General features: G+C 34.8%; 6 protein-coding genes across 6 annotated transcripts; 2 read left to right on the forward strand and 4 right to left on the reverse strand.

The window, feature by feature from the left end:
• Window positions 1-10533: 10533 nt before the first annotated feature.
• On the forward strand, window positions 10534-11403 carry LOC132283079 (uncharacterized). The gene is made up of 3 exons (XM_059784969.1): window positions 10534-10699; window positions 10794-10855; window positions 11010-11403. The coding sequence occupies exons 1-3, from the start codon at window positions 10549-10551 to the stop codon at window positions 11130-11132; spliced, it is 336 nt and encodes a 111-aa protein (XP_059640952.1). The 5' UTR covers window positions 10534-10548; the 3' UTR covers window positions 11133-11403.
• Window positions 11404-14822: 3419 nt separating this feature from the next.
• LOC132285279 (GDSL esterase/lipase At1g74460) lies at window positions 14823-18055 on the reverse strand. Its single transcript, XM_059787446.1, has 5 exons — window positions 17818-18055; window positions 17104-17234; window positions 16756-16995; window positions 16017-16266; window positions 14823-15255 (listed from the first exon to the last, which is right to left on the reverse strand). Exons 1-5 carry the CDS (start codon window positions 18053-18055, stop codon window positions 14987-14989), a joined length of 1128 nt encoding a protein of 375 aa, XP_059643429.1. The 3' UTR covers window positions 14823-14986.
• A 17541-nt stretch (window positions 18056-35596) lies between these two features.
• LOC132286951 (geranylgeranyl diphosphate reductase, chloroplastic) lies at window positions 35597-37195 on the forward strand. The gene has a single exon (XM_059789392.1). The coding sequence runs from the start codon at window positions 35645-35647 to the stop codon at window positions 37037-37039; it is 1395 nt and encodes a 464-aa protein (XP_059645375.1). The 5' UTR covers window positions 35597-35644; the 3' UTR covers window positions 37040-37195.
• An 882-nt stretch (window positions 37196-38077) lies between these two features.
• LOC132286950 (pentatricopeptide repeat-containing protein At3g47530) lies at window positions 38078-40776 on the reverse strand. Its single transcript, XM_059789391.1, has one exon. The coding sequence runs from the start codon at window positions 40615-40617 to the stop codon at window positions 38692-38694; it is 1926 nt and encodes a 641-aa protein (XP_059645374.1). The 5' UTR covers window positions 40618-40776; the 3' UTR covers window positions 38078-38691.
• Window positions 40777-47494: 6718 nt separating this feature from the next.
• LOC132281023 (protein RKD1-like) lies at window positions 47495-48713 on the reverse strand. Its single transcript, XM_059782765.1, has 2 exons — window positions 48408-48713; window positions 47495-47833 (listed from the first exon to the last, which is right to left on the reverse strand). The coding sequence occupies exons 1-2, from the start codon at window positions 48711-48713 to the stop codon at window positions 47495-47497; spliced, it is 645 nt and encodes a 214-aa protein (XP_059638748.1).
• Window positions 48714-51566: 2853 nt separating this feature from the next.
• Window positions 51567-56038, reverse strand: LOC132285501 (protein EMBRYO DEFECTIVE 514-like). Its single transcript, XM_059787694.1, has 2 exons — window positions 55529-56038; window positions 51567-52253 (listed from the first exon to the last, which is right to left on the reverse strand). The coding sequence occupies exons 1-2, from the start codon at window positions 55889-55891 to the stop codon at window positions 51714-51716; spliced, it is 903 nt and encodes a 300-aa protein (XP_059643677.1). The 5' UTR covers window positions 55892-56038; the 3' UTR covers window positions 51567-51713.
• Between the last annotated feature and the right edge of the window lie 16051 nt (window positions 56039-72089).

Genomic DNA, 72089 nt, shown 5'->3' on the forward strand with positions numbered 1-72089 from the left:
CTAAAGTAGAGAATAAAGCCTCATTAACTAAGGCAGAGAGGTACAAGGTAATTACAAAAAAATAAAGAGGTGACAATTCAAGCTTCATTAGAGAACAAGATTATTTAGCTAATTTTGCTGATTGCCTTGAAATTTTTTTAGGGATAAATGATGATGCGAGTTGTGCTATGGGAAATGGTTGTTAAAGTTCAATTTAAAACAATAACTTTGCAACAACCCAAATCTGGGGGATTCAGATCGCTAACCAGGTCCTAACCATACCCGGGGACATTCAAGGGTAAAATGGTCATTTCACCCCAACAACGCATTATGAGTCATACCGAGGTCACATTAGTCATTTCTAGCCTCTTTGGATTATATGAATATCTTATCTCGAAGTTCAATTTCATTTCGGGGTCATTTGGTTAATAGGGGTAAAATGGTCCTTTCATGTAAAAATTATGGGGCGAAACTCACAATATACGAAAGAGGGTTTGAAATCATTAAAACTTAGACTCAAGAACGAGCCAATTCGAATTTAAAATGAACATGTAATGTTTACTAGAGGCTCAGTTGCAATGTGAGATAATATAAAATAATAAAAATAATATTGTTGACATAGTGATCTACGTCCGGTTGTAGCCTTCTATGTCTAGATGTAGGGTGTCCTACGCTCACTTACGCATGCATAAGGTGACGCCCACTGGCGCGTGGCATGGCAAGCTACGTTCGGACGTAAGGAGCTATGTTCGGTCGTAAAATCGCGAGCTTACTAGACTATGTTAACAATGGCACAAAAATCCTAAGTGTAACATCTATGTCTACATGCGGTCGTAGTAGCCCAGAAAAATGGCTTTCAGCCCTTTTTTGTCCCCGGAACCTATTCCCGAACGTGTCATTGGTCATTCTTGACCTTAAATCCCCTGTCCCAACTCACGACATGAACAAAAATAACCATTTATCGACATAAAGACATTAACATAGATATTATTCAATTCAAAATGCATTCAAGTCCTTCCTCTTACAATTCACAGCTAAAGTTTACTTGAATGGCCAATACATAGTTTCATTTACACCAAAATAGTCCCAAAAGAATTTAGTTACAAAGTTAGGCCCTTTAATGCCTCTATTTCAATGCTTTACAAAAGAATACTAAATCTAAGCATTGGTTACAAAAGTTTACAAAAAGGGAGAACATAACGACATAAACTATCCTTGCGAAGGTCCGTCATCAATCACGTCCTTGCCATGACCTGAAAAATGTAAGGGAAGGGTTGAGCATGGAGGCTCAGTAGGAGTTGTCTAAGGCATTAAAGCTTCATTGAGCCACGAAACACATAATGGAAATAAAATGGAACTGGGGTTATGTATTGGCATTTATTTAATATTTAAGTCACATGGTCATACTCATCAAGGCAAGTATACAAATTATTCCAAGTACATACAAAATACAATGCAATGTACCATGTCCCCAACTTGGTCTCCACCAACCCTAACTCATACTGAAAATTGCTAACCGACTTTACCGAGGCGAGATTGATGAACTATCTCTGGTCTCTAAATCGACGACCATTTAGGGCATAGTAATCAACTTTACGCATCTTAAACCGGCACATGTTCCCTCTAGGTCAAGTTAGCACCGAACTTGCAAAATCTGGTCACTTTTTATAAAATCATTTTTTAAACCCTTTTCTCATTCCCTTTCTCACCATGACATGCTCATGCATCATTTTAACTCAATTCCATTGAATTAGTAACAATAGTTTATACATGGAATTTTCCACAATGTAAACATAACATGACATTTAAAATAAATCAGCATGAACATGGTATTTTATTCTACTAGATGATTTCAAGCTTCGCACATAATTCACATTTTTATTCACAAGCATGCTTTTCAAATCATTATTTCTACACAAACATGCTAGCATTTAACCTCATTACATAATAACATAATTCTTTTACACATGCATGCTTTGGCACTTAAACAACTAATCAACCTTCATACATCAACAACTTCACAATTTAGTCCTCAACTTGAAATTTATGAGAGAACTATATAATAAAACTCAACAAAAGCCAAAGCTTAATGCATTAGAAAAACCCCTACTTCAAAGTGATAGTGAAACAAACCCTGAGGCTAAACCAATTTTTTTTTTAAAAAATTTTCCCAAACCCTAGTAATATGGCTGTCAAAATGTAGCCCTCTCCAAGCTCTTCCACTTTCCCTTCTATGGCTTCCTTAAATTTTCACTGTAACCTTCTCAAATCAAAGGTTTAAACATGGAGGTGTATGTAGTTATATAGATATAGGAAGAGAGAAAAGGAAAATGTAGAGGGAGAGGGATTTCTGCCGAAAATGAAAAAGGAGGGGGGTGGTGAATGGATCTTGCTTTTTGCTCTAAGGTCACAAGTGTGCCATTTGGCATAAAATGGTTGATTTCTAACTTTGTGCAAAGTTCCTATCTCGCCCTTCTTCAAACTACACATTGCCTCCTTTGTCCCATAAATATCTTCCTCTCTCTCTCTCTCTCTCTCTCTCTCTATATATATATATATATATATATATATATATATATATATATAAACATATGTATATGAAATGTCTACAATGCCTCTTAGTGGAAATGACCAAATCGGGTAATGTCCCCGAGCTCGAAAATTGTCCCGACTTTCAAAAATTCTAAAAATGGTACTGTTCTTTTCTATTAGGCTTAAAACAATTAAAAACACATTTCTAAAACTTTCAGCTGAAGAAAATAACTTAAACGACCCACGTGGCTCGTGTGGCATGCAAAACGAGGCACGAAAAAATAATTGAATTAAAATTTTGAAAAATTAGAAAAATCTAGGCCATTACAAACCTAGAGGGGGTGAATAGGTTAAACTTAATCTCTCTCTCTCTCTTTTTTTTTCCCTTATTTTTGCTTATTTAAATTTTACAGAAATAGAATTAACAACAAACCCACAAAACAATAAATAAAGTGCAATAAAGTAGAAGATGATTAGAGATTGACATCGGGTTTTTAGTGTGAAAATCCTTGTTGAAAGAAATCCGACCAACCAAGACAAAAATCATGAGTGAAACAATTTACTATTTCGAAGCAAAATACAATAGACTCTGTCTCAGGCTCACACACCCACTCTGCTCTACCAAAAAGTAGTGGTAGAACACCTCAGGCTTGTACTTGAGACTCCGTCCAACTACTACAAACTTTTAGTTTACTCTTCGATCCTTGTAGAAGGGTTACTAGAAGAACTCGAACACTCCACAAATGTGTTGTTCCCTTCGTAGCATAATCGAATCCTCTTTCCTTCAAATTTGAATTTGTAAAGGCAAAACAAATTCCTATTTTTCTTAATGGAATCAAATGGATCTTGAACTCTGATCAGATAGAGAACACCATCCTAATACACTTTCGTGTAACAGTGTGCTCTTACATAAAGAAAAACATACAGATATCACATAAAGAAAAAACATACATAATAATCAAGGATGATTTTCTGTGCATGAAAAATACTCTGAAAAGCTCTCTTACGTGTAAAAATATTAATTTTTAAATCCTTAATTTTTTATGAAAGAATAAGAGTAGTATAGATATTAGAGAGAAGAAGAGTATTTGTAAATATTAGAGAGACCTAAATATACTTGGACCACATGTTTAATCGCCGCAAAAGTGTCTTACTAAAATTTGATAAAAAAAGAAATCCAAATTTAACTAAAAACACTTTCATATTTTGTTCTAGGCAAGTTGGATTGGTCCATGAAAGTTGGACCGGTTGGTTTTGGCCAGTAGCAAAAACATTGTCACTTATCTTACTTGGACCAGTCCATGAAATTAGTTGGAACAGTCCAACGTTAGACCTGTCCATAAATCTCGGACATGCCCATTTTGGACAATTTCAAAATTTTCAATAACACATTTTTCCCAAGTCCTATGCACCCAAAATGAACTACAAAATGTCATCACCAACATACCTTAACTAATATGATATTATCTTCGAACAGAAGTATGCGTGCACTTTGTCCAACCTTGCCATTCTGTTTTTGAAATCAAGACTTGAAAATAAAGCATAAAAATTATAACTCGATCGAATACGTTTTGACATCAAAATTCATCAATAAAAAAATATAAACCTCAAAGATGAAATATACATGAAGGCATTGGAGAAGTTTAAGAATCTAAATAGGAGGAAAATGTTCATTAGGATTCATCTAAGGAGAAATATTGGTTGGTTAACAGGTTGTAGTCGATTCGTTGGATGATTTGGTTGGTGAATATTTGGGTTTTTCAATGATTGTATGTGACTTGAAAAACAAATTTGGTTTGATGTATTGATGAACCTTTTTTTATTTTTTTTTATTTGGATGTTATGTAATTGTTGGGAACAATTGATTATGTTTTATGTTACGGAAACTTAGTGTGGAATTTCTAATAGCAGTTTGATTGATGGAATATTTTTTATTGGTTGTTGTAAAATTGTCCAAGCGATTGGGAAGTGAAGATGGAAAATAAAAATTCGATTAACATCATCTTCATCGTTTAGAGATTCAGATGAAGTTTTGAATAATTTATTAGATGTTATAACAATTAATAGAATGATGCACTTTGAGATTTTGAAGTGCCTACGCAAATATCCAGTTTAGAGGTCACGAGTATGATTTTTTTTGAATAAATAGAAAGTGTTTATGAAACTTTATTATATATTGAGATGCCACAAATTGTTATAAGACACTAACATAATTTTAGTTGTTCAAGCAACGACAATATTTTTGTTCAATATAGGACATAATATGATCGTCACAAGGTTTTAGCCGAACGTACTTTTTCAAGATTTCATTGAAACATTTTTAGACAATATAACCACGTGTTTAAAGTAACATATCACTTTGAAAAGGGACGATCCGTTTCTTTATGTACTTCATAATTTCAAATGCTATCATTGATTCAAGGCATTACTTTTCTTTAAATTAATTATGTTATTTTCTATTATGTATTACATTTTAATATTACTTAATGTAAAAATGCATTGGAGCAATTAATAGCAACATGTACGTGATTGGGCACCTATCTCTTAACACCTATCTCTTAACAAACTCCTCGTTGAGGTAAAAAGGTTCCCCCCCCCCCCCCCCCCCAATTTATTACCATTATTAGTATATATTTTTTGTTTTATAGGTGTAGTTATGTAATTATGAGAAACTATTGGCTAAGTGAAAGGGAGAATTGGTAATGTCCTTTTTAATAGCAAATTCATGTAAAGGTGTTAATTGTAATTTTTTGTTAATTGCAAGTGTGGGTTAGTTCAATTTTTCCCATGATAAAAGAAGATGGATTCAATGTCTTCTCTGTATTAATCATCAACTTGAGACGATTTCTGAAAAGTTAATATCTCAATTCAACAGCCAATAAAAAGAGTTTATTATTGATAGGGATCTCTCAATGACCTTATTGCATGTGAAGGTTGTGGAGTTTGAATCATAAGCTTCGTTTATATTGTGGCTTTATGAACCTTAGTAGGGGTTGTGCTCCCCGATAAGCTCGTGGGAGTTGACCTGCTATACAATCATGATAAAAATATTATAACGAACCAGATTGTGTGATTATTTTTCTCTTGATTGCCTTATTTGGGTATTATTATTTCTCACACTTTTTTTTTTTTTTTTTTTTTTTTTTTTGTGTTTATGATAAATGAAGAGGGGGTGAAGGTGAACTGATTCTTTCTCTTTTTGAACACTTAGGCTCATTTCACAAACTATTATAGCACCATAGCTTGATGAACACACACACACACACACACACACAGAGAGATATCATTAGGGTGAAGAAACCCTAATCTGTCACAGAAATTTGATGTAAGTCCATACCCACGAAGACACCAAGATTTTACAAGGAAAACTCCTCTCAATAGGGATCAAAAACCTTGGTTCTTGGGTATTCACCCAATGCAAAATCTACTAGTTGTGTTGCAAGTTGATACACACCCTAGCTCACATAATGTGCGCACAACACACCCCTGTCCTAAGCACCCTTGCGTAAACCAAATAAGCCTTCACAACTCTTTAAATACAATATACATGATGTATAACAAATATACCATGGCTATTACACAAGATCAGAATGAATATATAGCTCAGATTATAAACTAATATAAGTACTCAACAAAATTTTTGCAAAATTTGTAATTTGAGATGTCAAAATGCAATGCAGCTACGATAAAGATGCAACATTGGTTCCAACAATGTTATTTCAACAAAATAAACTTGCTATGATGATAAACATAATGAATATAGCAAGGTATATCAATATCGACACACAAACAGAAAACCCTAAATGTCAAGGTGTAAAAGGCCAAAATCAGAAATGACCATTTCTCTGTGTGAATTTCAACTTAAACAGTCTCAAATTAACTATATAAACTTAATCAGATGATATAAATGATGCTCACAGTAAGATATCAACATAATATACTCATATCAGAAGCCTTACATGAGAAAATTCAATAATATAAAAGTCTAAGACATCAAAATGATTTGCAGCAGTATAATGACTGAAAACATAGTTTTTGCAGATGTAAAATGATAAAACAAACTTGCCTCAACCTTCACAGTGCTCTGAAAACGGCTCAAATCCATTTGATCCCTTTGAACCTTAAATTTGCACCAGAAAACAACACCATGTAACCTTCTCGTTGATCATCAAAGTTGTATGCTCTCATTATAGAATTTTGAGCTAAATTGAAGCTTAAATCATGGATCTAAAACTCAGAAAATCTTGTATATTTGGCACTCGAGACACACACAATGCAGCACCTTGACACTCACAATGCATAATTAGGAGGCTCACAAATGAGCTGTTGATATAAGCGTGTATATATACTTGTACAATGCAGTTGATGTAACCCTATTTTTAGATAGAATTATGACACTATATACTAATCATTGGAGGGAATATTCTAACATTCTCTATGTGAAAGGACACCTTTAGCCCTGCTAACTCACTTGTTTGTCCACTAGTGAACACACATTTTGAATGAACATACACACTCACACCAGCTGTATAATGAAAACTTAGTGCCAAAGATATGTGAATCGTCCAACAACTTTCTCTCACTAGAACCATAATGCATGTATCTGTTATGTGCACCATATACACTGAAATGACCAAAATGCCCTTCAAGAGTATAAATGTCACATATACAAGAATTTTGTGTAGTAGTCTATAAAATCTTAGAAGATGTAATTTCCTGAGCACAAAATAACAATGCAGCATCCAAGGCAAATACACAGAGTCCACACACATGTTTGAAAAGACTGACATGCCCCTGTGAGTGACAGATTCCACAATACACTCAATACACCAGAAAATTGACTGGGATTGGTCTGTAACATGTTCCGTGATACAACGTAACTTCCTCATTGTATATAAATTGAGCTCTCATATATGTAGAATAACCATACTATCCATGTATCTATCAGAATCATCTTGAGCACATCAAAATTGATGGAGTATCATAGTAATGGACTTGTGAGCTCACTTTTAACATTTAAAGAGCAAACCCTAGATAAAGGCTGGGACCAACAGTTTATTTTCTCATTAACTAATTAGTCATTCATCTAATAAACGATGATAAAAAAAGATAAAAAAATCATATCATGGCATGTAACGACCTCTCGCATAGAAAAGCTCTTACTGTAATGTGATATTATTGCACGGGCTATTTTCCCCTAGTTAGCATCTTGTTGACTAGCATTAGATGAGTTTTGTCTCACATCGGATTTGAATGAGAAAGAGATTGGTTATATATTGGCAAGTATGTAGTATTACTTAATAATTTAAGCTTTAAGGTCAGGAGCGAAGCAGTTACAGTTGGTATTAGAACTAAACCCAGCCTTTATCGAGTGTCACACCAAGCGCTAGTCTGGGTGTATAGACAGGGTAATCTTATCATGACGAGGGCATCATAAATTCAAACTTAAGCTTTTGAGTCAAAAGGTCGGTTACAACCAAACATATCCATTGACCCAATAGTTTGCCAGCTAAAGACAACCCCATAGTAAGCCTATGAAGGGGAGAAAAACTTAATTGCGCCAGTTGTATTAGTAACGTGGTATCACTAGCTTATTAGATACTGATACGTAATGATATGATCCACTAAAATAAAATACTTTTACTTGTATGATATGATACAATTGGTTGATGACACAAATACTTTAGTATTACAGGTGCACAGGAATGTTTCACCATGAAGGGACAGTGTCTAGTCAGCAACATGCGGACTCCACAAAAATATTACTTTACTTCAGGGGCAGAACCAAGATTTTAGTTTAGGGGAGGGGGGGGGGGGGGGCACAGTGTTAAGAATTTTTTATTTTTTTAAAAGGAGTAGAAGGGAAAACAAATAAGAAAAAGGAAAAAAATGTAAGAAAAATGACAACTTAAAAAGGAAAAAATTAAAATTTAATTTAACAAGAAAAATTAACCTTTTTTTTAGGTGTTTGGTTAGATAGAAATTTTTGACGGAAAGTGAAAGTGAAAGTGAAATAAAGTAAAGGAAATGAAAAGAAAATCAAGTTTTCACCATGTATTTGGTTAGCAAGATTTTTTTTTGAAGAAAGTGAGAAAATATTGTTTTGTGAGTTTGGAAAGAATGAAGTGAAAAAAAAGTGATTATAGTTTCCAAAACTACCCTTTAAATTATAAGATTACTTTGTACTCTTTTGAGACATTATCATATCTTCAGAATTATGAACAAAATAAAAATTTTAAGTTCAAAGATGAAATAATGAACATTATAGTATTTGTCTTGTATGTTTAATAATTAAATATGTGTGATTATAGGTGCAAGTTTAATTAATAAAAAATTTTGATCAGAAAAATCTTGAGGATAAAAGGTTGAAGTTAATCGAAATAAAGTACTTGGTACTAAATTAGTTTGATATATCTAATATACATAGAGTTAAAATTAAATGAGTTTGGTACATCTAGTATACCTTGAGTAGTTGAGTCCTAAAGTCACGAGAAGTTTATGTATAAAAAAAATACATGTTTGAATTAAATTCAAAACTTGTATATGATACACTAACCTAGTTTTTCCCCCAACACTCGGTTACTAAATACTCAGATATATATATATATATATATATATATATATATATATATATATATATATCACTCTCAATCATTATTAATTATGAAAGGAAAAAAATACAATAAAAATTTAATTTTGTATGCACATATAAAACTATATACAATTAAATTAGCATTACATTATTTTATAAGCAATTTACAAAAGAAGGAAACTCACTTGTTAGAGAAGTTTGTGGAGAAAGTGAGGAGGGTGACATAGGCATAATAGGAAACTAAAATATGAAGACACTACTTTCATGGGAAAGTAAAATTTGTCCATGCTTGATGTCAGAAAAATTTTGAGAAAAATCAAGCAATTGGAAGAAAATTACTTTGCTAACCAAACTCATATCAAATTTAAATATTTTTCATTTATTTTCTTTTCTTTTTTATCTACTTTATGCTAACCAAACAAACCCTTAAGAAATTTGAAGAGTAAATTAGAAAAAATAATAAAAAAATAAAAAAAATAAAAAATACAAGGGATAATTTTTAAAACTAATAATTTTAAGGGGAACATTATATATAAAATTCTATATATATACATATAAAATATAAAAATATTATCATATATATAGTGGGCAGGGCAGGAGGCCAAGGGGGGCACTTGCCCCCCTTGGCATACACCGGCACCTCTTCATGCATATGATATGGGTTGAACTTAGTGAAATTTCACACTAGGTTTTTAACGGCTGTGAGCTTTTTCATGGCAAAATCAATTCAACCCATTAATATCAATGAAATTTCATGATACATTCCACTATATATGCCTTGACTTAATCCAGTGTGCCCCCCTTGGCATACACCGGCACCTCTTCATGCATATGATATGGGGTTGAAATTAGTGAAATTTCACACTAGGATTTTAACGGCTGTGAGCTTTTTCATGGCAAAATCAATTCAACCCATTAATATCAATGAAATTTCATGATATATTCCACTATATATGCCTTGACTTAATCCAGTGTTTGCCACAAGCCACACATCATGCTTTTGTCACCCTCCACTTGCACAGTGTGATCATCTTTAGTTTCCATTTTGACTTAATATATTTCTCATGATAGCTTCCACTTTAACCACAACACAGTACCTCACAGTACTCTGTAATTCACATTTATGCTTCACTGCACCCACCCACCCACCCACCCGTGACCCACCCGCACACTTAATTAGAGAGAGAGAAATGTAATTCCTCCACGAAATGTTGTGCTGCTAACAACTTTTTGACCTAGGCGAAAATGACAAAGAAACTGTGTGTGTGTGTGTGTGTGTGTGTGTGTGTGTGAGAGAGAGAGAGAGAGAGAGAGGGAGAGAATTATGTAATCTCCCACGAAATGCGGTTTTGATAACACCCTTTTGACTTTGGGTGATTTTATTGCTTCCCACAATAACATGACAAACAACCATACATAGTGTCCACAATAAAATGTATATATAAATGGAGGAGTTGCTAGCTAGCTTCACAAAGTCCATAGCAATTGTGATCACTTGGTGTGCTACAGCAATGAGGGGCACTTATCTTCGTCTTGCACTAGTTGTTCTCTTGTGTTTAGCTCTCCTCAACTGCTTCAATGCTGTCCCAATTACAAGTAAAAACCTTCACCAACTCTGTGCTTAATTTCTCCATCTTCTTTACTAGATCTTCTTGATGATGATAAAACTTTCATTTATATTAATTTGCAGGAACCAAAAGTCTAATGCATGGAATTCATGGTCATGATGAAGTTTTAAAGAATACCCAAATGGTAATTTTACAGTCTTGATGATCCAAATCTATCAGAGATTTACTTCATGTTTTTGTTCATCATTATTGCATGTGTGGTGTTTTATATGGTAACACTAGCTGGTCTTTTAATATTCTTATATCACTAAGAGCAGTCTTTTGATATATACTTATAGGTTAATGCAGTGAAGAGGTGCGGGGTAGAAACCATGAAGGGAAGGATGGATGTCGAGCTCAACGATTATCCGGGATCAGGGGCAAATAATCGTCACACTCCAAGGTCACAAACAGGGAACTAGAGACTGTTTTTGATTGATTATTAGTAATATTAGCTAGGTAATTGGTGTTTGTCTGATCATCATCGTAATTGTAGTGTTAAGAGCAGTTTGTAGACATAATTTTGTTCCTTGATCACTTATTTAAAATGTTAGAAATCATCCGTATGTATTTTATATGAGATGAGAAATTCTTGAGAGAGAGAGAGAGAGAGTGGATTTAGATCAACTTCTGTTCATCATATATATGTATGAAAATTAAGCTGGCAATGAGTATGATTGATGTTAATGAGTTTCTTAATTTGCATTAACCTGATCAGCTTCTATTTGAAATTAAATTGCCACAGATCTTTAATTGCAAAACCTCATTTTTTTGAGTTGTGTCTTTGTTGCTTGGAATATAATTAATTTCTGCCACCTCCGATGTACCTCTCGTCTCGAGGAGTGAGTATTATGCGCCATTGGAGATTAGCACAATAGTAAGATTGCTCCATTGTGATCTGAACGTCACGATTGTTCCATTTTGATATGAACGTTACGATTCCAAATTGAAAACAATCTCCCTATACGAATACGTAGAAAACACTGTCTAACATTTTAATTCCACTCTTATAAAGACACTTAAAAAGCCCAAACCACCAAATATACACATTAAATTTGGGACTCAGATGCATCTAGACTCACTTAATGTACCAACCATATAAAAGTACTCTTGTAATTCTGTTATTTTCTATTCGAACTTAATTGTTGTGTGCCAAACACTGACCAAATTCTTGGCACCCTTGAGGCCTGAAAATGAAAGGAAATTAAAATGCTTCTCTGGCCAGGGAAAAGCACCGAAGTGCTGTCAGCCCTTAATTGAATGCAACAGAATCGTAACATAAAATCGCGTCTTTCCCTTGTGCCTTACTGTTTAGTACACAAGTGAAAAGAAATTCACACACACACACACCAAAACAAAACAAAAAAGTAATGAAGAAGAAGAAGAAATTGCAATTACTTTCTATGGTGTTTGACAACCAGATTAACTTTGAGTTCTTTGTAATGTACAATTTTTTTAAAATATAATAAAGCATATTAAAGAAACCACTTAAAATTCTTGGTAAATATCAAGAGCAACTTAGAAACTACTTTTATGTGTAGTGGAGGAAGTGGACTATGAGGTGTAGGGCATCCACTTTCTTACCACTACTATCTTCCCGGCCATTCCATGCCATTTGGGCTTCTTTGGATGGTCCCATAGAAGTGGTGCAAAAGGACACTAACTTATTTCCTATAAATGGCATTTCATGAACATCCCTCTTTTAAGTGAAGCATTACAATGAAAGATGTTTCATTTTAAAACGTGAATAACAAGATGGCATTCTGGGGATCAATTCATAGTTTCAGTAACACTGGACATTTCAAACTCGATATCATCAGGAAGGTAGATTAATTGCTAATTAGAGCTGCAAAATTAGGATTTATTATTATTATTATTGTTGTTGTGATAAGTAATTATGTATTTTCTTTTAGGCAATCAAAATACACATTAAGGGGAATACCCCAGATTAGTCATCCATGATACATACTCATCCAATATATATATGTATATATATATATATATATGGGCCCAATAATTGTATAAATTGATATATGTACACAGGTCCGGTAAGATTTGGGCTGAACTGAAGATATTGGGTCAAGGCTGATACAAAATAAAAGTTGGGGCTACTCTTGTTTGAAGAGTTTGCAACTAAATAAATAGCCACTAGTCAAATACTGTAATATTTCAGCGCTATTTATTTATTTCGTGTGTGACGTGTCACTTTAAATTGGGTGCTCTAGTATCACTTAATGAGTTGGATGTTTTTTAGGCCCTCTCCCGACCGGACAATATCCTTGGGACAAAAGGCATGTTCTTATTCTCTTAGTAGCATTTTGTTATTAAGGGGCCTTATACCACGGATCAAGAAGTCTAGGAAATAAAATAGGTATATATAGATTGGATATTAACACCAACAGTGCAAAGCACTCGGTCCATTATAACTAATATTAGAGTCTGGTCTAGAAGTATCCAGGTAGATAGGGTGATCAAACCGCACTGAGGGTGTTGCGAGTTTAGTAGGAAAAAATATTACAAGGAGGATTTGTCGCACATTAAATTCGGATAGAAAGTGAAATTGGTATATATAAAATAGGTGTTAGCACCACCTGATAACTTAATCTGTTGAATTTCGACCCATTACAAATTCCCTCTTTTCTAATTAATATTAATGAGTTTTTTAAACAAAGCAACAAATTATGAATGCACGATTTGTTTGATTTTTTATTGAAAATTTAGCCCTACTTTGTAACTTCAAAGCCCATCCTCTGCATACGCATTAATGAATTTAGTCCTACTTTGTAACTTTGCAAAAAGGTATTTATTAAAAGAAAAATGGCAAGTATCAATGAATAAAAAAATAAAATTATTTTAAAAATTTTGATGTTTACAAACATGGAAAAAGAAAATGTAATTTGCATATTAAAAAAAAAAAAAAAAAAAAAAAAAAAAAAAAAAAAAACTGATCCCTGAAACCTGTCCGACCCATCCAAAATATTCGGATTAGGTTATGAACACAACCTATTTTGGGTTGAGATTAGGTTGGGACTGGGTTGAGTTGCAGGCATGCAAAATAGACCGTAATTAAGTGACAAACCAAATAATGCTCCGTTTCTACTTGTAAATGTAGAGAAAATTGTAATACTATCCAAGTCACACAAAGCGAAGAAGGAGTGCAAAAGCGGCAAAATCTAAAATTTGATTAAAGTGAGAGCGCCTCCCGAACGCCTACACACTCATATAGTATTATGTGTGTATAAAATAAAAATATATTTGAAATATAAGTAACCTCATTTCTTTTATATTGAAAGATATATAATATTAATAATAATTAAAATACAAAAAATATATCATATTTTTTTATTTTTAAAGAAATGAGACATGAAAATTTCATATATTTATTCTAGATTCTTAAAAAGACGTTGTTTAAATTTTCATACATGAAATAATTACTTTAAATAGTTATAAAATAATAAACATCTTAACTAATAAAAGTAAAAGTAAAATTATATATATATTTTGTTTGCAAATATATATATTTCTATACAAGGTACACACACTTTAATACTTTTAGACTTATAAGAAAATAAAAATAAGCAATATGGTATTTTTTTTAATTTATTCTTCACATTTTTAACTTTTTTTATTAGGCACATTTGGTTGTTTTCATTAATAATAAATGTCACATGTAATTGTCCATACTTTTATGAATGAGAAATTGCGGTGAATTCGAGAATTCACAAATTGAATTCATGAATGCAATTCGTGCACAAGAGCGATACCACATTAGAAGGATTGTGTGACTTTGAATACTACAATAGTATGTATATACAATTTTTACAACTTTTTTTTTCTTTTATTTATTTATTTATTTTTAATTTGATGTATACCGACTGTATATTTTACAATGAAAATATTTATTTTTTCCTTTTCTCATCGTATCTTGTGATGTCATTAAACAACTAATATCGATATTTGAAGACCACGCCAACAACTTAAAAAAGAGTAAGAATTGTTATTTATTGATACTGCCTAACCTTTCGTAGTAGGAGGTCATTTGTTCAAGCCCACATAAGAACTCAAAAAACGAGGGTGTGACTTTCTTGCCATGCTTACCAAAAAAAAAAAAATTTAAATTCAAAACCACATCAATACTTGTTATATATATATATATAAATTACTCATCAAAGGTTACAAATTAGAAAATTAATTGCTCTCCTCGTATGGGCACATGGAGCAATATATGGTATCACTTTATCAGAAAGAGGCAGACAATGATTATAACTGCAAATTATCAACCCTCAGGGGATGGAGCAATTGCTGGTGGCTGGGAAGGAGCAATTGCTGGTGGCTGGGAAGGAGCATGAGCAGTACCATTAGTCAAAAATCCAAGTTTTCTGATGAGCTCATTAGCAATCAACTCATTTGCACTGTCTGATGGGTGGTACTCATCCCAAAACACATACTTGCTTCTATCTTTGCACAATATTGATGCAGGAACACATGTCAGAGCTGGTCTAATTTGCCCAAATGAGCAGCAAGGTGAGTCTGAGTTATTGAATCCTGCAAAAAAAAAAAAAAAAAAAACATAATATTGAGCTCAATAAGAAACAGAAGTGTGAGATTTGTATCATTTCCTATTCCATAATAAACTAGTGTACTATTGAACTAAATTTTGGGGAAAAAAATATACTGTACTATTGAACTTTTGCATTGAACCAAAAGTTACCAAATACTGTATTTTCCTTCTGTCAATTTTTAATTAGTAACTAAAAAAAAAAAAAAGTTATTTGTTTGATTTATACTCTTTTGTTATTTTATTAAATTATTAGTTTTAAAATTTGAAAAATAGGGTCATTTAAGTAATTTAAACCACAGTTAATGAAGATATGTAGGCGCAAGGAGAGTGATTTTTGACTTATATTAAAAGAAAAGAAAAAGTGATGTATTTGACATAAAATTTAGCTCACCAAAGGCCTGTGATATCAGTGATATCTAATTTAACTCGTGTGAATTATGTGTGTGAATTTTGTTGTCAATGAAAATATATATATATATATATATATATATATATATAGCTCGGAAGTTGCATAGTCTGATTTATTTATTTAACGTATGTTTTTTATACACACACCCACTATTTCCTCAATGGAGATTTGGTGGTCTCTTTCTTTCTGTTCACTTTGAAACTTCATTTAGAAAAACACGTACGTTGATTTTAATTTTCCACTGATTTAGTTTTCAGGTTCAGAAAATCAAAAAAGAAATATTTAAAGAAAAAGGAGAGAGAGAGAGAGAGAGAGAAGGAAATAAATGATACTGACCATGTTTGTGTGGATTGGTAATCACATCATTGACAACATCATAAGCATCTCCAAATCTGTAGCTTGCATTGGGGAGGGTCTTGGAGATGTCAACAATAAGCTTGTTTGTTGCCTGATTGAAACTGAGAGCCAATTTGTTTGTTCTATCTTGGCAATCCCCTGATGTACTCAGCACCCTCTGAAGTGGAATGCAACCCATTGGTCCAAGTCCAAACACCATCAACTGTCGTACCCCTAAACTATGCAATAGCTGCATATACATGCACAAATTAGTCACATCATTTTGTGTATAAAATACTGATTAGAGCAACTATCGTTCCTTTAAAATGGAGAGTCATATGTATTCTGAAGCATTCAGTAGTCCTGGATGCAGGGACGGACTTAGAGTATTAGGTTAGGGGGAGGCAATAGCAATATTTTATAAACCCCTCTCTCTTGTATATAGGTCCGTCCCGGTCTGGATGCATTAAAATGGGACTCATGAAGCACGCATACGTTTCGAAACATTTAATAGTCGATGGATGCATTGAAATAGAATCTATGAAAGACCAAATATATTCTGAAGCATCTAATAGTCATTAAATGCATTGAAGTAGAGTCCACGTGAGTTCCACTTCAAAACATCCAAAGGCTGCAAGATAATTTGGAATTGATTCGTCCTCCGAAGTTGGAGGACAAATCATTTTCATTTTCTGATTTTGTGTAACACTACCAAAATGTTGATGAGAACGAGTCTTACTTTAAGTTGTTCTTGGAGTGTTTCCATCAAGTAGGCCACGAAGCTTTGATCATTGTAAGTCCATGAATCGCTATAAACTGGCATCAAGTAGTTATTGATGAAATCGTTGCTTCCCAGAGCAACCACATACTGAGCTTCTTTGAAAAACTTATCAGCTTCTGTGCTGCCAATTCTTGCTTTTATTAGATCTTGTGTTCCTTGAAACAACTCAATTTGCTTGTACAGACAGAATCTTTGAATCTACATCATATATAACCAAATTTAAAGCTTATTTACACTGTTGAATATGCGTGTGTGTTATATAGGTAAAAGAAGTATTGGAGGATTGAGTTCATTGTTTCAACTTACAAATAAACCACCAGTTTCATTCAAAATCCCACCACCTCCAGAGGCATAATTCACTCCATTTGCCAATATAACGTCTTCGGTCAGAGATGGATCTAGAAAAGCTGGCGGCCTTGGAAGACCCATCTGGTCCCCTGAATGCACAATTATCACTTAAAATTTATACATACATATATATATATATATATATATATATATATATATATATATATATATAAATTACATGACTAGTTTCTTGTCTAATTCACTTTTGTAAATATAGTTTCGGGTTTTTTTTTTTTTTTTAATAAATATAGTTTTCAAAAAATAAGGAAAAAAACTGTTTTAAGATAAGTATAATAAAAAAGTTTCAAAAAATATACCCTTGGAGTTTTTAAAAAATATAAACCAAACATTTTTGTATAGTTTTATAATTCTTAGTTCCCAAAAACTGTCATTAGAAAACTGAACCAACTAGATCCTTTGTTTTGAATACGTTTTGAAGGAACGAAAAACTTTCAACTGTAACTGATTTACCAAAAAAAAGAAAAAAAAAAAACTCTTCTATTCTAACTTAATTAAGGGCTTAATTAAACTAACAAAATAGGGGACACTAGTAAATCCCAAAAAATATGAGTTGATCATGGAAATTGATACTGCTTATATGATCTTAAGTACATAAATCAAAGATAGTGCACCATATAAAATGCACACACACAAAGAAGAATTAATAAGTACCTATTATATCAGCCACTGTACGACCATTAGTGAACCTCCCATTAGGCATTCCATTGCCAAAATCAATGCCATACCACGGCAAGCTTGCCCTAGCCAAGCTCCTGGAGAGGTAGTTGTTGTTGCCGACATCCGACAGCGAGTCTCCGAAGATGAACTGCACAATTTTGCAGTGACACCCATCTATTGAAACCCCAAAGATGGTCACTATCACAGCCAATAATGCAACAGTTAACTTCATCTCTAAGTACCTTAATTAATTTTCAAGTACTACAATACCTGAAGCTATATAGTATCTTAGTGAAATGGTGTTACAGGTGTTGGATTTAAAGAGGATAGAGACATTGTGAAGTCTTGCAAGGCACCACCGGGGAATGTTGTTGGCTTTGGTGAAAAGTGGATTGTTTTAGAGAGAGAAAGAGAGGGGTAGAGAGAGAGAGAGAGGTTGATAAACAAACCGTTACTCATTCAAACCTACTGCAACTACCTTTGTTCTGTTTGTTACAACGGTAAGAGATGGTCCTGAACATAAATTTTATGATACTATATATATATGGGTGCCTTGGGATTTAAGAATTTTCCAGTTTTACTATTCCCACAACTGGTTAACGTTTGACTGTTGAGGTGAGTTCAACTACCATGTATTTGATTACGTGCATGTTGAAGATTTAGGCCCTTTTTTTCTCTCCCAATTCGTGTCTTTTAGTTAACAAAAGTGTTTCGAGAAAATAATAAAAAAGTATAAAAAGTCCAAGTTGTAACTTGTGGTAAAATCATCTGATTCCATTTTCTACAAGGTGTAACGTGAGGAAAAATTACTTGTCCCCATTTTCTGCGAGTAGTCCCGGGAAAATATTCATAAATAAAATAAAAGCAAAAATAAGAATGATTTATAAGATTTTTTAGTTACAGGGTTTTTAAATGTTCTTGTTAAAAATTACGATCCACATCACAACCCAAAGTGCTACATATATTTCATTTTAATTTCTCTTAATTCTTATTATAATGATCACATCTATTTTAAGGTCAATTAAAAATGACTTGTAACTAATAAATAGAAAAGACTTCTTCTACGAGTATATAATAATAATAATAATAGAAATAATTAAAGGAAGTCAAATACAAATATAATAGCAATTTGTGAATCAAGTATAATAATGTCTAGACAATTGAAAGTAATATTTTTACAAACTTATTTAAGAGAAAATATAACAGAGGGAAATGAAAAATGCAATCTATTTTTCTATGATCAAAATCATTTTTCTTTTCCTTTTTCCTTTTTTATTTTTTTATTTTTTATGTTTTCAATGTATCAGTGAACCAACGTGCATGTAAATTCTTACGTATTGATATTGTTGATACAAGAAAAAATTATGGGCCTAAGGACGAAGAATACAATATCCAACTTCCATTACATGCATATTGTGGGCGATGGGCCTTTCGCGTTAATGAGTTGAACTCTAAGTTCTAACCCAACAGCTTCTGTTGTTTGTGACTTGCATGGGAGGCTGAAATAGAACCGGCCCAATAGCCCATGCTTCAGCTGCATCCACATTCAAAGAAATGTTTTACTTTATTTAGTTACCATCTAAAGTAGGAGAAAATGACAGTGGCTCTCTCTACTTTTTCTCTCGCCTCTCTCTAACCCTCAACTGCTCGTTCTCTCCCTCCGTTTGAACCCCACCCCCTTCCATGGGGTTGGGAAGGTACTGATCCTCGCCTCCCACCGCTTAATAATCTCGGCGTATTGTAATTAGTTGCTCGGTGGATAGATTTTTACTCCGTTTTGTTATTATTTTGTTAGATCTGTTTCTGTTAGACTTGTTTCTGGCTTGAAGGGTAGATCTTATTTTTGTCTCCGGTCAGATCTCCGATCTATGTTTGATTTTGTTGTCCCTGCCTCTGTGTGGCTTTTGTTGTCCCTACCTCTTGTCCGGGGTTTGGGGGGTTTTTCTTTGTCGGTGGCATCTTATGAATGTAGCCTTGGAGTAGGTGTCTTGATGATGGCTTGACCTGTGGGTCACTCTCGTTGTTGTTTTCCTCCCTTGATGATTTCCGCTATTGCATTGTTTCTCAGCAAATTTGGAGCACGTTCTTCAGTTTTTCTTCTATTGTTTCATGATTTGTTTGTATTTATATGGCCATTTATGGCACTTTTTGTAGATGCCGTATGGCTGTTTCTTATTGTCAGGATAAAAAAAAAATTAAAAAAAAAAATCTAAAATAGGAGAAAGTCAAAAGTTTACCCTCGACTATCGTATCCCCTGGCCTATCAATCGTTAGATCATTTATCGAGTTAGATCATTTAATCGAGTGAGTCTCACTATTTCATCTAACGGCTGATAGGTTTTGGAATCTCACTGTCACATCTAACGACTTTGGGGTACGATAACCGAGGTAACGTGGACTTTCATTTAAACTTCATTTTTTGACATAAACAAACCAGCCATGGATGACCAACACCACCAGCTAACCCCATTGACCATCATCCTCCACCTTCAATACCACCACCAACCTTTCTTGTGCCGCCACTTTCCAGCATCACCGCTGTCACATGGACCCATATTAGTTGTGAATTGTGTTCTACTTTTGATCCATTATTCGAACTCGCAACAAATATGAAAATTATTACATTTGTTCCAAATCAAGATCTTATTTAGCGTTGAAATTTTTTAATTCAATCGAAGATCTAAAATCTTCCAAGGTCAGCCTAAAACAATCACCATATAAATGATATTTAATATGAAGAGTACAACCGGAGATAAAGTCCGGCGAGAGGTGACATAAATCATCACCCCCTTGATCGAGTCTTGCTGATGGTTATAAGTATAGTGTAATATTGTAAATTATAATTAAAAATTAAAAATTAAAAATTAAATAATATTCTTAATTCTCATCACTTCCCCACAACTCCAACTACTAACCTATAAAAGGAAGCGTCAGTTAACTTGAAATGTATGGGAAAATTTTATTAAAAGAGGGGTCGATTAACTCAAAAGTAGGCACCACGTTAGAGCCGGCCTCAGTTACCACTTCTCTTCCTTTGCAACAAAGATACATCTATTTAAAATTTTCTTTTAGCCTAAAATTAATTTGCTTATGCCATAAGAACCAATTAACACTTCCATTTTAAAGCAATAATAATAATAATAATAATAAATAAATAAATAAAACAATAATTTTTTGTCATAAAAATAGATAATATCATTCATGATATTTAGGATCAACAATTTATTAAGCATATATGAAAGACTTATATGGCTTTATACATTGAAGGATCAAGAAACATTTCCTAAAATTCAAAACATATATATGGCCTTTTCCGTTTTCCTTTTACGTGATTAGCAGCACGATTTTGTTGCATGGCTGCAAGAATTGGATCCCATTCCAAATCATCTAAGAGTGGAGTGCAATGTATAAAAATTTCATAGTCCACTGGCTTCATTTCTATCTCAAGGAGAGAGAATGGAAGGTTTTTTAGAGAGAGAATTAGAAGGGTTTCTTAAGTGAGGCTTAGATAGAGAGGGGTTTCTCAGGTGAGGCCAAGACTGAGGGAGACGGAGGGCGTGGGGATATCTATATATAAGGTCACAAGTAATGGTTTGAAAATGACCAAAATGCACTCTTAAAAAAACGAGAAATTATTATATGGTCCCGGCCAATTACATGCCATCACAAAGAAAAAAACTGACCCAATTACATATATGACTTCATGTGATTTGCCGAGACTATGTAATAATTTCGTCAAAATAAGTGTTACATTTTAAACCAAAAGAATTGCATAATTAATCTTTAAGTGTCACTAGTGGACCACCAAAGAAGTCATTAGATTTCTCTTTTACTATACTTTTATTCAATGTAATTACTCATTAGTTGCCTTAAGTGCATAAAAGTCATGCTAATATGTGAATTTAGGAAACCCCAAAGAAGTGTTTGTAATCTTTTACGTATATTCCGTTCCCTTCTTTTATATTTTTCATTTGACTTCATTGCATTCATCCAAGTTTCAGATCAAAACTTTCTTAATTAACATTAATTGCACCACTTTTTTTTTTTACTAAATAATAATTTTCATTTGAGCATTAATATATATCACCAAATTTCTCATAGGTCCACCCTTATAGTATACTACCTATCCCAATGAATTGAATGTAATTTGCTTTTCAAAACTAAAAAAAAAAAAAAAAATGAATGTAATTTAAAAAATTGTAGCAAAAAATTGGCATTGCACAACAACGTACATAAAGGTGCAATTCATTTGAATTGATATTGCATGTAGGTGTAAAAACTTCAAAATTTTCACAAATACCACCCTGAGAAGTGTCAATGCACCAATTAGTATCTAGATCTTGTTTTATAAATTATTACCATTAGAAAATTAAATACCTTATTGAATGTTGGGCATGCTATTATTACCAAGCTATTATTTTTATTTTTTAAGCATATGACGTGTGCTATGCGGAGTGGTCGTGGTCAGTTTGGGAAAAACACTTGAGGGGTTGAATAAAGTGTTAACTTGCTCCTTTACTTAAATTTTTACTTCTTTTTTACATTACAAAAATAAAACAAAATAACCCGCCAAGTATAAATTAAAGTGTAAGTAAAATAAATATGAATAAGAGATTGACACCTGAATTTTGTGCACGGTACCCTTATTGGAAAAAATACAGCCAACTGAGATGAAAACCAAGGTGTTTGGGTCTTATTGTGACTTCGGGCTTTACGGTAGGCTTAAGGGCTATTTTGTAATCATGCTATTTTTCTATTTTACGTTTATATTATTTATGTTATCTTCTTCGGCTCCACTTCTCCTCTCATACACGCATACGGGCATAAGTGGAGCGATGTTCCTACTTAAATTTTTATATTTTCATCTGATATCTTAATTTTTTAAAATTTATGAAGACGCCCCACTAAAATTATAATACGCCCCACTGCATTTTATATTTCAAATTTTTTAGAATTTGTGAAGATTCCCCAACTGCATTTTATATTTCAAATTTTTTAGAATTTGTGAAGATTCCCCAACTAATATTACAATTCACCCCACTTTATTTATTTATTTATTTTTTTGCATTTTACTTTAATTTTTTAAAAATTTATGACGAAAACTCCGTTGAAAGTACAAAAATGAACCCACTATATAAATTTGCCCCCACAAATTAAAAAACCGCCCCACTCATAAAAATTTTCTGGATCCGTCACCTCGCGCGTGCACATATATATATATATTCCTTTTTGAAAGAAAATCATTAACCATGTAGATCAAAAGCATGCTACCCAGAGAAGAAGCACACTTGGATCATAAATTTTGTTCTTTACAATTATCCAAAAACCCAAACCAGTGAAGTCATAGCATGCAGAAGATATGAACAATCTAGATCTAGCTAGCGCTTGATTTCAAATCATGTAAAAAAAATTCATGAAAAGTTGAAAGAAATATTTTGATTGAATTATAATATCGACATGACCATTATTCCTTCCATGTTGTCACTCCATTTTGTACTCCCTTCATCTAATGGGCAAACTAAACTATTTCTGATTGATCCTCTGACATGGACGCGGCTGCGTTGGACACGGTTGCGGCCTCATGCCGTTATTAAGGCCTTCTCGGGTTCTGATCCGTTGCAAAAGCTTCAGTCGACACTATATCTAAAATGTCAGGGCGGTCCTATTATCATCCTCAGTTTCCTGATGATGATGACGAACACCACCTACTTCCAATGTTGTTGGTGCTTGCTGACCTTGAAGTTGCGGATCGGCTGCCAACGGGAGATCCCCACTTGCACCATCACCACCTACTTGTGGACCATGTAGTGGTGCTTCCACTGGAGACTCAGCCACGCCGAGCTCATCGCAGCCACCAATTGGCTCTTGGTCTTTAATTGGCTCGGCAACATTAGCTTCAGCTTGCTGATTAGTAGCACGATTTTGTTGCATGGCTGCAAGAATTGGATCCCATTCCATATCATCCAAGAGTGGAGTGCAATCTATAAATATTTCATAATCTATTGGCTCCATTAGTATCTCAAGAAGAGAGAAGTATTTCTAAAGAGAGAAAGGGAAGGTTTTCTATAGAGAGAATTAGAAGGATTTCTCAAGTGGCGTTTAGATAGAGAAGGGTTTCTCAGATGGGGTTTAGAGTGAGGGAGACAAAGGAGGTGGGGATAATTATATATAGAAGGTCACACGTAATGGTCCGAAAATGATCAAAATAAACTCTTAGAAAAATGATAAATTATTAGGTGGTTCTGTCCTATCACATGCACAAAGTAAAAAATTGACCCAATTACATACATGATTGTATGAAATTAGGTGGGATCATGTAATAATTTCGTTAAAAAAAAAAAACGCAACATCACATTTTAAGCCAAATGAATTTTATAATTAATCTTGAACAGTATAACACTAGTGGACCACCAGAAGTCATTAGATTTCTCTTTTGGTATACTTTTATTCAATGTAATTACTCCTCATTAGTTACCTTAAGTGCATAAAAGTCATTCTTATCTATGCATAGATTATTTGAATTATCACGTAAATATAAAGAATTTAGGAAACACCAAAGAAGTGTTTGTAATCTTCTACTTCTATACTGTTGCCTTCTTTAGTATTTTTCATTTGACTTCATTGCATTCATCCAAGTTTCACACCAAAACTCTCTTAATTAACATTAATTGCACCACGTTTTCTTTTTTTTTTTTACTAAATAATAATTTTCATTGGAGCATTAATATATATCACCAAATCTCTCATAGATTCACCCTTATAGTATAGCACTTATCCCAATGAATTGAATGTAATTTTCCTTTAATGTAATTTGAAAAATGTAATACCCTTATATTTTGGAGGAATTATTTAATTAAATTAATTACTTTTAATTAGATTTAATGGATTTATTTGTTTTAAATTAATTTATTTGTTTATTTAATTTATTGGTATGATGAATGTGTGTGTATATGCTTGCTTGTTAATTGATTTGTTAACGTGTTGACTTTATTTGTATGAAATGACTTTATTGTTGTGATTCTTGTTTGTTGATGTGCTATGTATAATTAGTTATTTAATTATTTAATTTATTATTTATTTAAGTTTAATGGACGGGATTTGAAATGCTTGGACCAAAGGATTTGATATTGGGCTAGAGAAGAAAGCCTTAACCGATTTGGGATGGTTAAAGGCCATGGATGTGTGATTATATATATATATAATGTGAATTATATAGTTATAAATAAAGATATATAATTTACTTAAATATATTAATATGTATGACTAATGTAGTTGGAATCCTAAAAGGATTCGAACTAGGAGTTATGTATATTTATATTCATATGGTATAATTATTGTTGGATTTAATTATTATTATTATTATTAGATATATATATCATAAATTATATATATATGGTTAGTATATATATAACACACGTCTGTGTGTGTGTATATATATATAATTCCTGGCAACAGCACCAAAACTTGGCATTCACTACTTATTTTCACCTACATTACCTATTGAAAACTATTCAAATGTTGATTGAGGTGGTTCTTTACCCGATAGAAAAAGTATTTCAGGCTGTTGCTATCTCATTATCATTCATATATTCATATATCTATTAGCAATAGATTATGAACTTCATCATATATGACATATGGAGTCGCCATTGATTAATTTAACTCACATTGTCTGAAATACTTTTTCTATCAAGTAAAGAACCACCTCAATCAGCATCTGAATAGTTTTCAATAGGTAATGTAGGTGAAAATAAGTAGTGAAGGCCAAGTTTTGGTGCCGTTGCCGGGAATTATATATATATACTAACCATATATATATATATATATATATATATATAATTTATGATATATATAGATAATAATAATAATTAAATCCAACAATAATTATACCATATGTATATATATCCATATATATATTAGGTAATTATATATATATGGAGAGTATATATATATTTAATTTGACTAAGAGAAGGGTTAAGGTTTTGTATTTATATATATATATATAGACACACACACATTGTATGACCTATATGAGGGTTTTACGTAAGCAAAGAAGAGAGAAAGAAGGGCATCCGAGAGAGGTAGAGAGGGACTACCGAGAGAGGAAGAGGGTAGCCAAGGAGAAGGAAGAAAAATAAGGAGAAGGAAGGAGGCTGAGCAAGCAGCAGGCCGGACTAAGGAGGAGAACGACGACGACGATGAGGGAGGAGCCGGAGTTGCAGATCATAATTGGGAAGTTTGAGGCGTCGGTTTCGTTTCAAAACCTTCAGACGAGTTATTTTCTAACTCTTCTCTTAAAACCCATAAGTTTAACACATTGGGTATCAAAATCCGTAGATTGAATTGCATGTTTAAAAGCATAAAACTAGACAGTATATATATTTACATATATATGTATGTACATGTTGGATGCGTAGGATTTGTTGGAATTGGTTGATGATTATTTTGCTTGCTTTTATACTTGAATGGATGCATAATCATGTATTAAAGCGTCCTAGAATTAATTAGGACTGTTCTTACACGAATCGAAGGCGAGACGGGCGAGTTACAGAGGCTAAAAGTGGCTATCGCAAGAAAGAAAACAAACCAGGGCAACTAAGCCAACTCAGTAGGTAACTGAGTCGACTCAATTGGAGAAAGAGCTTGCTTAGTTGGTAATTGAGCCGACTCAATTCCCCTGTTACTTGGTTTTGAGTTTTGTTGGTTCTAGATCCAATCCTAAGGGTGTTAATGGAGTTTTAGGATTTTAATGGACCTAATTAAATATTGGAATACATGCAAATAATAAGAACGCTACATGGATTGACAAATGAATGAATAAATTAATTTATAAATTAATTTCAGGGAAGTTTGGTATACTTACATGGTTATTGAATTGGAAACATATGTTAATCAACTATTAAGTTGTTTCTATGTTATTTATCATAAGTGGACATGCTGAATTTGGGATGGAAAGCTTAGTGGATTAATTTATGTACTTTGTTTATGCTTGTTTTGTGCCTTTGTTGCTTGTTGTTTGTTTTATTGCACTTTAAATTTATGTTAATGGAATATGGGTGATTTGGAGGCATAGATGAATTGCTAAAGGCATAAATAAACTGCCTTATTTTTCTGAATACAGTACATACATGGGAAGTATGAAGGATTTGCTAACATATAGCATAGACAAAAACATACTAAGGAGGCATGGATTATTTGCCAAAATATTAATAAATTATTTGTGGAGAAATGAATGAGTTGCCAAAGCGTAAATAAATTGTTATATGAGTTAGATGGATATATATACATCTATGGATATGGTGTTTGAAATTTAAAGGAAATAAATATTTTTATATTAGAATAAACTAATGATTAAAGAATAAAATGATATTTTATAGTATGAATAAAAGCATACTTGTGGAGGTATGGATGAGTTGTCCAAGTATGAATTATTGCTAGGTGATTTTTATAAATAAAATCATTAGAGGATATTGGAATTGGGATTAAAGGAAAATATTCCTTAAATTGTTATTTATTATATAATGGTTTATTAATCGTTTTAAAAATGGAATTGGGGTTTAAAGGAGTTTCTCTTAGAAAAAGAATGTACTTGATGGTTGGTTTAGATATGGATGTGATTTTATCATTATTCATAATCTTGGATTTTCAAGGAATGTATTAAATGGACTTGACCATTATATTATATACATATCATCTTATATTAAAGGTTAAAACTTTAATTAGGATGGTTTTGGCTAGGGATATTTTACTTAATGGTTTTTAAAGGCTTGGTAGAGGGAACTTGTTCGTGGGTCTAACCCACGCTTTATTTTTTACGTTATTAGAAGTTCTAGTCTCAAGGTTGAAGATCCGTAATTTGGAGACTTGTCTTTCATCTACTCATTTTATCTATTTCTAAGTAGTGTTGACATTTATTATTAGATGTTCGTTTATTTATGTATGAACTGGTGGATTGTAGCTTTTGGTTTATGGGTCCTTGAATTATAAGATTCCCGAATTGTATTTTAGAGATTTACATTTATGAATTTTATTTTGTAAGGAAGGGTTTTTTTAATTAATAGAATTTCTTTCGACAATTTTTTTCTTCTTTCTATTCCTCTTATATTTTGTGTTCGTTATTGCCAATTTGTTTTGAAAGAGAAATGATGCTTAAAAATCCAAATAATGCTCCAACAGCAACTACAAAAGTATGGATCATTGATCAACAAAATGAAATTTATGCGCTGTAATGACCCAGTCATTTGCCTTTCTTTCCTTTTTCCTGAAATTTTATGAATGAAATTTTTTCGTTTAATTTTCCTTTCTGAGCTCTGTTTTGTGTCGCTTAATATCATCTCGAGTGCTCGGAATTGGTTCCTGAGACTCTTTTCCGTGGATTGACAACTTCCTTTGAGAACCGAGTCATTTTTCACATTTTTTGTTTTTCGACACTATTCACTTTTCGTCATTTTCCCTATTTCGTCCTTTTCCCTATTTTGTCTTTTCCCCGTTTGACACTTTGTTGGCGTAACCACACTTCTTGTGTTCGGAATTGGTTTTTGACTTCATGTATCTCCATCTTGAGTGGTTTCCACGAAATACGTATCTTTACTTTTGCAAGAAAGTACTCTGGTTGCCCCCGGTGTCCATAGGGGCATGGATGCAAAGTTCTTTGAAATTATTTTCTTTTCTTGGGGTATTTTTCGTAAATATCTTTTAAAAATATTTTATTTCAGGGGTTTTTAAGAAAATATTTTTGGAAGATATTTTTATTCTGGGCCATAAGTGCAGTTTTCACTTTTTGGAGGGGCCATTATGCAATTAATGAAAGTTATTGCAAAATGTCTTGTTTGAGCTTGGATTCTCGTATGGGATTCATCTTCACATTTCGTCGAGTTGTGTACTCTTGGAATTTCCTCCTGGTCGATATTTTTCAGTTTTAGGGTTTCTGGCCCCCGTTTGGGCCAAATTTGTTTTGGGCATAACTTTCTGCTCGGGACTCGATTTTTGATGCCGTTTCTTCCGTTGTTCATATTTTATCATTTTGAATCTTTTTCGTTCACAAAGTTTTTCCATTTGAACACATCAGCTCAAATTTTACTTTTTCGGACCCGACGGGGCCCGTTTAGGGCACTTTTTGAGATATCTATAAATGGGGGGTGAGATATTTCATTTTTCATCTTCTCCCCTCTTCATGCACGACCTGGAGCTCCCATGGCAGCCCAAGGGGTGCTTCCATCTTCTCTCTCCTCTTTTGGTTCACTTTTCCTTGATGGAAAGTCTTCGGCCTTAACGTTTGTTGTTCCCCTCGCCGTGCTCTACATTTTCCCATTATTAGAATTCAGTTTTGACCATTTCTTAAGTTTGGTTTTGAAGTCAAGTTATGATTTTGATGGGGCTTTCATGCGAGTTATGTTCACGGCATTGTCCCCGACAAAACCTAGTAGTTTCGTCGGATTTGGAGCCGTTCCATTTTGATGGCATTTGAGATTTTCATCTCAAATTGAGGTAGGGGATGTTTTAGGTTTAAATTCTTGTTATATAGCATGTTTGTGATGCTTATACTACTTGTTTGCATGATTAAATATAAAATCTAGAGATTTTATTATTTATTTTTCTTGTACGGGATCTAATTTTTCCGGTTACTCATGACTTGGTTTAAACATGTAGTATGATTTTATATTGCCCCTTGATATGCTCATTGTTGTGTATTAAAATTGGAACATTTGAATAAGTATTAAAGATTTTATTTAATATTTATCTTAGGTGAAAGATTAATTCACATGGCCTTAACTAGCTTAAAATCAATATGTGTTAGCATATTAAATTAGGCATTTGCATGCTCTCCAACATAGTTGAATTTGAAAGTAATTGGAGGTGTTTTGAAAATTAGTAATTATTAATTAATTTGTCCCGAGTGCACTATTCACTCTATTTAAATTCCGACTTGATATTCTTGACTTACATGCCATATAGCTTCACATATGTTTGATTTAGAATATTCGGTTAGGTTTTCAAACCTTTCATTTAATTAAATTCCTTGTTTAAGATTTAATCCTCATGGTGATATACAACTTGGAATTGAATTTTGGTATACTAGAAAATTAAGTTTTGGTGTGTTGTTCACATATATTAAATTGGAATTAATTGCATGAGAATTGCAACTTTTAATTTATATTTAATTTTAGTGAAACGTTAAGTCACATGGTCTTAAATTGAATGAAATAAACTTGAAATGTGATATTACATTAGTCCTTAGCATATTCTATAAGATATGTTAAATTGAGAGTATTTGGTTAAGTTTGAAAATCTAGAGATCTTAATTAAAAGAATTAATTAAAATCTATTTTATGATCCCAATAGCTTAATTAAGGTTTTAACTTGATATTTGTATTGGCCATGACTTGTTTACTAGTATATATTAAATTGGGACTATCTGAAGTTGTTTTAGAACCTTGGTAATTAAATTAGCATGATTTAATTAAAGTTTTACTTTGTTATTCCAACAACCTAATTGAGTTTTAGAATGGATATAGGTGATGACTATGCCATGTCATTTAACATGTATTAAATTGAGGTTAATTGAAATTGAATCGAAAATCTAGAGAATTTAATTGTTTTTATCTATTTAAATTCTATTAATTTGCTCCATAATCTAGTTGTGTTTAAGAAGTGGTTTCTATATTTAAATCATGGACTTGCACTTGTTGTATATTCATTTGGTTATGTTTTGAACATTGGATAACATAGTTGTTATGTTTATATTCATGAGAATATGTTTTCCTTATTGAATATATTTGTTACCTTGTATAATGATTTGCACACTTCGTGTTTAACATCTTTCATCCATATTGTGTAACGAATCGCACACTGAAGATTCGATATTCATCATATCATATTAGTTGTGGATTTAGAGCATGTATTGTATAGGTTTTCAAATTTGGTTATGCTTAGTAGATAGTTGATTATCTTGCATATTCCTGTTGATATATGCGTTGTTGCACAACTTGTTGATTTTAGAAACTTGGGGATGTCGTTGTTTGACTATGGCTAGGACGTGGTTCTAGTACGGGGGATAGTCCCTCTATATATAGTCTAGTGCGCACATAGGGAGGTTACCCATGGGCTAGTAACCCTAAAGTAACTATGTTGTCGATCTGATCCGGCGTGACGTCCAAGTATCCATTTTATTTGATTTCGCATTTCATTTTCAAGTTGATAACTAGATGATGTTGTAACTTGTTGTTTCTTATTTGTCGTTCCATTTTAAGTTACAGGATGTTAACTTTGTGAAATTGTGCTTTATGCGTTGTATTGGAAGTTCCAATGTTGGTTAAATTGCATCGATATTGAAAATTGTGTTTTGACGTTCTAATAAAGCTTAGGATTGATCCTATTGATTCATTTATAACATAGACGTTAGGTGGCATGAACCACTACTGTTATTTTATGCTTTAGATTCTAAGTTGATGGCTTTGAGAACTTAAACTTTGTTGTATTGTATAACATGCTCTTTTGTTGTTGAATTGCATGGATAATGTGATTCTTGTTAACTTGTATTCAAATATGCTTTTGTTATGTTATATGGATTACTCTAAACCTAGTTCAATTGTATTGAAAATGCAATTCATGTTAATATATGCTCAAGCATTCTTTTTGTCGTGTTCTTTAGATTATTCCAACCATGATTCGTTTCATACACGTATGTATATCATGATTCTTGTTGCTTAGACTCTAAGGTAGTTTAGGATGCTCCCCGAGTCTCACTTGGACATAGACGTTAGGTGGCATGAGCCCCTTTAACATGTTTCACCTTAAGGTGATAAATTTGTAAAATGTTAGATCGATGCATGCTCATCTCCTACGAGTAGCTTTATGTTACTCACCTCTACGATTCTAGGGCATATTTCAGGTACGAAGATTTGGTTCGTGAAGCCTAGCATTCCTTGGATGTCGAGTAGCTTTCAAGTTTCCATTTCATGCAAATGTTAGCATGAAATGTCATTTTGTAGACTTGTATGTCAAAATATGTATATTTGATTCCATGTATATAATGTGTACTTAAGTACACTCCTTTCAATGTATTTGATATGTATGAGATGAGGCCGGAGGCCAATGACATGTATATTGTATTCTATGCAACTTTTTAACTTCGTGAAATGTTATGAAAAACTTGAAAAATCGCAAGTTATTGCTTCACTACGGTTGCATCGGGTGTGGGAATTCCATTTTCATTCTTTTATAGGGTCTTATTAATCTTGTATGAAGTGTGGCCTAGGGCCAAACGGTCATTTGATCCCATTTTGTATTTTTAGATTCCGAGTTTTCATTCCAAGTTCCATTTTTGCCTTTTTGCCCATTGGGGGGTCGGATTTTGTATCGATGGTATTTTTAAGTCGTGGACCATTGTAGCACGTCCAAATAAGTAAGTTACGTTTGCTTGCATGGTTGTTTCCGGGCAAAACCTTATCGTTTGTGTTTTGAGCCTCTTGTGAATTCATTTCGCATTTTTTTTGCATATTCTGATCTAGGGGCATTATGGACCTTTCACCTCAGTTTTATTTTCTTCTTTCGAATGGTCGCTTAGAAAATGTGATTTTAAGGGAGGTTTCTTTTTCGTGTTTTTCCAGAAAACTGGAAATCCCTCGTGAAGTTTCAGCTTCCAGTTTTCATTTAGCAACTTTATGACTCTCTTGTTCAGTTCTGATCTAGGGGCATTTTGGAGATTTCACAGTGAGTTTTTTTCGATTCTGTTTTCGTGGTCAGGTAGAAAACTCGATTTTAGGGGGGGTTTATTCTTCGTGTTTTTTCAGAAAAGCTCGTCTTGACCTCCGTTTCAAGCCTCAGTTCTGGGTAGATCAAAAAAAATGTAGCAACAGCCAAGGGCTGCCACCAGCAATGTCTTTGGGCGCCGGCATGCCCGCCGGTGGGCTCGCGCATGGGCACCGTGTGCGCCATGGCCCTCATCGGGCCGCCACGATGTCAATTCTTCTTTTGGGTTTTTCTCCTTCGTCCGAATTCCGATTCAAGTGAATTTTTTTTTGAACTTGTCCAATTTTTCGCTGTCTTTCCAACGGTGTGCTCGGTTGTACCTGGTTCTTCCTGGATAATTACCAGTTTGCCCTTAAATCTTTAAGTGTCCATTTTTCGTCGTCATGCCGTTTCTCCTTCATTCGGACTCCGAATCATGCGATTCTTGAGCCCATCTTGATTAGTTTTTCGTTATCCTTCTAGCGGTGTGCTCGATGGCACCCGAATTCACATTTTTCAAAAATGACTATTTTGCCTCTAGGGGCTTATTTGTCATATTTTGACCTTTTGCTTCCGCATCAGTTCACATTGAGTTCCATGACCTCATGGAAGGTCACTTTGACTTCTTAGAGTCTTGTTTTCTGTTTTCGCTTCCGCATATCGGATCCGTTATCGGGTCAAATCTTCGGTTCATCACAGGACACGCTGGCCTAAAAACCAGGGTCGTCACATGCGCATTTCAATAAAAGTGGTAATTGTGAAGCTATGTAATGTAATTTTTTTTTTTCTATTTGTGGGAGGCTAATATAATTTTTATTTATATATGTAATGGATATTTCTTTAAATAATAATTTTTTAAAATTTCTTAACAAATAGAAACAAATATTTTTTAAAATATTTTTTATTAAGCAGCAATATGAAAATAACATTTTATTCGATTACAACAAATTTATGCATCTTCATCACCAAATTGAATCCACAAATGTTTCCCGAGATCTCTCCTAAGATCAGCATTGTCTGATCTATTGCAAATCCTACTTAAGGGTTTCGTTGGAGGTGTCAATTGCAAAATGTGTTCGCCCTAATCTTCAATGATCATATTGTGTAATATGATGCACGTTCTCATTAACCAGTTTAGATCTTTTTTATTCTAATAAAGTACCGGTTCATGTGTTATAGCCCACCTCATCTACAACATGCCGAACGCTCATTCTACATCCTTCCTAACAGTTTCTTGTTTGTTAGCAAATAATTTCTCTTTGACAGTTATTAGGTGTGGGATGGTCTACATCAAAGTTGTCCACTTAGGATATATATCATCAGATAGGTAATACCCCATTGTACGCCGATGCTCATTCACTACGTAATTAACCAGAGACATTATACCATTGATCATGCTCTTGAATATTGGGGAATAATCAAGAACATTCAAGTCATTATGTGAACCATCTATACCAAAGAAAGCATGCCAGATTCACAGATTTTTTAATGCAACGGCCTCCAATATAAAGGTTGGTTTATTACTTATTCCCGTGTACGTGCCATGCCACATTGTGGGGCAGTTATTCCATTCCCAATGCATACAATCTATAGAGCCAAATATAGCTGGAAAATCCTCTCTCTTCCCCTTCTCGAAGTAGACGTGCAATGTCGTCTGCATTTGGTAAGCATTGGTACCACTCCGCATACACAACAATTATAGCATCACGATACCTCTTTAAGCTTTCGATTGCAATGTGCTTAAAAATCTTTATATACTCGTCACAAAGATCAGCTGAAATTCTATATGCTAGTGTACGAATTGCAGCAGTTATCTTCTGTATATGAGTGAACCCCATACGACCGAGGGCATCAAGTTTTTAGATAAACCATTCGTCATATGTTGTAACACCGTTCAAAATGCAAAAAAACAACTCACGTCGCATCCGAAACCTTCTACAAAATATGTTTGGTTGATAAATTGGATTTTCAACAAAGTAATCTCGGAATAACCGTTGTGCTGCCTCTTCTCGATCACGTTTAATATATTTTCTCTTACGAGGTTGAAAGAATGCCCGTACCCTATCAGGCGATAATAAAAGTCTCACAACGTTCATTATTTTTCGATGGATTTCAAAAATAGTTTCCCCATTTGAATCTAACCAATTCAATGGAGAAATAGACTCGGATACGGGTATATTTCGTGATGATGAAGTTATTGTTTTTTTGTATAAAAAAGATAAAGATTTAAAGAATAGAAAATACATTTGAGAATGCAAAGAAGTGAACTTGATAATTGAAAGAAAACAGAATGAATGGTTTATATAGAAATTGAAATATAGTCGTTAAAAATATAGTAGTTGGGAAAAAGAAAAAAAAAGAAAAAATTATAAAATTAAAATTAAATTTTTTTATTTAATTTTAAAATTAAATTAATAAAATTATAAATAGATGATCAGATAATTGAGTTCCACGCCATGAAACATATTGGATAATAAAATAATAAAGTACCATATCATCGCATTTTATTAAAAAAACGTTTATGTGACAATCTATTCTTTTTATTTTTTATTTTTTATTTTTTTTATGTGACAATCTATTTTTATTATTATTATTATTATTATTATTTTTTATCCAAACCTACTTTAAAAACGTACAGTGATTAAATGTTTGTAACACACCAAATGCTATTATGAAATGTTTTGACTAATCGATAGTACCAAACATGTTGCAGGCTTGTAGCCCAATTTTAAAGCCACAGTACCGCCTGACTTGCAAGAAAAACGTTAAAACAATCCAGCAACCAAAGGGTACAATTTTTTGCGATACTTTCCTCCGTTTAGCTTTATTCAGCAAACGTGGCTCAATTCAAGCCACCAAGAATCAAAACTGCCACCAGAACACACATTTCCAGTACTCCAACTAAACAAAAAAAAAAAAAAAATCAAATCCATCCTCATTATCCACAAATAATCTCAACCGTCAATCCCTACCAATCCAACGGTCGAAATCCCCAAATATCCCAAACCATATCCATCCATTACACCCCATAAATCAAACAAACTGCAAGTATCAGATTCTCAGTCTCTCACACTTGCCCATAGACTAAAAAATGGCCATCGCCCTCAAAACCTTCGTCGGACTCCGCCAAGCCTCGCCGGAGAACCACCACTCTATCACCCTATCAAAGCCCATTTCCACCCAACCCACACACCGGAGATTCCGCATCGCAGCAGGAAAATTCAGCCCCAAACTCACTGGCCGGAACCTCCGAGTCGCCGTCGTGGGCGGCGGACCCGCCGGTGGCTCAGCCGCCGAAACGCTTGCTAAAGGCGGCATCGAGACTTTCTTGATCGAGCGGAAGCTCGACAACTGCAAGCCATGCGGTGGGGCCATACCCCTCTGCATGGTCGGAGAATTCGACCTCCCATTGGACATCATCGACCGGCGAGTCACCAAGATGAAGATGATCTCGCCGTCGAACGTCGCAGTCGACATCGGCCAAACCCTCAAGCCCCACGAGTACATCGGCATGGTCCGCCGTGAAGTCCTCGACGCCTACCTCCGCGACCGCGCCACCGCCTCCGGCGCCACCCTCATCAACGGCCTCTTCCTCAAAATGGACATACCCAAAACCCCAAACTCCCCTTACCTCCTCCACTACTCCGGCTACGACTCCAAGACCGGCGGCGTCGGCGAGCGGCGCACGTTAGAGGTCGACGCCGTGATCGGCGCCGACGGCGCCAACTCCCGCGTCGCCAAGTCCATCTCCGCCGGTGACTACGAGTACGCCATTGCATTCCAAGAGCGAATCAAAATACCAGATGAAAAAATGATTTACTACGAGAACCTCGCCGAAATGTACGTCGGCGATGACGTCTCACCGGACTTCTACGGATGGGTTTTCCCAAAATGCGACCATGTCGCCGTCGGCACCGGCACAGTGACCCACAAAGGCGACATAAAGAAGTTCCAATTGGCAACAAGGTTGAGAGCTAAAGACAAAATTTTGGGAGGCAAAATTATAAGAGTGGAAGCACACCCAATTCCGGAACACCCCCGGCCGAGGAGGGTGGCGGATAGGGTGGCGCTGGTGGGGGACGCGGCCGGATACGTGACCAAGTGTTCCGGGGAGGGGATATATTTTGCGGCGAAGAGCGGGCGGATGTGCGCGGAGGCGATAGTGGAGGGGTCGGAGAGGGGGAAGAGAATGGTGGAGGAGGGAGATTTGAGGAGCTATTTGGAGAAGTGGGACAAGACATATTGGCCAACTTATAAGGTGTTGGATGTGTTGCAGAAGGTGTTTTACCGGTCGAATCCGGCTAGGGAGGCTTTCGTGGAGATGTGCGCCGACGAGTATGTGCAGAAGATGACATTCGATAGCTATTTGTACAAGAGGGTGGTGCCTGGGAATCCATGGGAGGACTTGAAGTTGGCTGTGAATACCATTGGGAGCTTGGTGAGGGCTAATGCTCTTAGACAGGAGATGGATAAGATTAGCGTATGAGGGAGTGTATTTGACTATGATGAGTTTAGGCACAAGCACTAAGCACAAGCATTGTTGTAATCTTAAATTTTCTTTCTAGTGTTACTTATGTAAGTGGAGGTATGTTGATTTTGTCAACACAGATCATTAATGTCAATTTTTTTTAGGTTTTGTAAATTGTTGACAATATATGTGTGTGTGAACTTATTACAGGGTAAATGTTTTAAAAAAACATCACACTAAAATCTTCTGGTATGCAATGTAATGAAAAGAGGGCTGTGTTTTGGGGAGCTTATGGGAGACTCGAAAAGGACTTGCTAGCCTTGAAACTCATCCTAATTAAAAAGGCGAATGGGAAACATAACAAATTTCTATAATCTTCTGTGCTGAACTTGGTTTGGAGGGTAAGAGCAACGCTAGTCGTCTTGCATCATTCCAAAACATAGTCCAGGAAAAACACTGCACATATAACTTCAGTCATGATATGATAATTAACATCTCAACAATAGATAGTAAACATAAATAGTTACCAAACGGCCTAAATTAACAGCCGAAGATATGAAAGCGTGATGAAACTCCACGGGAGTCAAAAACCATGCTCGTTTTCTAACCTACAAAACAGCAAACTACGAAATGCCTTCAATTCTTTTAATAAAAATAAATAAAAAATTGACCCTCAACAGCACAAGAATTATGATCAGTCACATTTTCATTTTTGAAGAAGAAATATATAGTGCAAAACCTAAAAGAAATGAAGACCCTGCATGATAAAATAGAAGTGCCTTTCAAATTCATTGGATGTACAGTCCTTGTATTCAGGCAATCTTAATTCACAACTTCGGAAACCTCGTCAGTATTACCTATAACATAGAAAGCATTTGTTATATACAACCATAGCAAGTGTGATTTTTTTTTTTTTTTTTTTTCCTCTTTTACCTTAATTTGTTTCAAACACGAGTCCCATTTCTCACACAGACCAAAAATGAACCCACCCAAGTGTTCTCCAATTTCTAGGGCAAACTAAATCTTTTGTATAAAATTTAGAAATCAACAAGATACTGATAAAAACTCCCCTGATTAAAGATTTTAGGAATTAGAATATCCGTCAAACCTCAACAAAAAAAGACTTGGACCATAATGGTGGACATGTTAAGTGTCCGAATTTCAGCAGTAGCGATTTCATGACAGTATCCAAGGGGCAAGCTTAGAACTTTAGTTCCCATACATGAAGTTTAACATCAGAAATTTATAGATTAAACAAGGCTGCAATCAGTAATGCAGCCATTTGGCATACACATTCCTTGATGCACTGATCAAAACATACTTTTTGAGATCCTACATCGCCTCAGTGCAACCAACTCAACTCATCAAAGCATTTGTCCCACTCTTTAGGTTCTTACACTTCAGTGGAAGGCAAAAAAACCCTTATCTCTAGGCTTTTACACAATCTGTTATGATACATTGCTTTTCTTTAATGTCTGTCATGCCACCACATTACACAAGGATTCGTTTGCATAACCAATTGAGGAATTTTTTAGCTGAGTTCCTTGAGACGTGATTCTGTAATGTGTTTTCTGGAAACTGAAATTCACTTGTGATAAGATTAGGATGCAGATTTTACCTAATGCTGCACTCCACTTATGTTTCAGTATGTGTTTCAAACCTAGATTTCCCTACCAATAGTCATTGCAGGAGCAGTGTCCTTCTCGGAAATGATGGAACTGGGTACGATCTCTAATAATCACCTTCCGATTATAAACCCCGGAAAGTACCTTTGCAAAATTGTGGCAATCAACACAGATTCGGAGGTTCTTTGCCACTCTTATTGTTGTGCCAGGTGGAGTTGCAAGAACTACAAAAGCAATGGCCAACTTCTCACTGTGATAACATAGCCTTGTCTCCTTTTCTTCTGCACCCAAATTATGTAACTCAGATGTTATTTCAGGAACATAACCAGCAATCTTCAGTTGCTTTCCAATCTCATCCAACATCTCATAAATCTCGTCCTTTCGTGGATGTGAATTATCATCCACGACAAACTCGTGTACTTCTCCTTTCAGGTTAACTGTACTACAGCCAGGTGTGGTGTGGATTGCTTTCTCCTTCATCAATTTCCTCAATTCCGTCACCTTCTCCCAGTTTCCAACTGAAGAATAAATATTTAACAACAGAACATAATCCCCTGCTTCTTGAGCATTAAGTTGAATCAAATGCCCAATTACAGACTCTCCAAGGGTGACATGGCCGTGAATTCTGCAAGCTCCAAGTAGAGTCCTCCAAATTGTTGCATCTGGTTTGACCCCCATCGAAATGATAAGCTCATAGGCCTGGTCAAGCAAACCAGCACGACCCATGAGATCAACCATGCACCCATAGTGGTGGACGTTAGGTACTATCCCAAACTCTTTGCTCATACAATCGAAAAACATCCAACCTTCATCAACCAGCCCAGAGTGACTGCAAGCAGAAAGAACCCCTGTGAAAGTCTGATCATCCGGGGAAACACCCAATCTCTGCATCTCTCTGAATGCTTCAATAGCTTCTCTACCATATCCATTGCTTGCAAAACCCGAAATCATTGCACTCCAAGAAACCACATCTCTACTGTTCATTTCCTTAAACACCTGATAAGCTTTCTCCAGACACCCACATCTCGAGTACATTGCTACTAGAGAATTACACAGATTGAGGGCATCTCCATATCCATGTTCTTGAATGTATTTATGAACCCGCTCACCAAATTCCAATTCACCCAAGTTGGCACACGCCTGAAGTACAAGCAAACAAGTAACATCATCCGGTTCAGAACCATTTGGAGTGCTCTGCATCATATCAAATACACCCGTAGCATCCCGAGTTCGACCATTACGAGTGTAGCAAGAAATCAGGACATTCCAAGTCACTGCATCTCTTTCAGAGATTTCATCAAACACCTTACATGCTTCGTCACACTTGCGGCAAGTCGAATACAAATCCATCAAAGTAGTGAGCAAGAGTCTATCAGATTGATGCCCATCTCTCAAAACCCTAGCATGAATCTGTAACCCTCCAAATAATGAAGAAATCTTAACGCATGACTTAATAGCAAACGAAGAAGATAGTGGGTCGGGACGCATACCTCGCCATTGCATTTCTCGATACAATTTAAACCCTTCCTCAGGGGAATTGTTTTTCAAACAAGCTCTGATCATGGTGTTGTAGTGAGAAACATTGGGTTCTGAGATGTGAGAGAAAATTCGGCGGGAATAGCCAAAATTGCGTGATGTCCAGAGAGCAACGCGGATCAAGAAGGTGAGTGAGATTGTCGGGTCTTGAAGGAGAGACGTACGGACGAGGTGGGCATGGATTTGAAGCAATTGGGTTTTTGAAGAACATGATTTTATGAGTGAAATCAGTGTTTTTTCTGTTTGGCCAGTTGATAAGAGTTGTATAGTTGGTTTGATCAATGCCAGTTGTTGGGGGTTGTGAAATGCTTGACAGGGAGGCCGATGAAGGTGGGAAGCTGAAGCGGAGGCGAAACGAGGAGAGAGACGGTAGTGGGAATTGAGGTTAGAGAGAGAAGAACGATATGAATGGAGGTGATGTGAAATTGCTGTCATTGGCACCGTGTGAATCAAATGTTGGTCGCGAGTGCGGATTCTATTTGATTTTGCATGGTTTAATATGTAGCATAAACATTTGAATTACCGTCAAGATAGTGTGTTTATGAATCTGTATTTACACATTTGGCTAACGCCGCACTACATCTATCAAATGAAATTACAAAAAGACAATACTTAGGCCTACTCATGTTTATCCTTTCAAGTGAGGCGAAGTTAAAACACTTGTTTAAAAATTTTAAAATACCTAAAGATAGGCATTTCTAATTTTTTACGGGGTTTATTTTTTTTATCCTTCCTTTCCTTCTGAAAGCAACCAAAGCAACCAAATTTTTGTTTGCACAATCTCATTCCAGTCTTTCAACATTATCTTTATATTTTTTGTTTACACAATCTCATTCTACTCTTTTAATATTATCTTTATGTCGGCCCATGAAATACAAGAAGAGAGAATATACACGATTAGGGCCTACAATAAAATAAAATATAAAAGGTCAGGAGCCCACAGGGAATCATATTGGGTTGTGATTGAGGGGAGCACATTGGGTTGAAAATACACATTTCGGTCAATTATAATTTGACACATAAATAAAAAAACTAAGGGCCCGTTTATTGACACTTTTATTTTCTTATTTTTACTTTCTTCAAAAGTAAAATCATATTTTTCATTTCTAAAGTTAAAATATAAAGTAAAATTATATTTATTAATTTGTTATGATTTCAATATTTTTGAAATAAGAAATTAGAAAGCAAATTTAATAATTATAATTTTGATTTTGCTCTTGATTTGACAATTAATGTTATATATATATATATATATATATATATATATATATATATATATATATATATATATCATCATTGCTGCAATCGTAGGGTTTCTTGATCGGTCAAATATCATGTCGTACCTCTCTGTTTTGGAAACTTGAAAGTTCATGAAGAATTGCCTTCCAATTCTAGGGTTCCACAAATTAAGCATCTTCATTCTGGACTGAACGAGCAACAACCCTTCCTCGCAGCCGCAAATCACTCTTGAGGCAGATCCTCTCTGCACCTCCCACGGCGTTTCCAACATTATTGAGTTGGTGGTTTTGGTATCCACCACCACAAAGTGGTCGTTCTCGGAAATTACGATCTTCTGCGAATGGAGCTTTCTGTTCACCTCCGATCTGAGAAGCCTCTGGGCAAATTCTCCACTGCAGATCAGCGCACGCCATCACTCTCCTAATCTTCGTCTTCCTTTTCCTTAAAAGTGTGCTTCAATTAAGACTAAATCCAAGGAAATATGCGAACAAGGGGAGGAGGTGGGTGGAGGTGATGGCGGCGGCGATAGGGCGGTGGCCATGGTCGGGGGAGGCAGCGTGGAGATTGGTGATAATAATTTTTGAGTTTTTTTTTTTTTTTGATAAATAATGCTACAATAGAGAAATTACTTCTGATAAACAGTGTAGAAAGTAAAAAAAGTAACAAATCTTCACTTTTTCTCTCCTTCTTTAAATCTGAAAAAACTTTCTAATAGATAAAAAGTAAAAATATATTACTAAACATAATTTTCACTTTTACTTTACAATTTTAGGAATTGACAGTAAAAATTAAAAAGTAAAATCATTACTAAACAGGCCCTAAATAAAAGTGATACATATACTCACATATTAGGTGGTCAATGACATGAAGAAATTTCATAAGTGGTAGCATCCATCACTAAATGGGCAATTAGTCTCCAAACAAGGTTTTTGAATAAGTAATTGAACGGAAAAGATGTTATGTTATTTCCCTGAAGGATCAAACAATAACCTGGGATGGTTTTATTCGGTGATAATAAATGTGACAAGGCACATTACATCGTTTAATGAGAAGAAGATACTAAGTGAGTCGAACTTGCTATCTCATTGGTATGCACTGTCAATGAAAATCCACCAATGGGTCCCACCAATTAATAGTAAAACTGTTCCACAATCAGAATTGTTACGTTTTCTTTGGCGCCTATACTGCTGAGGAAGAATAGCTGAATCGGGACTGAATCAATAATGGAGTTCAAGCCTTTGTACGACAACGATATCGCGAAGCTACACATAAGGAGTCAAGGAATCCACTTTAGATTCTCTTAAGAGAGAAAAGAAAGGTTACCTTACCGTAGATGACACAACATGTCCTTCTCATCGGTTGAAAAGGAAATCGAAATCGGCATAGTTGAATCAACATAGTTGAGGGTTGAAGGCAGGCACAGAATGATGACTGGGTGATAGGAGTGAAGAAGAGAAAAAAGTCCACATTCCAACTCAAAAAGTTTGCTTTGTTCTCTTTTTTAATTGAATTTTTTTTTTTATTATTTTTAAACTGATATTTAGTTCCTAAAATTTTTCTAATTAAATTTTATTCTTTTTAGGAACGTGTCAGAATCTTTCAACTCAAGGGGTTGGATAATCAAACTATCCTTGGTGCTGACCGAATCTGAAATTGGTTTTTAATGAATTAGGCGACTGCTGGAAGATAAAGATGACCCCTTCCTTCAGGTTCTTCAATGCCTCAATTAAGAGGACTTTTAACAAAAAAAAATAAAATAAAGACTGAAATTGGATGATAGGAGCAACACTAACTGCACAAGCGTTCATCAATCCCAAATAAACTTATAAAATAACAATGGAAGGAACACTTAAGTACTAAAGTCCATCTTATTTCATAACTGAAATTCTTACACAAGTGATACAAGTACAAGAATTGGATTCTAACAGCACTACTCTTGAGAAAAGAAGTACAATGTAAATGAAAGACTAAGTATGAAATTGCAGAGAATGAATATTGCGTTGTGTGGTCGGTCGGGGACCTTTTGCATAAGACCTTCTTCTTCAATTTATAGTTGAGGCTTCAAGCAGTTACTAAAAGAAGTTTCCTTTCCAAATTCAAATATTATATTTGAATTAAAAAAAAAAAAAAAAAAAAAAAAAAAAAACTTCCTTATCCAAATACACTTCATTTTGTCTTAAGCTTATCCACATACACTTATTTTACTGCTTATCCAAATGAACGTATTTTTTGGAATCAAACTGACGTAGCTGTAATTCGTAATTTTAGACTCCAATTTGAATAAGAGTCCTAGGTATTTGCATCAACTGAAAATAATCATTTATTATTACAGCCGATCATAAGAAGTCATCCAACAATTAATTAATTTTAATTAATTAAAGTAAGAACTTTTGTCAAATTATTCGATACCATGTGGCCGAATTAAAATTTATTTTTAGGGTGCAAACAATGACCCCAGCTCATTGAAATAAGGGCAGATCGAAATTTTAAAGAGTTAAACTGATGGATCACAATTTAAATCAGTCACTCTTATTCGGCCATTCGCATATCTAACCAATTCCTACATCTTCTGACAATTCTTCGATTGTTTTTTCGATCAGCACCTTATTACCATCTGCCCCTTTTTTTTATTTCGCTTATTAGCAATCTTTCAGCCACATCCTAACTACGGCACATTCATCATACAATCGTTTTGAGCACTTAATCAATTGAGGTGCTGATCAACCCTTGCCATCAAAGTGACAAGTAAGTGGTCTAAGTGTAGGATTGAATTATGTAGAGGCTAATTGTGTTTAGCTCCCGGGTAATTTCCAATCTCAGCACCAAATTGTTGACATTTGCAACCAAAATGTGCATATTTAGCTGTCAATCAACAACTCATAATTTAAATTGGTCACAATAACTGATTCTTCTTTGGTACACCAAGTGGTTAAACAACCTAATGGGTTCTCCAGGATCAAATGAAAATTCTTTCATACTCTTGGGGTTTCTTAAGGCCGAATGAGTAGCCCCCCAAGGCCAAGTAAGCCTTGGTTCAAAATTAGATTATTTTTCAGCCTCTTTTGGTATCCTTTTGATTATTAAATTCGACACCTGAACACCATTAACCCTTTTTAGAAGCTTTTTTGACGCTTGACATATGTAAAGCTTGATATTTATCAGTTCTGCAGCATCAACTTAAATGCCAATTTCAACCTTTGTCAAATGAATCTTATAAGTAGGATTTTTGACATAATTATTATTCGACGCCTCTGTCACATGAATTTCATAATTTGGGTCCATATAATAGGTACCCCTAGAGTCATTCTTCTATCTTGTTCTTCTTTTAAGACCTTTTCATATCTTGTAGCACTAAAGGCTAGTTGGAACAAGTCCCGAAATTGCATTCCCTCAAATTTCCTTCGTAATTCAAAGTCTAAACCATTCAAGGCTAAACTCACATATTCAGTTTCTGGAAGGGCTACTTGGCATTTGTGTTTTGCCATTTTAAACCTACCAATAAAGGCTTCAAGCATCTCTCCAGGCATTTGAGAGACCCTAGATAAGTCAACCATCGACACCTTTAGTTCGATCTTATAAAATTGGGTATGAAACATTTCTTTCAATTGTTACCAAATATAGACCGAATTTTCCGGTAAACTAATAAACCAAGAAAATGTGGTCCCTTTAAGGGAATTAGAAAATAGCCTTAATTTTAAGAATTCATTTGTTCCAGCCTCGCCACATGCATTGAATGGTAAACCGACCAATATATTCTATGGTCGAAATGGAGTCTTCTCCCGAAAAGGTAACGAAATCGGGAACTTTATAACCTCTTGGAAACGCATATCGGTCTATATAACCCGGATATGGCTTCCCATATGTAAGGCGACCAACTCTTCTTAGGGCTGGTCCAAAGTTTCTTGAATTAAATTAGCCAATTGATTTCTATCAACCATAAGGTGTTGATGATTTGGCTGTTGTGCTTGAGGCTGATGCATATAAGGTACTTGAGACTGAGGCACATACGACACTTGAGGATGAGGCATTGGAAAATTAAAACCAGTATTAAAATTATCTAGCCCCTCTTGGAGCTGACACATCGGATTAAGTGGTAGCCAATTCATATTCTGATTGGCCCCTTCGATTGTTGATACTTCGCTGGTATCTGATGTTGCAGCTGATTAACATGCTGTTGATTAGCCTGGGGTTGATACCGTCTATGCAACGGCTGTAGAAGGGGTTGAAACCCTTACTGCTGTTGTTGGTAGTAATTCTGTTGAACCCCATCAGGTGCTGGAACTTGTTGCTGTGCATTCAACAACTGTTCACTTGCATTTGGCCATCCCATAACATGATTAAATCTTGTTGACAAAATGGCCAGTGAATTATTTAAATTTGCTAATGTATTTTGTATTGGCTTGATTGTATTAAGGAAATTACGGTAAGTAATCTCCATACTTTTTGTTAAATTTTTTATGCTTTCAGCCAATATTTTATCACTCGGTTGTTGATTCACTCCGAGTTCGATTAGCCTCTTTTTCTTGATGAGAAGACTGTTGATAAGGAAACTTTTGATATTGTAAATTGATAATCACTATGAATCAAAATGTTTAGAATTTCAGCACATCTGTTTTTTAGCGGCTCTGATTTTCAATACTTCAGTGCTTCTGATTTTCAACCCTTCCGGGGAAGTTCCACTGGGCATGCCAAATTGTTTGGCTCTTTTTTTTTTTTTTAGGGATGTCCTAGAGTCTTTCGACTCAAGGGGTTGGATAGTCAAACTATTTTTAATGCTGACCGAATCTAAAATCGGCCCTTAGTGAATCAGGCGACTGCTGGAAGGTAAGGATGACCCATTTCTTCAGGTTCTTCAACGCCTTAATTAAGAGGACTTTTAACAAAATAAAATAAAATAAAATAAAAGCAGGAATTGGATGAAGGGAGCAACACTAACTGCACAAGCGAGGATACACGTTACACCACGATTTTGAATCAGAAGAGAGATTTCAAGAAATGGTAGATCTATTCACTTTATCAATAACCGAGCCGGATCTGGTGTATCATAAGGGATTCGCCTTTTCTATTGATTCCTACGAATTGGATCAAAAACAATTCTTGAATGATGTTTCATCAATTCCAATAAACTTATAAAATAACAATGGAGGAAACATTTAAGTACTAGCGTCCATCTTATTTCATAACTGAAATTTTTACACAAGTGATACAAGTACAAGAATTGGATTCTAACATAACTACTCCTAAGAAAAGAAGTACAAATGAAAGACTAAGTATGAAATTGTAGATAATGAATAATGTTTTGTGTGGTCGGGCACTTTTTGCACAAGGCCTTCTTCTTCTATTTATAGTTGAGGGTCCAAGCCGTTACTAAAAGAAGTTTCCTTTCCAAATTCAAATATTATATTTGAATTAAAATAAAAATAAATAAATAAAAAACTTCCTTATCCAAATACACTTCATTTTGTCTTAAGCTTATCCACATATACTCATTTTACTGCTTATCCAAATGACCTAAGTGTTTGCACCAACGGTAAATAATCATTTATTATTACAGCCTATCATAAAAAGTCATCCAATAATTAATTAATTTTAATTAATTGAAGTAAGAACTTTTGTCAAATTATTAGATGGCATGTGACTGAATTAAAATTTATTTTTAGGGTGCAAACAAATTCCTAAACATTCATAGATTTAGCAAAGTTTCCATTAATTTGTAAGCCATCTTCAAGCACCATTAACATTGAGGATCTCCATAATTTAGATTACTCCGTATTATTTCTCTTTTAGTACACTACCTGCACTGTGCGGTCAATTACCCTTTTTTAAAAAATAATAATAATAATAATAATTTACTAAGAGATCCTAATTTTACAAATAGAACATCAAATTCTATCAATGAACGAGAATTTCATTCGTTAATAGTACTTAATGGTCCTGAAATTTTAAAACCAGAACTTCTTTATGAGTCAGAACTTATATTTCTGACTTTTGCTCATAAATTTATAACCAACCCAAAAAAGATAAAATTAAAACAGATAGAGGTCCATCAAATAAAAAAAGGTTCAGATTTGATTTAAAACATTATAGCAGTAGAGGAATGACAATCAGACAAAAGAGACTTAATCTCTTCATCATCCTCGTCGTCGTCATCCTTAGTCCCATTCCCATGAACTTGGTTAGCACGTGTACTAAGTACTGCGCCACGGTTGCTGCTAGAAGAAGACTCTGGAACCTTCATCAGCTTCCTCTTCTTATAGTTAGCCTTGAAACATGCTTGTCTCAGCCTCTTTATTTTGTCCTCAAGTTGAATATCAGGCACCTCTTCAATCAACTTCCTCTCTCTCTCCAATATTTCCATGGCCTCTCTCAACTTCCCTTCTGCCCCCTCTCCCAATTCTTCCGTCTCCATTTCCTTCATATTCAATATATACAAAAATACATATATATGAAATATATATACATGTGGATAAAAATATCATGTATGCGTGTGTCTGTTTGTTTTGTGCGCGCAAGTACACATGAAAACTGTGGTGAATTATAGGTGGTCTAAAAGCTAGGCCTCAACCAACAGACAAGTGACACGAGTCGTATTTTTTAAAAGCGGGTTATGAGTTCGAGCCTTAGTAGGAATATATGTAAGTGAGTACCACCAAAAAAAAAAAAAAATAGAAGCTAGGCCTTACACAGTACCATCATGTCGGACAAAAAAATAAAATAAAATAAAATAACTATCTCCTTCTTAATTTAATAGTCTATTGTTCCTTTTAAGAGTGTTCCAATATAAAAGCATTTTTGTTTTTTCATAAATACCATTTTAAAAAAAATTTCAATCTTTATTTTATATATATAAATTTAAAATGATCACTTAGTAATTTTAAAAGAGAGTATGATTTTTTGAATTATTAGCCGATGTTGCTTTGGTGGATTATGAAGTGCTCAAAGAAGTAGGAGAAAAACATAAAATAACTAGAGGGATTGAGATTTACTTGGACATTGTTGATTAAATTTTGAAGGCTCGTCAGCTTTCTGTGTGGCCACCTACTGATGCCCAACTCCCTACACCTCTTCTTGAAGTGTGTCAAGCCAATGTTGAGCTCCTTTGCTGCTTGGGCTATGGGCATGTAGAAGTATTGCGAAACAGTCTCTCTAGACAGCATCTTGGAGCTGTTAATGTTCCTCTCCGATCTCGATCCCCGAACCTTCCTCTCTTCCACAGTCCTGTGTTCAGTATCAATATCATTGTCATCCAAAAGTAATGGCTTGTTCTGAACCTCAAATCCACTACTACCCATTTCGTAGTTCCAAACTCCGAACACATCTCCATAATCACACAAGAATTCTTCTGCAAATTAACAATACAACATCATATATATATATATATATATATATATATATATATATATATATATATATATAGCAGTAATTGTCTATAGATATATATATTGATGTGATTATGACCTTGGATTAAAGTTGGGTTTGGGATAAGGTCCAATGATGAATACAAAGGATCGATTGGGAAGGTCTCCATCAGAGACAAAGCATTTAAAGCACTCTCAGCTGGTACTGCCAAATGACCATATTGCCAATTCAATGCGGAGGTACTCCAGCTTCAAAAAAATGGACAGAGAAGACAAGTTAAATTACATTGCACGTATATGTGTGTGTGTGTGTATATATATAAATAGTAATTTTTGAATATTAATTGGTTGAATTGCTGTAGAAAAAAACATTACCTGCAATCAAGAGGTGGTAGTTGAAGTTCATTTGGATAGGAGAGCACTTGTTCCTCTTCTTCATTGGCCTTTACTTCATATTTCGACCACACGTCATTAAGCGACTCACTTCCCATCTGGACACAGATAGAGTACTGAAGGGGAGAGAGACAGAGTATGAGGGGAGAAGACTAGCCACTCTATCTTACGCAGTGTATATGTATATGTATATCTATATATATACATATATATGAATGTAATAGTAGTGATTACTGTGTTGGAGATCGTGTAGCGTCCCATGTATAAAACAGCATATTCATGCATGCATGCACAAGGAATATTTATTACTCCTATTGATTACTGTGTTTGTGGGCTATTTAGTCAGTTACATGATTAAGAGATAGTTTAACGTATATAGATTGATTCATTCGATACTAATCACGTAGTTAAATTAAACTATTTTTATTACTATATATTTGTCACAATGAAATTCATCAAATAAAACATTTAATGGTAATTTTCTTTCCTATGCCAGATTTGAACCTAAGTTTTATCCTTATATCACATTATACCTTATCAGTTCAAGATACGGTGCTAGATTCCAATGCAAATTTGAAGATATTCACAATTGATCCCCACTCCCCTTTTGCTTTTATATATATATATATATATATATATATATATATATATATATATATATTTGTTCTTGTTCTGCATGTTTGCCAAGTGGCAGACTACAAGCTTGTGGGCTGCTGCGCAGACCTACGTTCATCATGAAAATTATTACACAAAACACAATGAATTTCTCAACCACGTTGCTAAAAACAGCTTAATTATTACACTTGATAATCCATATCGTTTAGGCCATTTTTTTTAAATTTTTTTTAATTTTTAATTTTTTACATATGTATATAACGAATATGTTTATATAACTTTAATTTTAGATTGACTTGACTCAATTTGATTTTATGGGTTGACTCATAACATTTGAAGGCCATGTTTTCGTTAGGAGAGCTATTATTTTTGGCAATATGAAAATGTAACGTACCAAGTACTAGAACTTAATAATTAAGTCATTTAATAATAATTTATCATTTACTAGATAACTTCTGAAGGAGTTACAATTGAACATGTTAATTATACTTATTTACTAGTATTACTAAATTTATTTCTCCCCTTCATTGCAAGTGGTGGTGCGTTCATTACATAAACTAAGGAGAGAGAGGTTGATATATATATATGCGTTCATTACATAAACTAAGGAGAGAGAGGTTGATATATATATATATTTAACGTATTGCAATAAGTGGCATCTCTTTTGTTTTTTAAAGTGAAATGTTGAGAGTTCATGACAAAAAATTTAAATAAAAAAGGAAAGAATTTTCTTTCTTGATCGAAATATAATTTATAGTATTAAAAGAACATTATTTTTCTTTTTCAAATGAGGACTATGAAACTAGAGGTTTTTCTCCTTACTCTCCTTTAGTTTTTGTTTTTTGGAAAGGTTAAACAATTGTATATATGAAAACGTAATTACAAGTTTGGGCCTGAAAAAGGGCCAAGTGAAGCTCTATGTGGAAGAGCCGAAAGAAAAAGGTGCTACTAGGTAACCAAACAAGGCCCAGCAAAACAAGACCATTTAGGCCCCCCCAAACATTTTAAAGACTCAAATTTTCTGTTTTCATTTTTCCTTTTGGGCTTCAAAATAGTGTATGCAACCTACTATGCAATCACTGTATATCAGTATAAAGGTGTTGTATTATTAATTTAATGACATTTTCTAATCTGATTTTCTAAATCCAAAAAGGATATTAGAGTTTGTTTAGTTTAGTTGGTTAAAAGAAACTTATTTTTATAGAATTATTTTGAAATTTTTTTCAACCTTTATAATGCTCAGTTCGATAGGAAAGAAAAAGATAAGATAGAATGGACAGAAGAATGGATGGATAAAATATCCCTAAAAAAGTGATTATGTATTTCTTTTTTCTTATTCGGTTGGATAGAAGAGAAGAGAATAAACTTATAATTTACTAAGAAAGAAGGAAAGAAAATTTTTTAATTATTTTTATCATTATATCCAATATTATATTATAATAATATTATAATTTAAAATTTGTATAATTTAAGATAATATTCTCTTCATTTTTAAGCAGATAAAAATATATAACAAAATATTCTCTTTCATTCCTGTATCATCTTTACCGAACAAAGTTACCAATGGATATCGCCACAACCAAATGCAATTTCGTTTCTAGTATATTTTTTTATTTTATTTTTATATTTTTTATCATTTTCTTGAATATTAAAAATCAATACTTGTCTAAACCTGGTTCAACCTGTCTGTTTAATCAGGGATTGAACCGTCCCAGACAGCTTACAGGCGCTACTTCTAAAATGGCCTGATATTTCCTGTCACGAGCTACAAAATTCTGGTTCTCAAGAAACACATTACAACCTCGAATAATTTCCAACATCAACCACACGAAATTAATAGTCAAAATTTGGATAGCACTGAAGTATTACATATTTTTAAAATCTAAATCCAATTCCACCCCATGTAGAATAGAAAGGGCATGTTCGTCAGCTCCTCAACTTACCCCCTCTTCCATGGCCACGACCACGGCTAAGGCCACGGCCACGGCCACGGCCTCGGCCTCGGCCACATCCTCCTCCTCCACCACCACCACCACCACCACTAGCTTTTTCTCCCTCGCGACCTCTATTGCTTCCACCCAATGCCCTGTTGACGATAGCTTTTATTTGCGTGTCTTCCGGAGGGCCACGACCACGGCTAAGGCCACGGCCACATCCTCCTCCTCCACCACCACCACCAACACCACCACCACTAGCTTTTTCTCCCTCGCGATCTCTGTTGCTTCGACCCAATGCCCTGTTGACGATAGCTTTTATTTGCATGTCTTCCGGCAAGGGAATAATGTGATCCACACACTTCCGGAAGCTGAAATCATCAAAGGATTCGTCATTCCTTACGAGGAAGAAGCAGCGACTTTTCCACTGTGGATGGAATCGGACTTGAAAAGCATGGATCCCCTTACCAATCTTTTCCTCTGGCTCCAGATGACCCTTCTTGAGTAAGTCGAACAACACCATGTGCTCATACTGCAATCCAATAACAGGCAAAAGTAAATTAGCAGATGCAATTTAAAACCATGGACTTCATATGTTACTATGAGGTGTTACATACTTCTACATGAAATAACATGAATTATAGGAGTTCTGAATAACCAAGCAATTAAAAGACAGTTAAATTGCAGAATATTAACATAGAAAAAAAATTGTATATACATCCATAAATTCGTAAATACAAAATGAAATAAAAATAAAAATAAATAATTTAAGAAGTCGAAGATATAAAACCTTAATCATATAATACTAAATATTAAAAAACAAAGTAACTATAAATCCATATGAAAAAATGAAAATTTTTACAGAGACAAAATTCTAGATTATAATGGGGACTTTGATCCTGATATGCATAAAATAGCTTTATATCTATATTAATGTAAAACCGGTGTTTGCAGCCCACCACTACAATATATATAACTCGTAAATAATCACTAGATGACCCAAATTTGAAGAAAGTCATAGAACAGAGTGTCTGTGTATATATATAGAAAAGAGTGTATCTTAAGCCCTCTAGATTGTACACATCTTCTCACTAAACATCTAATTTACCATGGATCCCTTCTTTTGTTTCATCAATCAAAACAATATCAAAAAATACTATATACTATGTATGTAACTCATTGTGTATCGATTTTGTTAATTTACCCATTATTAAGGGAAAAACCCTGAGGCTTAATATTAATCCCTCTTTTAAAGCTTACACTAATTGGAAATTAACTTATTTCTCATAAAATTGTTTATTATAGCCAAAGCTCCATTATATACACCTTTTTCATGTCAATAAATCTATTTGGGACGTTCTCTCTTTCATGAATCCACCATAATAATATTCTAGGGTCATTATTATATGCCATCTCCATTCTTCAAATTTATAGAAACCATAAGAAACATCTTAATTCCTCTTTTAGACTGCCTAAGGAACGTTTGCACGGTGGTTGAGGGTGAAACCGCAAAGCCTTGAACAGCACATTATTTGGCGTAAGTATGGCGGCGGTGTGCCCTATGGGTTATTAAACCCAAGAAATAAGTGGTTTTTTACGCTGTCAAATAGGTTCAAAGTCACAAATAAGGTCAAATTACTCTGGTCAAGAGTTATTAGAATACGGATGAATGGCTTAAGGTGTTATTGGGACTGGGATGAATGGTATAAGGTATTATGGATTAAGGGATGTATTCTCCTTACATCTTTCCATTAGTCTCTTTAATAAGTAAGTAGCTTCATTTTTAACTTCTATTGCATAAATCCATATTGATGTCCCAGAAATATTATTTCATTTCATGGTCGTTCAATCACCGTATCCCTTAAGTTTTATATTATGAGTATAGTCTTTACAACTTTGAATGTTCCTTTATGCTCTATTTTGTAGGAGGGAAGCACCAGAGAGGGAGGGAAGGATGGAGGGATAGAAATAGTTTCTATTGTTTGGTAGGAGGGATGGCTGGGGCAAGGGAAGGATGGAGGGATGAGCCATCCAACCTTACCCATTAATTTTCATCGCCTCAAAATTGGACGGAATAGAGGAGGAAAGAGAAGGATTACTATTATGTATCATGTGAGTGACATTATTTTTTATCAAATTATATAATGAGGGTATAAAGGTAGAAAAATATAAAATCTCTCCTTCCTTCCTTCTAACCAAACAAAGAAATGAGACACCTCATCCATCCTTTCTAGTATCCCTTCCATTCAATCAAACAAAAAGGAAGACACCTTACCTTCACTAGGGATGCTGCATTCATCCTTTCTACTATCCCTTCCACTCACTTTTCCATCTTTCTTGCATACAAATATTAAAATATACTTTCTCACTTGTCAAATATTTTCTTAATATTTATCATCTTATTAAATAATTTTACTAATCAAGATTCAAAACAAGACATCATCTACTGGACACTTCTAAACCTGAAGAGGAATATCATTTGGAGCTTGTTCATGTTTTCACCTTGTTCAATGTATTTTTACCTACCACACTCTAATCCTAAATAAAAACTTGTTTTCTCTTATCTTCCTAAAGTTACGATATTTTTTCTAAACATAAACTTCTCATATAATTTTATTTCAACAACTTCTGAAAGCAACATTTTCAACTTTTTGTAATTTCATCATCTTTCCTAAGACCCTTAAATCCTTACTCTGTATTCATTTTATATGATTAAATCTCTAATTTTCCTCTTAATCAATATAGCAAGTTTATATGCGTTCTTTTTCCCATCCATTGTAACTAATTTAGAATATCATCTACTCTATACTTCGTGTTAACGTCTCTTACTCCTTTTATTTATTTTTTACTTCCTATCATGTTTATATTCTTCATTTCTAGATTTTCATGCTTCGTGACTTTTTTTTTTCCCCCTTACTATAGTTTGAACATCCAAATTCCACCAAAGTTTCTTTAGATAAGGATCCATTCCCTTTTAATTCTCCAAGGACTTAATTTGATATTCTTCTAGTACACAAGGTCGTACTATTCAATATTATATAGTTTCATTTTCTAAATTCTAATTACTTCATAAACATCATAACCACTCAAGTAAGCATGACTAGCACCATTCATCTGCTCTTAAATAATTGTTTTATTACAATTTCTGATCTCTTTTTTCTTTCTTGATTGTCCTTATATACACACATATAGAACTGTCAAACTGTGTGGGGAGAATGCCTTTTAAGGATTTGAACTAGTATTGTGGAGTGTCGAGTCTACTCGTACTGGATTACTATATGAATTCTAGTATCAAAGACCTCCATATAACCCCCAACTCGTTGGTATTGACATGCGCAACAAAGATACACAGCAAAATAATTTGGCACGTACAAAACTTATAAGTTTCTTCTCCTTTTACAAGGATTCCATTTCTCTCCATTATTATTGTTTCTTCTCTTTTATTCTCCTTCAACAATGTCCAAACCTCAAACTCTAAAATCTTTAGCCATCCATCACAGAGCATAAATAGAAATGGGAACTAACTTATCCAAAACAGAACAAGCACAGACAAACACAAATATATAGCATATAAAGCCACCCACCCTTTAAACATGTACCAGCAGTACTTCTAAAATGTGAGCACATCCATAAATTTGTTAAAATAAAATGAAATAAAATAATTTCAGAAGTAACTATAAACCCATGTGGAAAATGAAAATTTTCACACAAAATTTCTAGATTATAATGGGGACTTTGATCTTGATATGCAAAGCATGGCTGCATAATGTTAATGTAAAACTGGGGTGTTTATAATATATACGGTACCTTGTTGGCATTGAGATTGGGGGGCCAGTAATGAAGGAACTTGTAGAAGTAATCGAACATCTCCACAGAAGATCCGAAACTCTTCGGACCTAAGCTCACCCGTCCCAACTCCTCTACCTCGGCTGCTTCGTTTCCTTCCAATTTCTCAACCTTCTGCTTCTTCACACCACCATTGTCTTCCTTCTCTGACTCTGTGCCATCCTCTCTGGCACGCTTCGAGTTCGACTCGCCACCGTTCGCCGCCGTATCACCGTGGGCTTGATCGGAGGCGTTTAGGGTTTTGAGGCCCATGAGTTGCGTGGACGAGGTGTTCCTCTCCGTCTCAGTGAGGGTATCGGGGACTTCTGTTACAGTTTCGGCCATGTCTGACCTCTTCTTCGCGAAATAAAAACCCTAGCTTCTGTGATTTCTGATATTTACCCCCCACCCCCCTCCTTGCTTTTTACCTCCCCACGGCAAGAACAATTTATTCCGTTAAAACCTCAAACCAATTTTTATTTTTATTTTTATTTTTATTTTTATATATATTTTTTTTGGGATCTGATTCTGATTGCTATGATATTTATACTTGAAATCGCTGTAAGTATCGATACTCTATACGCCTTATTTTATGCACTTTTTCTCCTTGCTTGATTACCATTATGGATTAAAAAAAAAAAAAAAAAAAAAAGGAAAAGAAAAGAAAAGAGAAGATTACCATTATGGTTTTCTTTTCATTACTCCATATTTTATTTAAGAAATTTAAACTACTTTTTATCTTAAATCTTAAAAATTAAACAAATAAACAAATACAAAAATTGTTTGGTAACTCGTTGGCTTTGACATGCGCAACAAAGATACACAGCAAAATAATTTGGCATGTACAAAACTTGGAAGTTTCTTCTCCTTTGTGATTTTACAAGGATTCCATTTCTCGATAACACAGTAACACTGTGCATGCAAATACAGAAGAAGAAAAGCAGAGAGGAAAACTCAGAATTAGAGAAGAAAATTTATGAGTTTGTTGTGATTTGCAAATAATCTGAAAAGCCACGGAACACAATGGTTTAACCTGAACCAACACTAAAGGAACCTATTCAAATAGGGTGTACAGGTTCACACCAGGTGCAACCCTTGGATGCACTGGTTCACACCGAGTGCAACCATTTGTAAGCTTAGCCAATTCAAGACAAAGAAACCCACCAGAGTAAGCCCAACCAAAATAAAATGGGTTAACTTCAGTTACACTCCCTGAAGTATGTACAATCTTCAAAGTGACCCTCTCACGTTAGCAAAAATGATTTCCTGTCAGACATTGTTGGCTGATAAAGCCAAAGAGATGAGTGGCATGACTAAGTTACCCTTTTTGTCCTTATCCCATATAAGCTTAACCAAACACCAAACTCCCACCAAACGTTACCCTATCTCTTGAACCAAACAGTGAAATTGTTCTTTTTCCTAATTTCAATACTGTATGAAAGTGAACCTAGTTGCCTAAGGCCGGACTGAACTTACCGGCGGACCAAATGACGACGACACTATGATAACGTAAGCAAGGAATTCGGCAATTGGGCGAACGCCGCAAGCGCGAGGGAGTGGCCGAACTGTAGTCGGTCGATGAGAATGAGATTCGTTTCACGATCTTGCACCATTGAAACAATCTTCTGATGTGGGTGGTTTTTTGGATCTTGTGGATCTAAGTTGGGATTTTCCGAACGTGGGTGGTTTCTTTGAGCTCGCTGTTGGGTCGAGGTTGATGTAGCTCTATTTCGTTTTGGGTCGATGAAACTTGTCGAAAAAATTGGGTTTGGCTCGCCGGAAAGCTCGTCGTCGCCGAGCACCTCCATTACAAAAGTATCCTTGTGTCACCGGTACGGTTCATCTTCTTCCCCCCCCCCCCCCCCCCCCCCCCCCCCGGCCCCGGGTAACTTCAAACATAGTTCATTGCTGGGCCGTTTCACCGACGACAGTGCCCAATCTCCATTGCTTTTAACAATTGGTGTAATGAGAAGGCCATGTAAGATTTAACTTGTTGTTGAAAAGCTAATTTGAGGATATTAGGTGGTGTTTGCTGGTTGCGGTGCAATCAAATTTGTGCAAAAAGAGGACTAAGATAAGTGTGGTCAAGTTCTACAATTATAATTTGCCACTACTACCTTTCACTAAAAATATAGTTATGGCAAGTAGGGATCGTCCCAAGGGATTGTGAGGGTCGTAAAAGGGTTGCGGAATCAAATTAGGGTTAGTAGGTCGAGTGATCAAAAGATTGGTTGGTGGTTGAATTAAGCTAAGATGCAATTTAACTAAAGTAAACAATAATGCAATAGAGGTAAAATAAGAGAGAGAGAAATCTTAGGGTTTAGAGATCACCTCTAAGTACAACTCTTCTACACCTTTAATGAATGATTAATGAGGGGAAAGGCATGTATTATAACAATGGTGTGTGTGTGGTTGTTTCAACAAGCATGGATGACAAATTACGCATATATTGTCTAAGCAACATAGTGGATAGCACAACATATCAAATTAAGCCATTAATCCTTTCTTTAAACTCACAACCAAACACAACACAAAATTAGAGCAATATGCCACTAGCATTCATGAGTATGGAACATCAAACAACAAGCATGAATTGTCCTCCCATTTAACATCTAACTACCACTATACTACAACTAAGCTAATGACATGAAATTAAACTAATTAAACTAAGGGAGAGGCACAATCCATCAAGAAATAAGTATGAACCATCAAATAAACCACAAAGACATTCCATTAAGTACTATGTCTTGACAATCTCTAGATTTATAGCATTAATACACATAGACATGCATCAACAACACAAGAAATAGAGACAAACACATGAACATCTATTCTCGCATACATAAACATACAGATATAATGAAATGATCAATTGGAAGCATTAAACCATACAAATCATTGAATAGACAAGATCTATATATATAAAAGTGTCAAAACAAGTATTACAATACAAATCCCTTCAAAAATACATAAATCAAGATGTGGAAAGCATGCTTAGGACTAACTCTAGCCCCAAGAGGATGTCTAGCCACTCATGGATGGTGTCCTCCAACCCTTAAGGGCTTACTCCATGGTAGAGATTTGTTCCTTGGTTGATGAAGAGTCTCCAATGGTGTCTTTAGCCTCCTCCTCCTCTTTTCTTCCTCTAAGTGTGTCTAAGAATGAGTATATCAATCTTCTCTAAAAGTGGCTCATATTCCTTATATAGGTAGGTCAAAAATCACCCAAAATGAGCTAGACTCGTACAACAAATATTCCTCAATGATTGGATATGAGACAACTTTTAGTGAGCTAGAATTTGGATTTTCTCGGGATTTGGAAAATTCGATCGATCGAACTTGAGGTTGGATCGATCGAACATGGCTGAGATCTATCGAACTGAAGTTGGATCGATCCTAAATGGCGGCGCCTTTCTGGATAAAAACAAATCTGAGATATTTTGAAGATATTTTTAGGAAAAGGACAAAAGCGGTTGGTAGGGTGGTACAGCTGGATAAGATCTGGCATCTGGATAAAGACAAGAAGGTTCGATCGATCGAAGAATGATGTTGGATCGATTGAACTTTTGGGATCTCTGAAAATGATATCATGGCCTGGATCTATCTTGAAGTGCTGAGATCGATGGGAGTTCGATCGATCGAACTTGAGGTGAGATCGATCGAACTTGCTGAATTTCCACCTTTGTTTCCTTTTGCTCTACTTTGCTCATTTTTTTTATTCATCCCAAAATTACTTCATTCTACTCTAATTTGGCTGAGTTAGCTTATTTTGGGGATAAGTACCTGAAAATGGAAATAACACGAAATCAATCTAAGGCGGGAAAATAAGATAGATAAAGGTCCTTGAATACCTAAGCTTAAGGGGTTTAAATGTGCACTTTTCAGCGCTCATCACACCCCAAAACTTAAATATTGCTAGTCCCTAGCAATGAATTAGGAAGTAAAGGAATGAAATGAACAACTATATAACTATGAATCTAGAAAGCAATAAATGGATAACGCCACTTTCGTAGGGAACACGATTGCATTTAGCATATGCAACAAACCTTTTAAACCCCTAGGTTACCCCTAGTGGATGAGTAAAGTCTCGTGAGGGTTTCCAGAAATGATACCCACAAACATTAAGCTCATTCTTTCAAAAGAGGCACCAATATTACAAACAAGCATTGGGAGAAAACTACCTCAAATATGCAATGTTTCAAACATTTCTAAGCAATCTCCCAAAATTTCAATATCAAGCAAGCAAGTATGGTCCTCCACACATCAAGAAAATGATCATGCAAATCAAAATAACACTAGAATCCTTTTTTAGTAGACCGGCATCAAGTGTGTTGCTATCTAAGCCAACTAAAGAATTAATCACATCATTACCCTCAAATTAGCACACAAATCTAGTACCGATCATCAAAACAAAGAGTGGACCTTTTATTAAAGCTTATTGTTTTAGGTACGCTTATTGTTTTCACTCGATTTTTTTTTTTTTTTTTTTTTTTTTTAGGATCAAAGATGGAAGCATGGTGCAATGTAGTGATCTATTAAGCTTTCTAGCGATTCATGAGATCGAGCGTTAGGTCAATGACTCCCAAACCAGACGGCTTTAGGGCATTGGGCGTTCAAACACCCCTACGGATTTACAAGCTCAAATTAACTAGGGTACAAATCAAGACAACTACCATCTAATCATTTCTCACTTCTCACCTTTTGGGAGAAGTCCTTACTTTTATTGCTTTTGCAATATTTTTTTCTCTTCTTTTTCTTTTTTTTTTTAAGTAAGTTCACTTATTAACTTAGAGTTTGGGCCCTCCACCTTTCGGCGCGAGAAATTCAGTAATTGATGAGGCTAGAATCTCGGCTACTTAATGAAAAGGGGTTGTTATCCACCTTTATCAAGAATGAAAGCTTTCAATGTACTACTAGCCCAATTGGGATATAACCAATTTGATAATCAACAAAGCATGTACCCCACAAATGAGTGCTAGTGTGCGCCTGTGCTAGTGTAGAATTCTAAAGTGAATCTCAAAACAATCACAAAATTAGGATGATGTGGACCACAAGTGCAAGCAAGATATCAATCTTTCGAAAAATTTACTTCTAAATGGCATCTACAAGGCATACAAGGAGTATTGGACTCTCAAGTCAAGTAATTTTTAAATTCTAAGCAATATAGTCCTCAAAAGATCAAAATCATAGCTAACCATGGATCCCAAATCTCAATCATACAATTAAGTCTCAAACTTAAATAGAATGCAACAAAGTCACCTTACCCCCAAATTTAAACTGCACATTGTCCTCAATGTGCAATAAGAACAATGGAAAAGATGGAAAGAGTATACCGTGGTGGCAAAGACATGAAGCTCGATTGCGATTCATTTCGAAAGACGTCTCCCCCAAACTTGGAATCAACAACTTACTTAAATAACCACACTAGCAAACTCACATCAAATATCAAATGGGATAAGAGTAACCAAGGCATGCAATTTACTGCAATATAGCACAAGATGAAAGAGAGATATGAGATCAAGCCCTAGCTGAAGCATGAAAGTATGCATGACTACACATAAGGGCACAATGGTGAAATTTTTTTTTTTTTTTTTTTTGAATAAACAAAAGAAATATGAACAATAATTGCTAAGTTTAACGTCTCTAGCCAGACGAAATGCTGCTTTGAATAAATAAATTTGAAATCCAAAAAGGGAAGAAAAAGTCAAACCAAAGATGTTCAGATCGATCTCAAAAACTTTTCGATTGATCAAACATGCATAATCCTACAGAAATGTTCGAACGATAGGACAGAGGGCTCCTTGGATGCAGGCTGGATGTAGGTTGAAAATTTTTCTAACTGTTGAGACTCAAGATCGATCGAATAATGAAGTTGGATCGATTGAAGAATTTTAGATCGATCTAAGAATGTTTTCGATATATCTGACAGAGAGCTGAGAATATGCAGGTTGATGCAGGTTCAAAATTTTTTTAAGTGTTGAGACTTCAGATCGATTGAACAAGAAGTCGGATCGTCGAAAATGTGAAGATTGATCTAAGAATGTTTTCGATCGATCTGACAGAGAGCTGAAAATATGCAAGTTGATGCAGGTCGAAAATTTTTTAAGTGTTGAGACCTCAGATCGATCGAACCTCCATCTGAGATCGATCGAAAAAGTAAAAAAAAATTCATTTTGCATTGCAACCCTAGATATCTTTATAAACAGGGTCTATTAGATGTGCAGCCTCTAAATGTTTTGAAAGACCTGGTCCTCAATGTAGGGTTTTAATCTCTGTCCATTAACCTTGAAAATGTTCCCCTTTTTCAAACTTCGAATTTCAACTGCCCCATGCGGTGCAACAGAGATGACTTCATAAGGACCCTCCCATTTGTTTCTCGATTTTCCCGGAAAGAGTTTCAACCTAGAGTTGAAAAGCCAAACTTTTTGACCGGGCTCAAAAGACTTCTTTACAATGTGCTTATCATGAAAAGCCTTAGTTCTTTCTTTGTAGAGTTTGGCATTATCATAGGCATTATGTCTCAACTCTTCCAACTCACTCAATTGCAATAACCGGTACTCTTTGGCTTTGTTAAGGTCAAGATTGAGCTTTTTAACTGCCCACAAGGCTTTATGTTCCAACTCAACCGGAAGATGGCAAGGCTTTCCATATATAAGTCTGTCTTATATGTCGTCCGGTAAGCCCACAAAGCATCATTTAACTTCCGTGACCAATCTTTCCGGGTGGTGTTAATCGTTTTCTCAAGAATATGCTTGATTTCTCGGTTAGACACTTCCACTTGCCCACTTGTTTGAGGGTGGTAAAGAGTGGCCACTTTATGAGTAACGGAGTACTTAAGAAATAAACGCCTTAAGAATTGGTTGCAAAAATGCTTTCCTCCGTCACTTATCATAGCCCTAGGCATACTAAAACAAGAAAAGATATTGGATTTGATGAATTGAATAACCACCGAATGGTCATTTGTTTTGGTAGCACAAGCTTTCACCCACTTGGAAACATAATCAACGACAAGGAGAATGTATTGAAAAACATAGGACATAGGAAATGGACCCATAAAATCAACGCCCTAAATGTCAAAGATTTCTACAACAAGTATATTGGTCAAGGGCATCATGTCTCTTCTTGATATGGATTCCATCTTTTGACATCTCTCACACGACTTGCAAAAATTATAGACATCTCTATGGATAGTGGGCCAAAAGAGCCCACTTTGAAGAACTTTCAAGGTGGTCTTCTTTGCACTAAAATTTCCCCCACATGCAAGTGTATGACAAAACACAAGAACACTTGGAATTTCACTCTCTAGAATGCATCTCCTCACAATTTGGTCCGGACAATAAGGGTACAAGATAGGGTCTTCCCAACAATAATTCCGAATGTTGGCAAAGAAACAATTCTTCTCGTTCTTTGACCAAGAAGTTGGAAGCTTGCCAATTGTCAAATAATTCATAATGTCGGCAAACCAAGGCATTTGACCATTTGTAATTTGAAAAAGTTGTTCATCTGGAAAAGAATCATGAATTGGTGGGCTAGGGGAAGGCTCTATCAATAACCTTAAAAGGTGATCGGCGACCATATTCTCGGTGCCTTTCTTGTCCTTGATTTCAAAGTCAAATTCCTAAAGAAGCAAAATCCATCTAATCAATCTAGGTTTTGTTTCTCTTTTTGTCAAAAGATGCCTCAAAGCAGCATGGTCAGAATAGACAACAACTTTAGACCCTAAGAGATAGGATCGAAATTTATCAAGGGGATATACTACGGCAAGTAATTCTTTCTCAGTAGTGGAGAAGTTCAATTGAGCTCCCGAGAAAGTTTTGCTTACATAGTATATGGCACATGGAAGCTTTCTTATTCTTTGCCCCAAAACTGCCCCCATGGCATAATCAAAAGTATCACACATAATTTCAAATGGTAATGACCAATTGGGGGGTTGCATGATAGGAGCGGATGACAACAAAGCACGCAATTTATGAAAGGCATCTAGGCATGCTTGATCAAAGATAAAAGGAGTTTCCTTGGCAAGAAGATTGCACAAAGGTCGAGCAATTTTGCTAAAGTCTTTGATGAAACGGCGATAGAAGCCGGCATAACCTAAAAAGGAGCGAACTTCTCTCACCGTTGAAGGTGGAGGTAATTAAGAAATAAGCTCAACTTTCGCCTTATGTACCTCAATCCCCCTTCTTGAGATGACATGACCCAAAACAATACCCTCTTAAACCATGAAATGGCTCTTTTCCCAACTAAGTACAAGGTTTGTTTCACGACATCTTTTAAGCACCAAATCTAGATTTTTAAGGCATGCATCAAATGAGAACCCAAATACAGAAAAATCATCCATGAAAACTTTAAGATACTCTTCCACCATGTCCGAGAAAATTGACATCATACACCTTTGGAATGTAGCGGGAGCATTGCACAACCCAAAAGACATCTGTTTATAAGCAAATGTGCCGAATGGACAAGTAAAGGTGGTTTTCTCTTGATCCAATGGGTCAAAGGCTACTTGATTATAACCCAAATAGCCATCAAGAAAGCAATAATATTGTTTCCCGGCCAATCTCTCTAGAATTTGATCAATGAATGGCAAAGGGAAGTGATCTTTTCTAGTGGCGGCATTTAATTTGCGGTAATCAATGCATACTCACCATGAATTGGCGGTACGCTTAGAGATTTCCTCACCCTTTGCATTCTTAACCATGGTAATCCTTGATTTCTTGGGAACCACTTAAGTAGGGCTCACCCATTTGCTATCAGAGATTGGATAAATGATTCCGGCATCTAAGAGTTTGACAACTTCCTTTTTGACTACCTCTTTCATATTTGGATTAAGTCTCCTTTGCGCATCCCTAAAAGGCTTTGCATCCTCTTCCATAAGTATGCGATGCATGCAAATAGAAGGGTCAATTCCCTTTAGGTCTGCCACACTCCACCCTATGGCTTCTTTATTTTCTCTAAGCACATTTAAGAGAGCATTTTCTTGGTCATTTTCAAGACTTGAAGAGATGATGATCGGGAGGGTGTCGTGTGGGCCTAGGAATGCATACTTAAGATTGGAAGGTAGAGTCTTAAGCTCAAGAGTTGGTGGCCAGACTAGAGATGGGATTGGTGGAGTGCTAGAGAGTGGAGGGAGAGGTTCAATTGGAGTTTTCTAAGGTGGAAAATCCAAGCTTGCAACGGATTCTATAAGATTACTTACTTCATTCATTGATTTTTCATCATCAAACCCACACAATTGCCATACATTTCAAGAAGATAAGAAGCATGAGGATTATTGGATAGAAGAGATGAAAGGTGTAATACCCCTAATTTTAAAAGGATAGTCTCGGTATTTATTTATTTGTTTTAATTATATTTTTAATTATTTAATTGATTATTTGACTAATTGTTTATGTGTTTAATTGAATTAGGTATTACTTGATTATTTGATTATGTGTCTATGTATTATTTGTATTTGTCTATGTGTTAATTGTTTAATTAGATTATGTGCTTAAATGGTGTTTTGATAAATTGTAAATTAAATATTTTCTTTTCTTTTATTATTTTATTTTATTTTTCTTTTATGGTTATGGTTAGTAGTAATGGGCCAACCAATTGGGTCCCATGGACTACTTGGATATGAGGTTGAATGTGTATGGATTATTACCCATGGATAATGTATGTATATATATAGATATTTATTATATACATATAAAAAGGAAAGTAATTTATTAATTATTGTTATGGTAACTTGGGTAGTAATATTTAATCTGATGTATATGTTTTATATTTAAATAATAAAAATATACATAGATTTGATACGTGTTATGTTTTAAGTTACTTTATAATATTATGATAAGTTAAGTATTATTGGATAATCCATTAATAAATAATGGAATGTGTATAATTTATTTATTTAATAAACATAGACATAAATTATATACGTAACATATTTTACTTACCTTTTTAATATATATATAAAAGAGAAAGTAATTTATTAATTACTTTTATGGTAATTTGGGTAGTAATATTTAATCTGATGTATTTGTTTATTTAAATAATAAAAATATACATAGATTTGATACGTGTTATGTTTTAAGTTACGTTATAATATTATGGTAACTTAAGTACTATTGGATAATCCATTAATAAATAATGGAATGTGTATAATTTATTTATTTAATAAACATATACATAAATTATATACGTAACATATTTTGCTTACATTTTTAATATTTTTATTTTCATTTTTTTTTTTAGTTGACTTGGATTGGGAAAAGGGTTAGGGTTATTTTATTTAGCCTATAAATATATAACTATAGGTTGTAAAATGGGGTTAGAAATATTCACGTGATATATACTAGAGAGATAGTGTTAGAGAGGGAATGAGGAAAAGGAAGGAATGAGGAGAAAAAAATCCTGTAGAGAGAAGATCAAGGAAGAAGAAGTTTAACTTTCGATCCGAAAGTTTAAGGCAAGTTCTTCTTCTATCTCTTTCCCTTTGATTCGTGTTTCTATGCATGCCTAGGAAATTCCAGGATTTATTAAACACATAAAATTAAATAATTATGCATGTTTAATTAGATTAGAACATATGTTTTATGAAATTGGTTCATATCTGTTCTTGTGTTATGAATTGATAAATGCATGATTTTGATTTGATTTCTGGTGTGAATTTTATATGTTTACATTATGTATTTTTTATATCTATGGAATGATGGAATGTAGAAACATGCCTAGGATTCCTGAACATTAAATAGGAATTAGGTTTGGGTTTAAATAAATTTAAATAGACTCAATCATAATGATGTTTGCTATTTGAATGTTTTAAACAAACGAATGGATTTAATCTTTTAAAATGTTTTAGCAATTAAGATTAAATATGTAGGATGAATTGGATATGGAAAATGCTTATCTGACGGTATAATAAAATATCATCATGTATAAGATTCAGTTTGTGTAGGACATATGATATAGGAAGCTTAAAAAAATAATAAGTCATTCCTATTTTGTGATAACTTGATATCATATTCTCATAGTTATTTCTGGATTGTTTGATGTATTTCCTTAATCGTTACATCAATTGTTGGATTGTGTGGTTGAATGCACCGGTATGGGATGGTAGCATTCTAGGGACGGATTAACTTATCAGTTAAGTCCTACCTATTTTATATAAGGGAATGGATTAACTAAAATGTTAAGTCATACTTATATTCAAGTCAGGTCAGCTGAACAAGTTGAATGACTTATGGAGGATTAATTTATTATATAAGGGAATGGATTAACTAAAATGTTAAGTCCTACTTATATTCAAGTCAGGTCAGCTGAACAAGTTGAATGACTTATGGAGGATTAATTTATATTGGATAGGATGGTTACTAGATTATATATATATAAGTATGGTATCATGATATGAGCTTGAGTCTCAGGATTAGTGGTTAGGGGGCGTATATCGCCAGGGATGTGTAGCTAGATATAGTGTAGTTGTGTACCCTGGTAGGTCTAGGTACTCATGCCCACTATATGTGCGTTTTGCATGTTGCCTACTATTCAGGTTGAGACAACCCTATAGTCGAGTGAGGTTCCTTTAGTGTGTGTGTATATATATATATATACGGACTACTAGTTATTGTTGGATTGACTAGGATGTATACGTATATCGGATCTCTGCTTAGACTGTAGTAGAGTAGAACTTGTTTGTGGGCCTGACCCACCATTATTTTTCAGGTGTTCGTCAGGAGTAGAGGTTATTCGTGCTGAGCGAGGATCAGTCTACTTCATCCTTCCGATGCTACATAGGAGTTCCTTTATGATTCAGTTTCCTGATTTAGACAGTTATTGCTGTCATTTGTTTAGTTTGGATTTTCTAGGGGTCCATGCAGTATGGATTCCCGAGTTATATTTTGGAGTATTTTGGAGGATCAGTTGTATCAGAAGAGTTTATTAACTAATGGAAATATATTCTGAGGTTTATTATTAGATTATCATTTTAATTTCTTGTCAGCATTTTATTTATTCTTCTTTATTCTTTTGTACTCTGTGTTCGTTTATTATCAATTTATTTTGATATCCTCGGGTATTCGGGCGTGGGCCTGGCTAACCCGCATTCGGAAATTCGGGGGTATCACAAAAGGTTATCCTCAATTGGCTGTTTCTTAACCATGGTTGGAATTGATTCTTCAACAACCTCATCCAACACATTTATAAGACAACACTCGTCTTCATCTATGGGATATCGACTTGTATTGAAAACATTAAGCTTGACCATCATATTACCAAAAGAAAGGTCCATAACCCCAGATCTACAATTGATGGTTGCATTTGTGGTGGCAAGAAATGGCCTTCCCAAGATAATTGGGATGTGGTTGGTCGGATTGGTAACCGGCTTGGTATCAAGAACTACAAAATCCATCGGGAAGTAGAAATTATCAACCTTGATGAGAATGTCCTCAACCATGCCCCTAGGCGTTTTGACGAATCTATCGGCTAATTGAAGCACCACCGAAGTTGGCTTCAACTAATTCAAACCTAGTTGGACATACACGGAGTAGGGAATCAAATTAACACTCGCTCCTAAGTCAAGAAGAGCTCTACGAACTTCATAGTTCCGTATCACACAAGAAATGATCGGAGCACTGGGATCTTTGAACTTAGGTGAAGTGTTATGTTGAATGATGAAGCTTACTTGCTCTATGAGAAACACTTTTTTAGGGCTTTGTCCCTTGCTCTTCCTCTTTTATGTGCAAAGATTTTTCAAAATTTTTGTATAAGGCGGAATTTGCTTAATTGCATCCAAGAGAGGCAGATTTATGTTGACTTGCTTAAAAATTTCCATCATGTCATGAAATTTTCCTTCTTGCCTCCCATAAGGCGAAGTCACTTTTAAAGCATAAGGGAAGGGAGCTTTTGGCTCATAAGACCTTGCAACTAGATGAATTGATGAAGAAGCTTGAGTATTCCGATTAGGAACATTTTTATCCAAGGAAGTAGGAATAGGATTGGCAACGGGACGGGTGACAACTTTTGGTTGCACCGGTTCACTATCTTCCTTTGGTTGTTTAATCCTATTGTCTACTACTTCTCAAAGTGGTGATAGCTTGCACTTGAGCTTGGGAAGAACAACCCAATGTAGGGTTTGCTTCCACACAAAATTAGGCTTTTGGATTCCTCTCGGGTTGACTCAGTAATTTCCCAACTTCTCTTGCATTCAATGCATTAGCTATGGTCCCAATTTGGGATTCAAGCTTTGATATGGATTGATAATGGGAATGCAACAAGTTGGTATTCATCTCTAAGCTACCCAAAGCTACCAAAACCTTATCTTCGAATGTGGGATTGCTAGAAAGTGCATGAGGATAATGAGAGCCAACTTGGGAATCATACATTTGAGGATGTGAAAAATGGTTCATTCTTTGGTGATGAGAAAAAGAAACAATTCCTTAGGAACCTCCATTCCTCTTATGAGGTGGAATGTATTTGCCTTGAAATTTTTTGACTTGGAAAGGACTTGAATTCTCATTCCACATTGAAACATATGCACTCGAATAAGGATGAGCAAATGTAGCATTGACTTGTTCAAAATGTTCATTAAACACACGTCCATGGGGACAATTGTAAGTAGTATGTAGAGCATTTGAACATGTCATGCAAGGCTCACAAGAATGAGAAACATGATGAAGATGAGCTGAATTGATAGCCGGTCTTTGACTTAACAAGAATTGATCAAGTTTTTTAGAAAGAGTCTTAACCTCGACTTTAATTTCTTTTGATTCTTCAATTTGACACACTTTTGCATTTTTCTCTTTTTCATTAGAATCATGATCAAACAGAGAAATGTAATATTTGTGCAAAGAATTTTCACTCATTTTCTCAAAAAGGTGCCAAATGTCATCTTCATGTTTTCCAAAATATGAACCTCCACATGATGTATCAACTATGTCCTTGTGCATGTCGGATAGGCTTTCATAGAAATATTGGACAACTTGCCATTTTGGAATACCATGATGTGGACATTTTCTTTGCAAGTCATTCAATCTCTCCCAAGCCTCATGCAACAACTCCCCTTCCCTTTGAGAAAATTCACGAATAGAAGATCGCATAACATTGGTTAAACTCACGGGGTAAAATTTTTTTAAAAATTCATTTTGCATTTGTAACCAAGAAGTTATTGAATTTGCCCCAAAGTGTTGAACCAATGCTTTGCTTTGTTCTTGAGTGTAAAAGGGAAGAGAAGTAGTCTAAGAACTTCTTCCGGGACATTCATGTACCTCACGGTGGAGCATATCTCAAGAAATTCATTAAGATGTTTATATGGCTCCTCACCATCTAAGCCATAAAAGAGTGGACACATTTGAATGGTCTCGGGCTTGATTTCATATTGATTGACCTCAAAATTAGGAAGCATAATGTAAGTAGGTGCATGGTATGCATGAAGATTATAATGATCACGAAGGACCATTGGAGGAATTGGAGCTTGAACTCCGGGAGGGAATTGATGAAAAGGAGGATATTCTATGAGATTCGGGTCTAAATAACCTAGATAACCCTTTAGATTTTCCATTGGTTGTGATGGGGTTGGTCAAGACCGCATGCAATTCTAGGAACAACAACAATGAAAACAACTAAGCAAACACTTTGCCCCCGCAACAATTCAATCAACAAATCTCCATATACATTGATCCCATACTCCCATGCTTGAACAACATGCAAAGAAAAGTAAAATTGCCTCCACGTGGGCTCACGATTTATCTAAGAATTGAAATACAAGCCTCCACGCAGGCTGACGATTTAACTAGAGATTGAGTTAGAAAGATCTCACAAAGGTCCTATAGCACTTCAACTCCAAAATTTTTAGCTTTTAGCTTAACAATTTTTTTTAGAATTTATCCTTTTTCTATGCTTTTGCTTAGCTCCTTTGCTTGGATGCTCCTTTGTTCACCTTCTTGCCCATTGCTCCAAGTCAAACAAAACCAACACAATAAGTAACCAAAATAAAAATAAAAACAAGGTAAAGACACGATCAAAAGAGTACTAATTCCCAATTGTTTCCACAAATACGACGTTGCCAATCAATCAATCCCCGGCAACGGCGCCAAAAACTTGGTGTTTGCTTATCGCGGTGTAACCAAATTTGTGCAAAAAGAGGACTAAGATGAGTATGGCCAAGTTCTACATTTATAATTTGTCACTACTACCTTTCACTAAAAATATAGTTAGGGCAAGTAGGGATCGTCCCAAGGGATTGTGAGGGTCATAAAAGGGTTGCGGAATCTAAATTAGGGTTAGTAGGTCGAGTGATCAAAAGATTGGTTGGTGGTTGAATTAAGCTAAGATGCATTTTAACTAAAGTAAACAATAATGCAATAGAGGTAAAAATAAGAGAGAGAGAAATCTTGGGGTTTAGAGATCACCTCTAAGCACAACTCTTCTACACCTTTAATGAATGATTAATGAGGGGAAAGGCATATATTGTAACAATGATGTGTGTGTGGTTGTTTCAACAAGCATGGATGACAAATTAAGCATATACTGTTTAAGCAATAGAGTGGATAGCACAACATATCAAATTAAGCCATTAATCCTTTCTTTAAGCTCACAACCAAACACAACACAAAATTAGAGCAATATGCCACTTGCATTCGTGAGTATGGAATATCAAACAACAAGCATGGATTGTCCGCCCATTTAACATCTAACTACCACTACACTATAACTAAACTAATGACATGAAATTAAACTAATTAAACTAAGGGAGAGGCACAATCCATCAAGAAATAAGTATGAATCATCAAATAAACCACAAGGACATTTCATTAAGCACTATGCCTTGACAATCTCTAGATCTATAGTATTAATACACATAGACATGCACCAACAACACAAGAAATAGAGACAAACACATGAACATTTATTCTCGCATACATAGACATACGGATAGAATGAAATGATCAATTGGAAGCATTAAACCATACAAATCATTGAATAGACAAGATCTATATATATAAAAGTGTCAAAATAAGTATCACAATACAAATCCCCTCAAAAATACATAAATCAAGATGTAGAAAGCATGCTTAGGGCTAACTCTAGCCCCAAGAGGATGTCTAGCCACTCATGGATGGTGTCCTCCAACCCTCAAGGGCTAACTCCATGGTAGAGATTTGGTCCTTGGTTGATGAAGAGTCTCCAATGGTGTCTTTAGCCTCCTCCTCCTCTTTTCTTCCTCTAAGTGTGTCTAAGAATGAGTATATTAATCTTCTCTAAAAGTGGCTCATATTCCTTATATAGGTAGGTTAAAAATCACCCAAAATGGGCTAGGCTCGTACAGCAAATATTCCTCAATGATTGGATATGGGACAATTTTTAGTGAGCTGGAATTTGGATTTTCTCGGGATTTGGAAAGTTCGATCGATCGAACTTGAGGTTGGATCGATCGAACATGGCTGAGATCTATCGAACTGAAGTTGGATCGATCCTGAATGGTGGCGCCTTTTTGGATAAAAACAAATATGAGATATTTTGAAGATATTTTTAGGAAAAGGACAAAAGCGGTTGGTAAGGTGATATAA

This window comes from Cornus florida, unplaced genomic scaffold (genome assembly GCF_030987335.1).
Source record: "Cornus florida cultivar Cherokee Brave unplaced genomic scaffold, ASM3098733v1 CherokeeBrave_3.0.0_Hap2_Chr11, whole genome shotgun sequence".
Classification (NCBI taxonomy): domain Eukaryota; kingdom Viridiplantae; phylum Streptophyta; class Magnoliopsida; order Cornales; family Cornaceae; genus Cornus; species Cornus florida.

Excerpts from the sequence above, each read along its gene's own strand:
- LOC132281023 (XM_059782765.1), bottom strand. The coding sequence starts at position 48,713 with ATGGGTAGTAGTGGATTTGAGGTTCAGAACAAGCCATTACTTTTGGAT. Across the intron at positions 47,834-48,407 it reads ATTTAATCAACAATGTCCAA|GAAATGGAGACGGAAGAATT; the intron begins GTAAATCTCAAT and ends TTGAATATGAAG.
- LOC132285501 (XM_059787694.1), bottom strand. The coding sequence starts at position 55,891 with ATGGCCGAAACTGTAACAGAAGTCCCCGATACCCTCACTGAGACGGAG. Across the intron at positions 52,254-55,528 it reads CCAATCTCAATGCCAACAAG|TATGAGCACATGGTGTTGTT; the intron begins GTACCGTATATA and ends ATTGGATTGCAG.
- LOC132286950 (XM_059789391.1), bottom strand. The coding sequence starts at position 40,617 with ATGACAGCAATTTCACATCACCTCCATTCATATCGTTCTTCTCTCTCT.
- LOC132285279 (XM_059787446.1), bottom strand. The coding sequence starts at position 18,055 with ATGAAGTTAACTGTTGCATTATTGGCTGTGATAGTGACCATCTTTGGG. Across the intron at positions 16,267-16,755 it reads CACTCCAAGAACAACTTAAA|CTATTGCATAGTTTAGGGGT; the intron begins GTAAGACTCGTT and ends ATGTATATGCAG. Across the intron at positions 15,256-16,016 it reads TACCAATCCACACAAACATG|GATTCAATAACTCAGACTCA; the intron begins GTCAGTATCATT and ends TTTTTTTTGCAG.
- LOC132283079 (XM_059784969.1), top strand. The coding sequence starts at position 10,549 with ATGGAGGAGTTGCTAGCTAGCTTCACAAAGTCCATAGCAATTGTGATC. Across the intron at positions 10,700-10,793 it reads CAATGCTGTCCCAATTACAA|GAACCAAAAGTCTAATGCAT; the intron begins GTAAAAACCTTC and ends ATTAATTTGCAG. Across the intron at positions 10,856-11,009 it reads TTTTAAAGAATACCCAAATG|GTTAATGCAGTGAAGAGGTG; the intron begins GTAATTTTACAG and ends ATATACTTATAG.
- LOC132286951 (XM_059789392.1), top strand. The coding sequence starts at position 35,645 with ATGGCCATCGCCCTCAAAACCTTCGTCGGACTCCGCCAAGCCTCGCCG.